At 45.6% G+C, this 69,761-nt stretch overlaps 3 protein-coding genes and 1 pseudogene across 7 annotated transcripts; 1 reads left to right on the plus strand and 3 right to left on the minus strand.

Moving 5' to 3' along the window:
- Window positions 1-2,166: 2,166 nt before the first annotated feature.
- Window positions 2,167-44,482, plus strand: Senp5 (SUMO specific peptidase 5). Of its 2 annotated transcripts, none has more exons than XM_085685429.2 (10): window positions 2,167-2,553; window positions 22,832-24,353; window positions 28,481-28,586; window positions 28,711-28,849; window positions 29,051-29,098; window positions 32,473-32,550; window positions 36,736-36,873; window positions 38,697-38,780; window positions 39,994-40,044; window positions 40,753-44,482. In XM_085685429.2, exons 2-10 carry the CDS (start codon window positions 22,862-22,864, stop codon window positions 40,861-40,863), a joined length of 2,247 nt encoding a protein of 748 aa, XP_085541555.1. In that variant the 5' UTR covers window positions 2,167-2,553; window positions 22,832-22,861; the 3' UTR covers window positions 40,864-44,482. The 2 variants fall into 2 exon arrangements, with proteins under 2 accessions (XP_085541555.1, XP_048309954.1); XM_048453997.3 differs by lacking the exon at window positions 2,167-2,553 and adding an exon at window positions 11,350-11,512.
- Window positions 16,129-16,861, minus strand: LOC125412999 (small ribosomal subunit protein uS5 pseudogene; annotated as a pseudogene).
- On the minus strand, window positions 33,583-53,478 carry Ncbp2 (nuclear cap binding protein subunit 2). 3 transcript variants are annotated; one of them, XM_085685431.2, is made up of 6 exons: window positions 53,321-53,478; window positions 50,119-50,300; window positions 48,457-48,595; window positions 47,969-48,036; window positions 34,064-34,121; window positions 33,583-33,964 (listed from the first exon to the last, which is right to left on the minus strand). In XM_085685431.2, exons 1-5 carry the CDS (start codon window positions 53,396-53,398, stop codon window positions 34,112-34,114), a joined length of 477 nt encoding a protein of 158 aa, XP_085541557.1. In that variant the 5' UTR covers window positions 53,399-53,478; the 3' UTR covers window positions 33,583-33,964; window positions 34,064-34,111. The 3 variants fall into 3 exon arrangements, with proteins under 3 accessions (XP_085541557.1, XP_087757717.1, XP_048309952.1); XM_087901591.1 differs by lacking the exons at window positions 33,583-33,964; window positions 34,064-34,121 and adding an exon at window positions 46,626-46,893; XM_048453995.3 differs by lacking the exons at window positions 33,583-33,964; window positions 34,064-34,121 and having other exon boundaries at window positions 46,626-48,036.
- A 1,934-nt stretch (window positions 53,479-55,412) lies between these two features.
- Pigz (phosphatidylinositol glycan anchor biosynthesis class Z (Gwada blood group)) lies at window positions 55,413-65,910 on the minus strand. 2 transcript variants are annotated; one of them, XM_087901577.1, is made up of 3 exons: window positions 64,886-65,910; window positions 60,070-60,269; window positions 55,413-57,236 (listed from the first exon to the last, which is right to left on the minus strand). In XM_087901577.1, the coding sequence occupies exons 2-3, from the start codon at window positions 60,185-60,187 to the stop codon at window positions 55,672-55,674; spliced, it is 1,683 nt and encodes a 560-aa protein (XP_087757703.1). In that variant the 5' UTR covers window positions 60,188-60,269; window positions 64,886-65,910; the 3' UTR covers window positions 55,413-55,671. The 2 variants fall into 2 exon arrangements, with proteins under 2 accessions (XP_087757703.1, XP_087757710.1); XM_087901584.1 differs by lacking the exon at window positions 64,886-65,910 and adding an exon at window positions 61,129-62,182.
- Between the last annotated feature and the right edge of the window lie 3,851 nt (window positions 65,911-69,761).

Consider the following 69,761-nt stretch of genomic DNA (forward strand, 5'->3'; position numbering starts at 1 on the left):
TGTCATGACAGAATTAATAAAATCCTCAGGCTTTTGCATCGGCTGTGGTATATGAGGTGGTCTCTGGGGGCGACTCCTTCTCGGTTTGGACACTAGAGTCCAACACTGTCTGTGTGTATGCCTGCAGGCCAGAAGAGGACACCAGACCCCATTACAGATGGTTGTGACCCACCATGTGGCTGCTGGGAATTGAACTCAGGACCTTTGGAAGAGCAGGCAATGCTCTTAACCTCTGAGCCATCTCTCCAGCCCTCTGCCTCCTGTCTTGCAGACACCAGCTACAGAAATGTGTGATGGTGAAAAGCAGAGAGGAGATTTACTCACAATGAGAAGAGGAATGAATGGAACCTAATGGCCCGACATCTGTATTGGAGAGTCTAGTGTTCATCTTCCAGGTTCTGATTTGAGGACTAGGTTTAAATACACAGCAAGTGGTATGCATAATTAAACAGTCCTGGTTAAGATGGAGTCCAGGCCATTCCAGAGATATTGTCCGTTCCAGTCCTGCCTTTTATACTTTAAAAAATGCTGGCGGTTCCGGAGGGGCCTGCCCAAGATCTCCCACATCCCGGGAGAGATGGCTGCCTGGGCGGTGCAGATTCCCAGAGGTGAGTGGCAGAGCAGTGGCTCATCCCAGGCAGGCTGGTCCTGCCATGTGGCCGGGAGAGCCACTCAAGCGGGCAGGTGAGCAGGCGGTGGATAAAAGGCTTACAAGACACAGTAAATAGACATAAAGTTGAACATTTATTACTTAGAGAGAGAGAGAACAGAAAGAGATTAAAGATGGCGACGTGAGGTCAGAGGTCACTGGGAGTGGGCGTGGCTTGTCCCTTAAAGGCACCAGAGACCAAAGGAATAACACTGCCTGCAGGGTGCTCTGATATATTGTTAAGTTGCTTGTCAATTTGAGAGGGGGCAGTACTCACCACATAGATCAGTGGTTCTCAACCTGTGGGCCATGACCCCTTTTGGGGGCATGGTCAAACCACCCTTTCACAGGGGTCACCTGTAAAGGGAAGTTTCTGTCCTGCCCGGTCCCGCTGCCATCCCGTCCCAAAGAAATACAGAGGTTTACATTATTATAAACTGTTTGGTCTATTAGCTCAAGCTTACTATTAACTAACTCTTACAGCTTAAATTAACCCATAATTCTCATCTATGTTTAGGCACATGGCTTTGTACCTCTCCTCAGTACAGTATTCTCATCTTGCTTTCTCTGTGTCTGGGTGGCAACTTCAGACTGAGACTTTCCTCCTCCCAGAATTCTCCTAGTCTGGTTGCCCCACCTATACTTCCTGCCTGACTACTGACCAATCAGCATTTTATTAAACCAATACAAGTGACAAATCTTTATAGGGTACAAGACCACTGTCCCATAGCAGTCACCTAAGACCATCAGAAAACACAGATATTTACATCACAATTCATAACAGTAGCAAGATTACAGTTATGACATGGCAATGAAAATTTTATGGCTGTGGGTCCCCACAACATGAGGAATTGTATTAAAGGTGGCAGGCAGCCTTAGGAAGGTTGAGAACTGTCTTCCCCTCAGGGTGGAGGTGGGCCCTGTTCTGTAAGGTTTTGTTCCTCATGGAATTCAAGATTCGAGAAGAAACTTACCACTATGCCTCCCTCCAGAGTACAGGCCAAAATGAAGGCAGAAGACGGCAAATTTTGCTTCAATTTTTAGTTAAGTTTTTGGCACAAGTGAGTAGCCGATGCTGTACTGCAAAAGCTTGTAAATGTCTGTTTCCGGACCCTGCCCTCAGTGACACAATGGCTAAAAAATCATTGACAAAGAAAATTTAAACTCTCTCTTCTCCCCCTCCCCTGTGTGTGTGTGTGTGTGTGTGTGTGTGTGTGTGTATGTAAATGCATGAGTGTTAATCATGACAATACCATTTTGTAAAGTGCCTCCATTTTTGGTTAAACAATGACAGTTCCCAAAACTAAAGTAACTCGTTTGTCTAGATTCTTCCCCGTAACTGCCCAGGGGGGATGTTTGTCTTTTACCTCACATTCTTCAACCCCTGCTAGTCTTGTTTTCCTAGATACTCCTAGCAACGACCAACCATGGGCGAGAGAAAAGAGAGAGAGAGAGAGAGAGAGAGAGAGAGAGAGAGAGAGAAGAGAAGAGAAGAGAAGAGAAGAGAAGAGAAGAGAAGAGAAGAGAAGAGAAGAGAAGAGAAGAGAAGAGAAGAGAAGAGAAAATTATAGTCTTCTTCCCTTCTTCCCACTTCTGTTTCTCTGCCCTGTAACTGGGCCTGGCTCCTTGTGGCTCACTAGCGGCCCAGTGTGCAGGTCTTTCCCGTGCGTGCGTCAAGCCCGTGCCGCCCTTGAGGTGCTGTCGCTAATCTGTCTGGTTTCTGTTGTTGTTGTTGACATTGCATGTGGTGGCTCCCCTGGGGACCCAGGACCTGGTGGCCTCCTGTTCTCCACTCCTCCGCTCCCACCCTTTCCTGGCACCTCACATCCTTCCCCCTGAGGCAGCTCCAATGGCGGCTGTCACCTTTGTAGGCAGGCTTCCACCGCTGGCTGATTCAACACTGGGTGAGTTTGGAGAATTTTCTCTCTGAAAACTTTCATTCCGATCATCCACCAGGTAGACTTCTCAGAATCCTTGTGTAGGGGTCCAAGGAGATGCTGAAGGAAGACACTGACTCAAACAGTATGTAAGAGCAAAGAGCGTTTATTAATATTTCAGCACACATGCGGTGTGCTCATGTGTGCAAGATGGCGGCGACCCTGAGAGGAGTGGTCAGGTCATTTCCAACATAACTGGTGAAGCAAGCAGCAGTTACATTAGTATACTCTTTTTGTTTGGTTGGTTGATTGTTTTTTTGAGCCAGGGTTTCTCTGTAGCTTTGGACCCTATCCTGGAACTCACTCTGTAGACCAGGCTGGCCTCGAACTCACAGAGATCCGCCTGCCTCTGCCTCCCGAGTGCTGGGATTAAAGCCGTGCGCCACCACCGCCCTGGCACATTAGTACACTTTTAATTGGCCGAGGTTTTATCTTTGGACATACTTGGGTAAGTTTTAAGGGGGTTGCAGGAATTGTCCTTGAGACATTGTGGGGCTGACTTGGGCCCTGTTGCTGTTTTCTGCTTTGTCCTTGAATGTAATTTCTTGATAAATGACCCATTGCTGGGAGAAAGACCTGTTGGCCGCTCTCAGAGAACTGAAACCTAAATCCAGCTGTAAAAGTGGGAAAGTTGAAACCTTCACTTGGTGTCAGACTGAGCTTGCCCCTGCCCATGCTGCTCCTCCCATGGAGACCAGTGGACACGGCCCTCTCTTCTCTGTGGGCATCTCACTGAGCAGAGTGTCTAACTTGTGAGATGGCCTTCCTTTTTATCCTACTTCCTGCCGGGAAAAAATTTCTTTCTAACCCCCTCAGCAGACCAAATTCCTGCTAGTATGCTTAGGGACTCTCCTTTGGCGCCTCACAGATTTCTCCACCCTGGGCCTAACAGGCTCTATTGCAACAAAGTATCTCCCTTAACTCTTTTTTTTTTTTGAGACAGTGTTTCTCTGTGTATCCTTGGCTGTCCTGGAACTTGTTCTGTAGACCAGTCTGGCCTTGAACTCACGAAGATCCGCCCACCTCTCCGTGTCCTGGGTGCTGGGATTAAAGGTGTGGGCCACTACCTCCTGGCCAAACTTGTTTTTTAAAACAAGCCAAGTGCACTTGCCCAGGGCTTGGACTTCGCATGAATTACTAAGAATCAAGAAAATGGTCCACAGACTTGTCTACGGACCAATCTGATAGAAGCATTTTCTCAGCTGAGGTTTCCTTGTCCCAGATGAAACAGCATCTGTTTGGGGCATCCCCTTTCTCACTCCTTCCTCATCGTTCCCAGTTGTCTGACCCTCTCCAGGGATGGAACTTTCTGGAAAAGTTCCATACGCATATTATCTTTCAGTGATCAAATTCCCACAGAACAACTTCCTTCTCTCCTCCTCTGCTGTTCAGACCTTCTGCCCTCCTGGACACCTTTACCCTCTTACCCTCCTTTTATCCTTGGGTCTGGAACACCTTCCCTCCCTCCCCTTCTCCACTGTACCTCTATGGTAATCAAACCACAGGATCCCTCCACATTTCTTTGTCAAGTCTCTATCCTCTTACTCTCTATGGACTCAGTGGATTTAACCTGTAATTATCAGACTCCTGAAAGTCCACACGTCATGGCCTGCAGATCCTCCACACAGCTCTCCTGAGCAAGTCAGACAGCTCCCTCCCCTTAGCTGAAGATCTGCTTAACCAAGTAGCAATTCCTATTCACCCAGTAGCCTGCTGATCTTCCTCCTCTCCATCCCTCATTCCTGCTTCCACCTCTCACTTCTCAGTTCCGGGTCAAGACCTTTTCAGGCCAGACCCTGATATCCAAATGTCCTGGACAGTCCTTCTTGAAGGTTTCCCTGTAGCTCACTTCTCTTCGACCAGGCTCTTGCTGGTGACCTGCCAAACCTCAACCCTGTTCCCAGAACTCTCCTCCAACATGTAGAGAACCTCTTCTTTGAACTGTCTCGACAACACACCCCTACTGTCCTGAATTTTCTGGCCGATCTGGGATACTTGGTCTTCCCTCCTAAGGTCTGGATAGCATCCCCTACATAAACTAACCTTGGCCTCCCCCTGACTTCCTCTTCCCCTGGCATATCTGAACGCTGCATAGTTGTAATCCAGGATATACCCTTCCCAAACACACCAGCCAACCTAAACAGTACCTACTCTCCTTCCCCAGCTTAGCAAACGATCTTCTATCTGGATTCCTAACTTTGATGTCTTAGCCAAACTTCGTTCCCAAGCTACTTATGGACCTCACAGAACCTCTCTACCCTCCTAACCTAATCCTCCTCATTCCCCAAGGTCAAAGGGGCCCTTCCAACTACTACAGCATGAAAGATTCTAGACCTCTCTAAACCTTTCACCCTGTTTTTAGAATCCTCTCATAACCTGGCCTTAGTCTTCTCTTAGTTCTACTGAGAGACACAAAGTAATTGTTATTCTTATGTCATGAGCCCCCCCCCCAGATGTTGGGGACTGCAGACCCTCAGACCCTGAATTTTCTATGACCCCTTACCTGCCAGAATAAACAACTTGTTTTCCTGGGCTTGCAGCTGCTCTGGGCTTGAGACCCTCATGAGTTCCTGATGGCAGGGGAGTGGTTTCTGGTGGGCTTGCTAATGAAAAATCTTGGGAGCTAGGGCTTGCCCATTAGTCAAGGATAGCCCTATATAAGCTGCCCTGGAACACAATAAAATGGGCATTCTTGTTTCAAGAATGACCCATGTGACATTCTCTCTCTCTCTCTCTCTCTCTCTCTCTCTCTCTCTCTTCCTCTCTCTCTCTTCCCCCCACCGTGTGTGTGTGTGTGTTTCAATCTCCAGCCTCTTGCCCAACTCACAACCCGTCCGTGGTGCAGACGCCACACCCAGAGTCCCCCAGCAGTCTGAGTTTGTACACCAAAGCAGGGAGCCTTTATTGCAAGCGTGAGCGTGGGTTCTCCATCCACTCCAACACAGCGATCAGACAGCATGGGCTCAGCTATGGCAGGGTTTCTAAGGAGTAAAGGATGGGGCGGGGAGGGGAATTCTGGATTTAGATAGGGGCTGAGCTTCTGATTGGGCAGGAGTGGGGCAGCAGGAGTCTTGTCAAACAGGGATTGGTACTGGCTTTGCTGAAAGGAAATTGACAACCTATATACAAGTTAGGTAAACTATTCTTAATGTTCTGGAGCATGTAATACTTGTTTGTCTCAATTCTGATTGGTCCCCCACAGGTACAGTCTGTGGTTTTTCCTGGTTATTGTAAGGGTGAGGCCTAGTCCCAGTATTGTTAGTCTGCAGCCTGTTATGGCTGCACAATGTTGTTAGGCCTCTTCATTAATATCTATATATCCAAACAATAGCCTGCATGTCCAAACACACTCAGGATCACAGGGCTGGTCTAGTCTTAGCGTGTAAAGACTCTTGGAGCTGCCTGCCTCTTAACCTTCTTTTTAAAGATTGTTTTTGAGCTGGGTGGTGGTGGCAGACACTTTTGAGGGAGGCAGATCTCTGTGAGTGAGATCAAGCCCAAGCTGGTCTACAGAATGAGTTCCAGATCATCCAGGATATAGAGGATTATAGAGAAACCTGTCTCAAAAAACCAAGGGGGAAGCCAGGCAGTGGTGGTGCATGTCTTTACTCTCAACACTCAAGAGGCAGAAGCAGGTGGATCTCTGTGAGTGAGATCAAGCCCAGCCCGGTCTACAAAGTGAGTTCCAGGATGGCTAGAGCTATCTCTAAAAACAAAAAACCAAAGGGGGAAAATATTTTTTTGAGATTTATTTTTACTTTTTAAAATGTGTGTGTGTGTGTATCTTACGTATGTGAGTGTCCTGGGAGGGCAGAAGAGGGCATCGGATCCCTTCGCACTTGGGTTGCAGGTGGTTGTGAGCTGCCTGGTGTGGGTACTGGGAATCAAACTCGGAGGTCTGATGAAAAGGCAGGAAGCACTCCTTGCTGCAGAGTTAGATCTTTCCAGTGTTGCCCTGATTCTTCTCTCTCTCTCTCTCTCTCTCTCTCTCTCTCTCTCTCTCTTTTCTTTTTTTCCTTTTTTGAGACAGGGTCTCTGTGTAGTCCTAGCTGTCCTGGTGTCCTGGGACTCGCTCTGTAGACCAGGCTGGCCTCAGACTGACAGAGATTCGCCTGCCTCTGCCTCCTGGAGTGTTGGGATTAAGGGGGTATGCCTGCCACATCTGCTGTTCTGCCCTGATCTTAGTGTTTTCATCTATTGTTTCAGGGGGGTTTGTTTCTTCTCCTTTTTCCAGGGCTTTAGGTATATCATTAAGTTATTGGAGATTTCAGGTTGGAGAGATGGCTCAGAGGTTAAGCACTGGCTGTTCTTCTAGAGGTCCTGAGTTTAATTCCCAGCAACCACATGGTGGCTCACAACCATCTCTAGTGGGGTCTGATTCCCTCTTCTGGTGTGCAGGTGTACATGCAGAGAGAGCACTCATATAAAGTAGATAAATAAATAAATATCAAAAGAAATGTGTCTGATTACCTAGTGTAGTCCATTAGCACTCTCCTCTCTGAACTGCTTTCATTGCACTCCTTGGTTCTGGTATCTTTCCATTTCTGTTGGATTCTGGGATTTAAGTCTCCATCATTTCATCAAGGACACGTTTGTTGTTCAATTGTGCTTGTCTATTCTGTGGGAGTTTTTCTGTGCACTAGTGTTTCTCTCCTGGTTGATATGTAGTTTTATTCCATTTTGATCATTTCAACTTTTCTAGATTCGTTAAGATTCACCAAGTCAGCAAGGCCATGGTGGCGCACACTTTAATCCTAGCATTTAGGAGGGCAGAGGCAGGAAGATCTCTGTGAGTTTGAGGCCAGCCTGGTCTACAGAGTGAGTTTCAGGCCAGGCTCTAAAGCTATACAAAGAAATCCTGTCTCAAAAAACAAGCGATGTAGGAGGGTCTTCTGTTTTGTGTTGATTTCATTGGTTAAATAAAGAAACTGCCTTGGCTTTTTGATAGGACAGCAGCTTAGATAGGTGGAGTAGACTGAACAGAAGGCTGGGAAAAAGAAAGCAGAGTCAGGCAGACACCATGAAGCTCCAGCCCGAGATGGATGTAGGTTAGAATCCTCCCAGTAAGCCACAACCCTGCAGTGAAACACAGATTACTAGATATGGGTTAAAGCAAGATGTAAGAGTTAGCCAAGAAGAGGCTAGATATAATGGGCCAGGCAGTGTTTAAATAAATACAGTTTCCATGTAATTATTTCGGGTAAAGCTAGCCGGGTGGTGGGACACAGCCCGCTGCTCCTTTTACAAACAAGAACAAAGCAAAGCAAAAAAAGTCCACTATGTCCTAATAATGAACTATTTTAACAGAAATTCCTTGGGCTGCTGAGAAAATATATAGCGTTTAGATAGGATGTTCTGTAGATGTCTGATACCATTTGATCTATGGTGCCATTTAATCCAGATATTTCTCTCTTTTTTCTGTCATTTGGTGACAGTAGCATATTGAAGTAACCCCCTACTCTTTTTTACCTGTGACTTTAGATATAGTAATACTTGTTTTCTAAAATTGGGTACAGGTATTCTTTGGATATTAATGTTAGGGCAGTTCCTGCAGAATGCTGCAGCTGGTTGTACTCAGGAGTGTTCGCACCTGACTTTGATCTGCCTTCTGTGACTGCTCCCTTTTGTGTCTGGTACCTTCTGTTTGAAGTATGTAAACCTTATCTAAGAGTTTCCTAAAGGTTCAAAGCCTATGCAAAACTTGGTTACAGAAGGACTAGGCAAACTGAGACGTTCTGTGGTTTTGGAATTTGCATTGGTATTGCATTGTCTCTTTGGAAGGAGACTTGGTTACTGGAGGACTCAGCAAACAAAGATGTGCTGGTTTTGATGTACTGGAACTTGACTTGCTAAAGGCATAAATTATATAACAATAAAAAAGACCTTTGCGCCTGGCTGTGGCGGCACACCCCTTTAATCCCAACACTCGGCAAGGCAGAGGCAGGTGGATTTCTGTCAGTTCAAATCCAGCCTGGTCTAAAGAATGAGTTCCAGGACAGCCAGAGATACACTAAGAAAAACAAAACAAAACAAAACAAAACAAAACAAACAAAAAAAAAGCCAAAACCTCTGTCTCCAGCCACCCCACTCCAAAGGCCCTTTGCAAAGCTACAGTCAGTCAGTTTACAAAGCATCCTAGAGGACCTCGGTTTCTTCTTTCCTCGAACCCACAAGAGCCCAATGAAAGACCCCTGGAATGGGGAGACTCTCACTCAAGTCTTGGGATAACACAACCCCCCCAGGAACTCACGAGAGACCATCCTTGCTGCAATCACACGAGGTTTATTGACAGGACAGGAACCAGTGCACTGGGGCCAAAACTCATTTCCCACGCAGGGGTAGAGAGTTCGACCCCTAGTAGCTGGGAGAAGGGGTATTTAAGGGAAGAAACCACAACCCAGTAATCCAGAGAGGGTAGGGAGGGCGTCATTGGAAAATTCCGAAAATACCAGTGATCATTGGAAAATTCTGAAAATACCAGTGATAATCACAAGTGGGTAATTCCCTGTATCTCCAGATTATTCTCAAGATTATAATCTAACTTTATGGTCAGCTAGTTCCTGAAACAGAGTCACTGAACCAGCTAACCTAGATTTTTGGTTCTTCTCTCACTGCTAGATTTTGGGGGGGGGGGCTCTACTCCTTCTGCTAGAGGGGTCTGAATTTATCCGGGTCTTTCACCAACATAAGAAACAACAGTCTTCATAATCAGTATAAAATGACCTTCTTTCCCTGGCTCACTACTTTTTGCTTTGAACTCTGTATTTCCATTTCCAGGTATTAGGACAGTGACATCTGCTTGTCTTATCGATCCAGTTTACTGGGAACATCTTTTTCCATTCTTCTGCCCTAAGAGTGTCTGGTTTTGGGTTTTTTTTTTTTTTTTGTGGTGTTTTGAGCTTCTTGGAGGAAACCAATAGATGGTTTCTACTTTATGATCCAGTGTACTAGTCAGGGTCTTTTGATTGGGCATGTCCACAGCTAGAATTGAAAGCTACCTTTGCAACAGAAACAAGTGGTATTAACTACTGAGCCGACTCTCCAGCCCCAGTGTCAGAACTTGAAATACGTCATTCCAAGTTCTTCTGGCTTTTCAGTTACAGGTAAATAATCTTGGGATACTCTGATGGACGAGGCTTGGTTTGTGAATTGGTGTTTTTCTCTTGCCACTTCCGTATGCTTTCGTTGTTCTGTATATGTAATGTTTTAACTGTAATATGACGAAGGGAAGTTCTATTCTGATCTTGTCTGTTTGATATACTAAATGCCTCCTGTTAAACCTCGATTGGCATCTTGCTTCTTAACTCTGGGAACTTTCCTGTGATTCTTTTGGAAGTGTTTTCCAGGCTGTCCTGGAACTCACTGTGTGGACTAGACTGGCCCGGAACTCAGAGATCCATCTGTCTCCTCCTCCTGAGTGCTGGGGATAAAAGCACCACCCCTGCCTACGTGGTTATACTCCCATCAGGTTCACAACTGAAATTAATCATCAGTCTCACTGGGTAGACCCGGCTGGCCTTCAACTTCACGACCATCCTTCTACCTCAGCCCTCTGATTACAGTTATGTGCTACCCGACTCGACTTCAAAATGAAAAGTTTTGATGTAGAATAAGGTAAAAAGACCAATTATTAGATACTGATTTGGTGATTTATTTGGTGATTTACTGTTTGTACTGCTTATTCGCCTAGCACGGCTGTTACCCGAAACAGAATGACCTGCTGAAACAATGGGTGGTTGCTCTTAGCAACCTGCTGACTGCCATGCACTCTTCTTATGTAACATCTGGCTTGCTTGCCTGCTCCACCTGGTTTTAGATATAAAGTGAATATACAGTCTAGCCCTGGGATGGAAACCTTTCCGAAGCAGTCCCGGCTTAGGTTTACCGGGACACCTCCCTCTCTTCCTTTCTCATCAATGTTGGAGTGCTTATTCTAGAAAGATTTCCGCGACCATTTTTATTGAGTTGCTTAGGGTGGTGCACACCGGTAATCAATCAGTCATAGCGCTTACGAGGCTGAGGCCAGAGGATCCGAGTCCGAGGCTAGTCAATGTTGCACATTTGAGACTCTCTTTAAAGAAACAGTACATTGGGTGATTGCTGAAGCACCCACCAGGAAAAGAAATTTTATTGTAAACTTTCTGAGTTCTGGTAGACCAATTACCATCGAACTCGAGGCCCTGCCCTCCTGGGGAGATGTTAAAGAAGTAAGTTACAGTACTAGGGGCTAAAGATCAACAGGGAAAGTAGAGTGGGAAAGCCTATGGCACTCCAGAGTGAGAGTGCGAGGGCTCAGTGGATCGTACATCGGCTGTGGTCTGTTTTAGCCTTTCTTTTTTTCTTTGCTTATTTTGGTTTTCCGAGTTAGGGTTTCTCTTTGTAACAGTCCTGGCTGTCCTGGAATTCACTTTGTAGAGCAGGGTGGCCTTGAACTGAGATCGGCCTGCCTTTGCCTCCCAAGTGCTGAGATTAAAGGCACGCGCCACCACCACCAGGCTTGTTTTAGCCTTTCTGACGACGACGGCAAAAGTTTGAAGGGAGCTGATGGCCGGAAGTCGGAAACCTGCCTTGCGGCGCCTGGGCCAACTCTAGATTGCAGTTCCTCCAGATCCTCCCTTGCCGACCCACGCCTGGAGCAGAAGCACACCAGCGTTTCTAAAAGCAGGCGTCTCTAGCCACGCCCTTCGCACAGGGCGTGGGCGGAGCTCCTGGCGGAAGGGCAAGGGAGGAGGAGGTGACGCGGAAAGCGGGCGCCGCTATCGCGCAGCGGCTGGCAGGAAGCTCGGAAGCTCCGCCGGCCGTGAGCAGGCCGGAGTCCGAGTGGCTGGTCGGGCTTCTCCGGGTGTGGGCGTGGGCGAGGCAGCGGTCCCGGCGGCCGCAGCGTTCGTCCAGGCAGCGGGTTAAGTGCCGGGAGCCAAGCACCTAGGTAAGCGGGAGCGGGGCAGCCCCGGCATCCGCGGCGCTGCTGACCAGCCCTTCCCCACGCCAGCTCAGCGCCGCCCGAGGCCCGCACACTTCCCCACGGCCGCACAGCAGGCCGCCTAGTGGGCGCTGGTCTCCGGGGACCGTGGCCCTTCTTCTTCCTCTGCAGCCCGAGCTTTGAGATAAGACAGCCAGAAAACCCCGGGCCACTCCTTCCGAAGCCAGGGGACGCATTGCCTGTAGATCGCTGTCAGGCTCCCAGCTCCTGCCCTATCGGAAGTCGAGGGGTTTGAGTTTATCCGAAGCTCTGCTTGCTGCTTGCTTTGGTTCCTTCCCACCATGCTTATGCATGGCACTCTTGTGTTTTAGGTTGGTGGGAGGCTACTTTTTTATTCTATCTGGGCTGGGCAGAATTAACCCTGATACCACTGTGAGGCTATTCTGTTGGGGGAAGTGAGATGCTGAAAGGTCATGGGAGTTTGTACTTAAGAGTCCGGAGAAGCTGAATTGAAGCGCTAGTCTGCTATTGGTATTGCTTTTAACTCACCGCCTGATCGTAGGAATGTTCTTATACCTGTACAAATTAGTTGGAGTAATTGAATGAAATTTTTTGAGGCTCTGGTTAAAACGCCATTTAAGAAAGAATATTCAAGACACATGGTACATTCCTAATTATGCTTTTTGCCTTTTGTCCAGAATAAGCTTAGTATCGAGAAGGGTGCCAGGAGAGATACCAGGATCTTGTGTGGTTGGAACTTAACTGCAATCTGTGCTTTGACTGTGCAGCATCCAAGAAAGCTAGTCACTCAGATGCCTTGTGCTTATCGATAGAGCACTGGTATAAGGAGAATAAATCATCAGTTTCTCCCATTATGAGACAGCAGTTGTACACTAGGCTTTTAGAAAAGACCTAGGGGATGCCTGATTTATGTTTCGTCCTATTTAGGAGTCCTTTGCTCCTATTTCTCAGATTCCTGATACTCTGCTCCTAAAACATACCATGTGTATAGCTCAGGCTGGAAGGTGGTTTGCTGTGTAGATTATGCTGGCCTTGAATTTCCAGTTATCCCCATCTCAGCCTCCCAAATGTTGGGATTACAAGCCCAGTTTGTACATCTTTTCTCTTTTGCTCTCTTTTTTTTTAATTAAAAAAAATTTTTTTTTCAAGACAGGGTTTCTCTGTGTTGCTTTGGAGCCTGTCCTGGAACTAGCTCTTGTAGACCAGGCTGGCCTCGAACTCACAGAGATCCGCCTGGCTCTGCCTCCTGAGTGCTGGGATTAAAGGTTTACGCCACCACCACCCAGCTTGCTCTTTCTCTCTTGCCCTCCTCCATCTTTTATATTTAAAAAGTGTACATGCATATTTTGCTTGCATGTCTGTGCACCACATCTTGTTTGGTGCTTATGGGGAGCAGAAGAGGGCGTTGGGTCCCCGGGAACTAGTGATGTGAGTGGTTGTGAGGCACTGTGTGGGTGCTGGGGATAGAACACGTGTTCTTCGTCACCGAGCCATCCGCCCTGCCTTCCCACTTCGGTTTTCATAGTAACCTCTGCCTTTCCTCCCCACCTTTAATTTTACTATTATTGTTGTTATTATTTGAATGAACATGCTAGGCAAGCACTGAGCCTGGTTCCCATGTCTTTTTGATTTACTCCCTGATTTTGTCCTGGTACTTCTTATCTTGTGGGCTCTTTGAGAACGGTATATGGGAGATACATACTTTGATAAATCACCTGTCTGAAAAATCTCTTTTCAGTCATTAGTTCTTAGGTGGGCCTGAAATTCTCTTGTTAAATAATTTTCTGTCAGAACTTTAAAGCCTTGAAGGCATTTCTCCATTGCTTTCTAGTTTCTAGTCAAGTGGGGTGGGGGTGCACTAACCTGTGTGGGGTCTCTTCCTGGATCGTTCTGCACTCTGTACTGAGACAGGACCTCTCATTGAACGTGGAACGGCCCATTTGGCTGGCTGGCTGACCATCAAGCTCTAGGGATCTGCCTTCTGTTACTACCCAGTTCTGGGATTACAGGAATATAATCCTATATCATAGTGTTGTGCTCAGTTTTCATGTGGGTCCTGGGGACCCAAAATCAGGTAGTGTGGTATGGCACCTGCACCATGGGACAGTTTGCAAGTCAGGCAAGGGGCTGGAGATTGAAACACACACAGAGAGAGAGACAGACAGACAGACACATGGGTCATTCTTGAAACAAGAATACCAATTTTATTGTGTTCTTGGGCAGCTTATATAGGGCTGTCCTTGACTAATGGCCACGCCCTAGCTCTCAGAATTTTTCAGCTGCCAGCCCACCAGAAACCACTCCCCTGCCATCAGGAACTCATGAGGGTCTCCTGCCCAGAGCAGCTGCAAGGACAGGAAAACAAGTTGTTTATTCTGGCAGGTAAGGGGTCATAGAAAATTCAGGGTCTGAGGGTCTGCAGTCCCCCACAAGATAGCAAGCATTTTTCCCACTGAGGCATCTCCCAGCCTCCACACCCCCAACCCCCACCCTGCCTTTTTTCCTTTCCTTTTTTTTTTTCTGAGATCTGAGAGTCTGGCTACTTAGCTGACCTTGTGACCTGTCTGCCTCAGCCTTCTGAGTAAGTGGACTGTAGGAGTGTAGCTACACCTGGGGGATTGGGCAGTCAGTTCTTAGATTACAGATCTTACTCCTTTCTATTTTTTCCATTCATCCTGTTTTTGTGTTTGTTTTTTTGAGGCAAGGTTTCTCTGTAATAGTCCTAACTGTCCTGGAACTTACTTTGTAGACCAGGCTGGCCTCAAACTCAGAGATCCACCTGCCTCTGCCCCCCAGTGCTGGGATTAAAGGTGTGCACCACCGCGTTCTGCTCATTCTGTATTTTTTTATTTGAAATTCTGTTTAAAGAAAATGTCTTTCTACCTGTTTTGCTACCCTTTAAAATTATACAGGTCGTAGTGATACACGCCTTTAATCCCAGCACTCCAGAGGCAGAAGCAAGCTCATCTCTAAATTTGAGGTCAGCATGGTCTACATAGCAAGTTTCAGGTCAGCCAAGACTACATAGTGAAACCTCTCTCTCCGCGTCTCTGCGTCTCTCGCTCACAGAGTATTTATGTGTGTGTTCTGGCACCAAGGTGACATTTCAGGTTCATAGGTTCAGGCTGGCCTCCCCCTTTACTGTGTGACCATTGATGGCGTTGACTTCCTTGTGCTCCTGTCTCGGCCTCCAGAGGGCTGGAACTTCAAGTTTGAGTCACCATGTTCCCGTTTCTTTCAGTAGACGAGTATATTTAGAAACCAAGGTCTGGTTCTTAGGGTGCTTACTTCTTAACTGGGATTGTGTTGCTTCATTGACAGTCAAGAAGTATTTATCTGTGTGTGTACATTGCCATATCTGTGTCTGCATTAAACTCTGAGCTCATAGTGGTACCTCCAGTTTTGTCTCATCATTTCATGCTTCATTGTTTCTCTAGTGGTGGAAAGTCTAGCTTTAATTATCCACAGCATATTTTATGTTTTGCTCAACTTCAGGATACCAATAATATCATTATTGACTCCTACTTGTAGGAAAAGGCAGATTTGCTATGCACTGTGCAGTATCTGTATGCATACTTTGTCTTCCTTTAGCTCTCGAGCATGTTGTCCAAATATTGTTTTCTAAAGTTGTCTGTTAATTTTTCCTTTTGTGGTGTGGTTGTACTAATCTTTGGAATACAGGGACTAAGATACAACACAGTGGTGGAGCCGCCTGCTGGGCATTCATGAGGCCCTGATTTAATCTCCAGTATTACAGAGAGGAAAAGCAAGCGCGCCAGGTTCATTTAAGATGTGAAGCATTAAGTTTGTCCTGAAGCCAGACCAGCAGAAAAAGACATACAGAGAAACAGACCTTCCCTCATCATTTCTTGCCCCTCCCCCCTTTGGAACTCATCTGAACTCTGCCTTCTTCATCTAAGGATGGATCTTGCAAATCACTGCATGCTGGTTGCTGAAGGAATCCTTGCCCCACTGAAGCTTCATTCATCCTGTAGATAAACTAGTTTATTCAACCATGCTCTTGCTGTGGGCAGTGGTGGAATATTTGCTGTTATAGACAATGTTGCAACAGATAGCCTTGTCATTGTTCTAGCTGTGTTTTTTGTTCAGGTTGCTTAAAGTGAGGTTGCCAGATCAAAGGATAAATACTTCTTTGGAATTCATGAAATCTTAACCAAATTCTCTTCCAAAATGATTACGTCAGTTTGGAATTCCGTCAGCAAAGTTTGAAAATGCATTTTTCAGTCAGGTGGCAGAAGCAGGAGGATTGCATATTTGAGGTAGGTTTTGGCTACAGAGTAGTACCTTGGAAACAAAGTATCTTTTGGCTAGAGAGATGCCCAGCTGTCAAGAAAGTAACTCATCTCCAGAAGGAGTCTATCTTACTGTTTTTCTATGTTTAAGGACTATTTAGAAATTTTTATTTATGAATTGCTTACTTACATATTTTTTCTCATTAGGTTATTAAGCTTTTTGTCTTTTATTTCTTAATTTAAGAGTTCTTTATGTATTAGCAATATTATTAGCACTTTATAGATCATGACTTTGTTAAGGGTTTTTTTTTGTGTATATATAGTTTTTTTTTCTTTTAACAGACTTAATTCACTTTTATTTTTCTTGTATAAAAACCCTTATGTGGTGGCCACAGCTGGAGCCTGGGTCCTCTGAACAGAGACTCTGGTGTGGGTTTTCAAAAGACGGTCAGTGAATTCCTGATAAAGAGACTTGATGAACACAGTCTTCTTTCCAGAGGTCGGGGGTCAGGTAGCTGTAGGTCTTAGAGATGGCATCAAAGGTGGCCTTGGCAAAGTTGCCCAGGGTGGCAGTGCAGCCCCTGGCTGATGTGTAGCAGTCATCAATGCCAGCCATCATCAGTAGCTTCTTGGGCACAGGAGCGGAGACTATGCCAGTGCCTCTGGGGGCAGGAATGAATGGTTCACCAGCACAGAACCACAGCGACCTGTCACTTTGCAAGGCACAGTGTGGGGCTTGCCAATCTTGTTCCCCCAGTAGCCTCTCCGCACAGGGACAATGGAAAGCTTGGCCAAAATGAGGGCTCCTCGGACGGCAGTGGCTGCCTCCTTGGAGCATTTAACACCGAGACCTGCGTGACCACTGTAGTCCCCAATAGCGTCGAAAGCCTTGAACCTGGTCCGCTGGCCTGCCCTAGTCTGCTTCTGCACTGGCATGATCTTCAGAAACCTCATCCTTTAGGGATGCTCCCAGGAAAAAAGTCAATGATCTCGGACTCCTTAATGGGTAGGGAGAACAGGTAAATCTCCTCTAGGGACTTGATCTTCATGTCCTTAACCAGGCGGCCCAGCTTGGTGACGGGAATCCAACCCTTGTCTTCAGCTTTACCTCTGCGAGCCCTGAGCCCCGCGACCACGTCTGTGGTTGAATCCTCCGGAAACCACCATGGCCTCCTAATCCTGAGCCCCTGGGTCCTCCGAGCCCTCCTGCTGCACTGGCATCATCCGTTAGTTAGTGTTTTCCAGAAGAAGCAGCAGCATATATATAGTTTTTTAGAGACAGGGCTTCTCTGTGTAGTTTTGGCTGTCCTGGAATTCACTCTGTAGACCAGGCTGTCCTTGAACTCAGATTTCTGCCTTCTGCCTCCGGAGTGCTGGGATTAAAGGTACCACCCAGCTTTTTATAGAACTTTTCATTGATTGTATTTTCTAGGCTCTTAATCTTTGTGGTGGTTATCACTTTGTGTCTGTTAGTGTGTCTGTTAGTTGGTGGAAATGCAATGGCTGGTCTTTATTAGAAGAAATTTCACATCACATTCTGAAAAGTCAATGAACTGGGCTAGCTGGGGCTCCGACGTGGAGGAATCTGTATGTGACTTACGGATTTTCTCACAAACTAACCACCTTTTCTGGAGGGTGAACCAGCGATCGCCACAGTCTCAGAGGATGAGTTGAAAAAGAGTGCTTCTTACTGACTGTACCCTTCTCCTTCAAACTATCCTCACAGAATATCTGTTTTACCACTTTTTAAAAAAATTATTTATTTTTATTTTATGTGTATTGGTGTGCATGGCTGTCTGTGTGAGGGTGTCAGATCTTGGTGTTACAGACAGTTGTGGGCTCTCGTGTGGGTGCTGGGAATTATACTTGGGCCCTCTAGGAGGACAGCCAGTTCTCTTAACTGCTAAGCAATCTCTCCAGCCTTATTTTACCCTTTTTGAAGGTTAAATTTATATTCTTAGGGACGAAAGGGACAGTGTAATTAGGACCCAGAGTCTGATACATTTCTTTGATGTCAGAATACACTGGAGAATAATTGTTTGGTCTTGTAGGGGAGCATTAAGTATCTACAATCTTTAAATGACCTTTTCTTGTCCTGATAGGAGTTGTCTGCTCATTGACAATGTATCCTTATAAAGTGTTGATGAGGAGGGCTAGCTCACAGCGTGAACTCATTTATCTCAGCTTGTTCTGCTGTGCTTTCCTGATTTATCTTCGCCAAGAAAGGGAACAGCTTCTCTCTCAGGGTAGGAGGGGGGATCTGGGTTGGAACTTCCTCTTCAGACTTCCTGGGATCTTCCTCTTAGCTCCGTCCATATTCCTAACCTTCATAGGTATTTGCTTCCTCTGATTTGGGGCCTTTCTGAGGTCATGTAGCTTACCTCATGGCATTGCCCTTTTTGACCTGCTCAGTGTGTTACTCATTTATCTGCTTTTTGTTTTTTTGAAACAAGGTTTTGCTGTGTGGCCTTAATTGACCTGGAACTTGCTATGTAGACCAGGCTGGCCATTAAAGATTTGAACTTGGAGATCCTCCAGTCTCTGCTGAGATTAAAAGTGTATACCACCAAGTGTGACTGTTTCTTTTAGAAGTTTTATTGATCTTCTTTCATTATCTTTATCTTTGGGGGCTTTTACTCACTCATTCATGCACATGTTATTTTTGACAGGGTCTCATTATAAATCACCAAAACTGGCTTTTAACTTGTGATCCATGCCTCTGTCCCCTGGCTGCTAGGATTATTGGAATATATGCATACCTAGTGGGGTTTTGCCTTTTTAAAATCTAACTTCCAGCCGGGTGGTGGTAGCGGCACATGCCTTTAATCCCAGCACTTGGGGCGGATGAATCTCTTTGAGTTCCAGGCCAGCCTATTCTATAGGGCGAATTCCAGGCCAGCCAGGGTTGTTACACAGAGGAAAAACCACCCAGACACACATGCACAAAATCTAACATCTAGCTGTGCGTAGTGGCACATATATAATTCCAGCATCTGTGAAGCAGAGGCATTAGGCTTGCTAATTCAAGGCCAGCCTGAGTAATTTAGAAAGATCTTGCCTCTTCCCCAGTCCAAGGTTGAATGTATCATTGGGCTTTGGAGAAGAGACCAAGGTAAACATATATTTAGCCCTCCATGTTTTTCCTCACAGGAAAGGTAATAGAAAGGCATAGAAAGGTAATACTGCGGCTTGGCAGTTGTGGCACACACCTTTAGTCCCAGCACTAGGGCCAGCAGAGGCAGGCAGATCTGAGTTTGAGACCAACCTGTTTATAGAGCTAGTTACAGGACAGCCAGGGCTACAGAGAAACCCTTGTCTCAAAAAATAAACAAACAAGAGGGGGACAGGTAATGTGTGTGTGTGGTGGTATGTGGGGAGTGGAGAAGATGGGAACCTTTTCTTACTACATTGTTAGTAAACTTGTATTCTGTCCCGCGCTACCTTCTCGCCAGCAAGAACGACGCGGGGCACTTAGGATTCTTCTGCAGTAAAGCTTTAATGCCCCTTGGGAGAGCGAGCATCAGCCAGCATGGCGAAGACCCAGAATGAGGGGAACCCAGCCCTTATAAAGGAAACAGTCCTCGCTTCTGACGTGTCACTCTTGGATTGGTCCGCTGCCCATTATCCCAGATGATGCCTCGGGAGTAGGCAGGGACGCAGCGGTAGAGAGTTACCAAGCACATGCGCTGGGATTAAAGGCATGTGCTACATCACCTTGAACTCACAGAGATCTGCCTGTCTCTGCTTCCCAGGCATAGGGACCAAAGGCGTGTACTACCACGCCTTGAGGTCGCAGAGGTCAATCTGCCTCTGCCTCCCATGCATCAGGACTAAAGGCGTGTACCGCCACACCTTGGGGTCACAGAGGTCAATCTCTACCTTTGTTCCTAGAAGCAATGGAGAATGTGGTTATGGCCCTCCACAGTATTCCACATTATCTATTGCTTTCTGGCTCATAGTGTGTCGTTGCTTCCATTCCTCTTATGGTGGCTAGTGTCTACAGAACTTTTAGTAATACAAGATATCATTAACTTCTGAAATCATGTGTTTGGCTTTTCTTTTTCGTTTTTTGAGGCAGGCTATATACCCCAGGCTGACTTAGAACTCGTGTGGCTGAGGATGACCTGGACCCTTCCCTCCTCTTCCTTTATTTACTTGCTCGCAGTTTTATATACATAAACACACACAGTATACTTTGATTGTATTCATCTCTCATTCTATTATCCCCCCTCATAGAACCCTTTCTTGCCTCCAAGCCCACCTCCTACTTCATCTCTCTCTCTCTTTTTCTTTTTGATTTTTGAGAAAGAGTTTCTTGGGCTGGAGAGATGGCTCAGCTGTTAAAGGCTAGGCTCACAACCAAAAATATAAGAGAAAGGGTTTCTCTTTGTAGCCCTGGCTGTCCTGGAACTAGCTCTGCAGAGCAGGCTGGCCTTGAACTCACAGAGATCCATCTGTCTCTGCCTCCCAAGTACTGGGATTAAAGGTGTGTGCCACCACCGCTCAACTCTCTTTCTCTCTCTCTCTCTCTCTTTTTCTTTTTTTTTCCTGGTGTCCCACTACATTTAGTTGTTGCTTGCAGGAGCACAGGTGACTGGTTATTACTTGAGAAAGAATAACTTAGCTAGTGGCTACTCTACTGAAGAATATGATTCCCCCTCCCCCAGTAACCTTTGTTTGTCTAGAGCTCCTCAGGGAAGAGTAGATGAGCCCTCCATCCATGATGGAATGTTGCTGGTCCCAGTCTTGTACAGGTCCTCAGTAGACAGCCATCGCTGCCATGAGGTCATGGGCACAGCACTCAGTAGACAGCCATCGCTGCCGTGAGGTCATGGGCACAGCACTCAGTAGACAGCCATCGCTGCTGTGAGGTCATGGGTACAGTGGTCCACAGCACTTTATCTTGCCCTCTTCATTCTTTTTGTCCTTCTTCCTCTGTTCCCTGAGCCTTGCAGGGTACGCTATGGATGTCCCTTTTAGAGCTGAGCACTCGAGTCACGTATTTATACCACTTTGCTTAGTTATGAGTCTCTGATTAACTGCTGCTGACTTCGTACAGAAGCTTCTCTGGCCCAGGTCAGAGCAGCACCAATCTATGGGTATTGACATAAATACCCAGAAGGCATTGTGATCCCATGTCCTTTAGTCAGAGCTCTACTAGTAGGACTTGTCACCTGCCCAGCCCTGGGGTTTTGACCAGGTTTATAGAGCCAGGCATGAATACCCTTCTGTGGGGGCAAGGCTCAGATCTCACTGGAATTGGTTGGTGTCCTCATAACCTTTGTGCCATTGTTGATCCAGTAGGCACATCTTGCCTGGTAGGTTGTAGCTTTTCAGGGTGCATAGCTGCGTAAGATTGACCCTTCTCCCACAGACCTTGAGCTGATCTTTCTACCTCATTTCCTGAGGGTTAGGGTTGATTATGCGTGTGCATCTTCATGACTAATGGTTTACGTGGTTCTGAGGATGGAATCCAGGGCTTTGTGCAGGCTGGGCAAGTGTTGTCTCCAGCCCCATCGTGTCTTGTTCACTGAACAGAGGCCCTCTGCAAGGTAGACTGGCGCTGACTGTTGTAGCTTTGTGTCTGGTTTTCATCCATTCCTGCTCACCTCTGTCAGCTGTTCCTGGCATTCTGTGTGTGTTTGTGTTTGTCTATGGCCTTTAAAGTCACTTGAGAGCCAGGATAACTGGATGAGAGCAGCTGGCGAGGTGCTGTTCCTTATAGACTCCGACTTGTGGGAGTAGAGCCTGGTCTCCTTGAGGTTGATGGCTATGTAGACCAAGGATAACTTGCCCTTTAAAAAAAATTGCCAGCAAAAGTTGTTTTCCTGTTGGCAAGTTATAAATAAGCAGATATGACATCTGTCTGAAGTGGTATTTATTGCCTCTCCCTTTACTGTCTTTAACTTTGCAATTGAGAACACAGAATCTGAATGACATGCTTCAAGTCACTTAGCTAATGAGAAACAAACTCTGGCTAGCAAGGTGGCTCCAGTACTAAAAACTCAGAAATTCTCTTCTGATTCTTTGTCTTGTATATCCCATTAGAAATGATGCAGCGGGCTGAAGAGACGACTCAGCAGTTAAAAACACCTGTTGTTTTTTTGCAGAGGACCCAGGTTCAATTCCCAACACCCACATGGTAGCTTACAACCATCCATAATTACAGTTTCAGGGGATCCAACATCCTCTTCTGACCTCCTCAGGCAGAAGACATGTAAGTGGTGCACCTACATACATGCAGCCACAGTACTCAAGCACATAAAATAAAAATGAATCACAAAAACAAAAACCGGTATATACTGAGAGGTTTCAGTTTTTGCTTTGTTTTTTGAGACAGGGTTTCTTTGTGTAGTCCTGGCCATCCTGGAACTAGCTCTGTAGACCAGGCTGGCCTCTAACTCAGAGATCTGTCTGCCTTTGCCTTCTGAGTGTTGGAATTAAAGGCATGCATCACTAACCACTGCCTGGTAAGTTTTTTTGGGGTTTTGTTTTTTTGTTTGTTTGTTTTTGTTTTTGTTTTTGAGTCAGAATTTCTGTATGTAGCCCTGGCTGTCCTGGAACTTTTTATGTAGACCAGCTGGTCTCGAACTTGCTGAGATTCGCCTGCTTCTGCTTCCCAAGTGCTAGGATTAAAGGTGTGCACCACCACCGACCAGTAGTTTTTGTTACAAGGTATCACTCATTATACAGCACTGATTGACCTAGAACTCACTATGTAGAAGAGACTGGTCTACAATTCGAGATTGGGGTCCACCTGGCCTCAGCTTCTCCAGTGCTGGTATTAAAGGCATGTGTGACCGTACCCTGACAGCTGTTGAAATATCCCCATCAGAGGCAGGTGTAAAGAAAATAGGCTTGTTAATGTTCATGTCTTCCTTCTTCCCTTTGCTCCTTGCAGTGGGACCTTCCGTCAGGTAGGATTTCTTCATGACTAAAGAATAAATTGGAAAGCATATGTTCTTTTTCATTTTTTTCTGATCTTAACTGCAATATGTCTTTATGGCATATTTACCATGAAATCTAAGTTTACATTTTTTTTTCTGTTTAGGTACATCAGTTCTCATTATGCATCAGAAAAATGAAAAAACAGAAGAAAATTCTATGGAAAAAAGGAATTCATTTAGCCTTTTCTGAGAAATGGAATACTGGGTTTGGAAGCTTTAAGAAGTTCTATTTTCCTCAAAACTTGTGCTTTCTGAAAGCTAAGCTGGGAAGGCCGGTTGTTTGGGGCCAACAGTTGAAGCATTTCCAGTATAGTAAGAAGGGTCCTCACACCCAGAAATCATGGATTCAGGATGTGCCACTTTGTGCAAAGGCCAAGTCTGGAGCGGCTACTCAGAATGGTAGTGCTTTATATGCCGAAGTGAACAGAAAGGACACTAAGCACTTCATTTCTTCAAGAAGCTTCCTGAAACTCCAAGCAGATAGGTTACTGTCGTCAGCAAAGAACTTGGACCATGGATACTGCCGAGAGAAAAGGCTCCTGAAGGCAGTTACTAGCTTATCAACAAATGCTGTTTTAGGTAAGGCCAGTGGTCACAAACCTAGGACAGGCCCACAGGCTTCAGACTTTCCCATGAAGTTCAATGGGGAGAGCCAAAGTCCAGGTGAGAGCGGGAAGATTGTGGTCTTGAACAAACACAGAAAGCGCATTTGTTATGGCTGCTGCCAGGGGCTAGAGCACCACAGGAATGGGAGACCCTTGATTCCGAAAAAGTTCCAACTTAATCAACATCGAAGAGTCAAAGTGTCTCTTATGATGTATGAGAAATTATCCATGATTAGATTTCGGTATAGGATTTTCAGATCCCAGCACTTCAGAACGAAAAACAGAGTTTGCAAGCTAAGAAAAGCCCAGCGGAGCTGGGTGCAGAAGGTTGCTGGGGACCATCAAGAGAACCGTAGGGATAACACTGAGGCTGGCAGTTGTAGCCCAGTCCCTTCCCCAGAACCTGAGGACCCTTGTCGGTGTCAGCCATACCTTGCAGACATGGATGGCAGTGCTGTGGTGAAGGGAAAGAACTCACATGTGCCTGATGGTCACACTAAAGAAAGCCCTTTCTTGGACAAGGAGCGCAATTTAGATGAAGCCTTCCCTGAGCAACAGAATGGCTCTGCCACATACGCCTGGGACCAATCACCCTCTTCTCCTAAGTGGGAGTGTACAGAGCAAATTCACGAAATCCCTTTAACAGAACATCCTCCTAGTAACAAGCTCACCTCGGAAACGGAAAGAGCAATTCTGACTCTGGGTCAGGAGAGCGGGACAGGTGCTGTCAGTGACGACAGAGTAGGACTGTCGGTGTCTGGAACAGATGCATCGGTGGGTGCTGTGGATGGGCCTGTGTCTGAAGAGCCTCCTCAGAACGAGCACTTCCAGATGGAGGAGGATGGGTCTCTCAAGCAGAACATCCTCAGTTCTAAACTGCTGGACCACCCTTACTGTAAAAGTCCACTGGATGCCCCCTTGGTGTGCAGTGAACTCAAAGCAGAAAACCAAATGACGGGTGGCAAGGGCAGTCAGAAAGCTTCTCCCGTGGATGATGAGCAGCTGTCAGCCTGCCTCTCCGGTATGCACTGTTCTTTGTTGTGCTCCATTATCCTTCCCAGAAGTCTTGGTTCTCCCTCCCACACATGGCTTTCCCCGGAAGCCATTGGATGTTCATGGTGCCTTTTATACTGCTCCCTTATGGAGATGTTGCTTAGCTGCCTTTTCGGTTTGCTGATGGACACTTGGATTGATTTTGCTATAAGGGTTCAATGAATTCTTGTACACAATTATTTCTGTAAGTTAAATTGCCAATCAAATTGCTGGTAAAAGAATATTGATATTCAAACAGTTTAAGAGGATGTCCAAATTACCTTTTAAACCTAAGTTTTACCAGTCAGTCATACAGATTACAGATGAGAATTTTATAAGATCAGGTCTTTGTTTTCAGACAGAATCTTAGGTAAGCTCAGTCTGGCCTCAAACTTGCATATAGTTGAGGATGAGTGAATTCGTGATTCTCTCAACTCCTGGAATTACAGGTATGTTATCACCATACATGATTCATATGAGGCTGTGGATTGAAGTTGGCCTCGTGCATGCTAGGCAGATATTCTGTCAGCTGAGCTCTGTCCCAGCCTGATGACTTCTATGTGTTTGGCTGCATTTTATTGGTACATAGTTTTTCTCTACCTTGTTTTCCTTAGGATTGTTTCTCTTTTATTAATATATAAGAAGCTCCTGTATACCAGCCAGAATTCTGGTTTCTATGAACATAGGAGCAAGCAGAATACAATGATACCTGCTTCCATGGACCATCATATCAGTTTAGATATAAAGATGCTGAATTAATTGTAATTGCCAAGGATTGTCACTCCCAGAATATAACATTCTTTAATACCACAACATTGTTTGTTGTTGTTTAGACAAATTTTAAAGTTTTTGTTGTTGTTTCTTTTTTCTTCTTAACAAAGTGTTATTTATTTCTTATAAATATACTTCTTAACAGACTATTATTTATTATTTGACAGTTCCATATCTGTATACAGTGTTACCTTTTTTTTTCTTTTTGTTTTAGTTGTGGTCTCACTGTATCTTTCTGACTGTCCTGGAATTTGCTATGTATACCAGGCTGTCCTTGAACTCACAGAGATCCATCTGCCTTCCCAGTGCTCGCCTCCTCCCTCTTTTTTTTTTGATACATCGTTCACTGTGTATCCCAGATTGACCTGGATCCTCCTGCCTCATCTTCTCTGGTGCTGGTATTAATGGTATTAAAAGACAAGAGCCACCATGACCAGATCACACAGTTCTTAAAAGAATTTGCTCCAGACTCTGCCTCCCAAATGCTGAAATTAAAGATGTGTGCCACCACATCCAGTGTTATACACTGTAACTTGATTATATGCAACCCCAACTTTCTCTCCCTGGTACTCCCAACACATCCCTCTCTTCCCTCCTTGCTCCCTCCATCCATCCCCACTGAGTCCTAACTGGACAGTGCTGTCTGTTGGGATGTTGACTGATTTTGTTGGCTGTCCTTGTGCTGGTGACCATAGCTGTGGTGAGCTCACGGGTGCAATGGTCACGGTGTGTCCAGAAAACAGCATGTCACAGCACTTCCTCCACCCTGTGACCCTTATATTCTCTCCACCCACCTCAGTGTTCCCTGTGAAGGTCAGAGGACAGCTTTGTGAAGTTCGTACTCTTTCTACCTATATAATTTTCCAATTAGATGCAGTCTTTCCTGATTTCTCTATTCTTTCATGTAGACTAAGACCCCTGTGTAGAGACAAGATAGCTATTAAAACACAAAGGCTGGGAATATAGCAGACAGAAATACTCTTGGGGCTGGAGAAACAGCTCTATGATTAACAGACCTGGCTTATGCAGAGACCCAGGTTCTAGAACTAGCACCAAAATGAAGCTCCCAACCATCTGTGATTCCAGTTCCAGGGGATCCGACACCCTGTTCTGGCCTCCTTAGGCATCAGACATACATGTAGTGCACAGACATATAAATAGGAAAAACACCCATATACATAATAAAAATAAAAAATTTAAAAATCTTATGTGCTTTATTCTTAGAACCTCCAATAGACTTGGGTGAAGAATCAGAGGTAATGATTTAAAAAACCTAGGGCTGGGCTGGGAGGATGGCTCAGTGGGTAAAGGGTGAAGGCACTTGCTGCCAGGCCTAATGACCTGAGAACCATCTCCCACATGTTGTCCTTTGACCTCTATTTGTGTGCTTTTGGCAGGTGTGCCTTACTGCACACGCACGCGTGCACGCGCGCACACACACGCACACGCACACATATACAATGAGTGAACGAATGTAATAAAAATAAAGGGCTGTGGGTGCATTCTGTGGTTTGTCTAGCATGTTTGGGGCCCTGAGTTGGGTTCCCAGAAAGTTGGGAGCCACTCTGGTAAGAGCTGAACAGGAGGAAATACAGGGTCTTCATCTTTCTCTGTGCAGCAGAGTCCTTCCCATTTTGAATTGACAGCCTAGCAGAAACCATGGTTTGGAGCCACAGAAGGAGCTGGCTATGGTTTTCCCATCATAGTCCAGATCAGCTGTCAGCCTGGCAGGTCATGGCTCTGCTTATCAGCACGTCCTCAGATCACGTTTCTCCCTTTGGGAGCCCCCAGCCTTCCTCAGCTTTTTTGTTAACCGTTTACAAGAAATTTTTTTTTTTTTTTTTTTTTTTTTTTTTTTTACTGGAGACTTTTGCTCGGTGGCCATGATTAAAACCATTAAATGAATACATACATCAGTTGACGGCAGACAGCTTTATAATCTGGCTGAAATCCCTTTTGAAATTGTTTCCTTGGTTGTAGATGTAGCTCTGTTGGAAAAACTCTTATACCACAGCTAAATAAATAATATATATATATTTTTTAATTCCCTGTTTTAAATCAGGTCTCTCTAGAGCCTGGCCTGGTCTGTAACCCCAGCTGCTGCTGGAGGTTGAGTTGGGAGGAGGTCTTAGGCCAGCCTAGGCGACAGAGGGAAGAGCCTTGCTCAGTTACCCAGTCAAGCTTCCCGCCCCCCACGGGGCTGTTCAGGCCTCATGAGTAGTGGGCTTGCTCTGCGGTGTGGATGTAGCTGCCCTCAGACTTGCCATGGTCCTTCTCCCGTTGCTGTCTCAGTGCTGAGATGCAGGCATGTGCAGGCATGTGCCACCGAGACTGATTCTGTGCCGTGTTAACAACGACCTAATTGAAGTAATACAGGGATGACGGTCTTAACAGGTTTTAAAGGTTTTTTTATTTATTTTTTTTGTTTGTTTTTTTTAAAGAAATTAACTACTGGAGAAAAAGGGCATGTTTAACCAGATGGTTTGTTCTCATCCTCCTCCCTCTGTTCCCCTTCCTGCCTAAGAGATAACATCTTGCTATGCTGCCCTGGTGTCTTCTTAGTCACTGTTCTATTGCTGTGAAGTGAGACCATGGCCAAGGTAACTTATAAAAGAGGGCATTTAATAGGGGCTTACTTACATTTTAGAGGTTTAGTCTGTTATGATGGGGAACTTGGTAGCACACAGGCAGACATGGTCCTGGAGAAGTAGGTGAAAGTTGTACATCTGATCTGCAGCCAGTAAGACACTGCTTGGCATGAGCTTTTGAAACCTCAAAACCCACCCACAGTGACACACTTCCTCCAACAAGACCACACCTCCTGGAGCCTGTCATTCAAGTCGTACCTGGCTATCCCAGAATTCCTCTGTCCCAGTGGTCCGTCATTGGCTCAGCCTTTCCAGTAGCTGAAGCACAGGATTCAAGATCACACTATGGAAATGTCTCTCTTTAGTCTTGACAAGCCCTCTAAGTGTGTTAGGAGTTTAAAAATACAGTATGAGCTGGGCATGGCGCACACACCTGTGACCATAGCATGTAAGGATGCTGATGAGGTTTAGACCCAGCCTCTGTTCTGTATGTATGGACCCTGGCTTCAAAATGAGAACCCCCCCCCCCAACTGTTGACACAGCTTTTGGTTAAGATCAGCTGAAACCATAAAAACCCAGTGTGAAGTGACAGTTTGAGCGTTTCTTTGTGAGTTGCAGTGGCGAAGGGCCTAACTCTAGCTTTTTGTTTTAAATGGCGTAACTGTATTTTTGTTGTGTGCTCTAATAGATGTGTTACATGCTATGAGAACAACTTTGCTGAAAATTTCCCATGTTTTTCTTTTTCCTTTATGTAAGGATTCCTAGATGAGGTTATGAAAAAGTATGGAAGTTTGGTCCCACTCAGTGAAAAAGATGTCCTTGGGAGATTAAAAGATGTCTTTAATGAAGACTTTTCTAATAGGTATGTCAGTGATGTAAAAGTTAAGCCCATAGTTACTGCCAAAAATGACTTTTCCCTTAAGAGAAAAGAAATAATTATACGTTGAAAAAAATGCATTTAATTTTTCTTTCAAAATCTGTTTTAGAAAACCATTTATCAATAGAGAAATAACAAACTACCGGGCCAGACATCAAAAGTGCAACTTCCGCATCTTCTACAATAAGCACATGCTAGACATGGATGATCTGGCAACCCTGGATGGTCAGAATTGGTTGAATGACCAGGTTAGTGCATCGTAGTTTTCGGGGTAGAAATTTGCACAGGATGTTGGCCAGTAAAACATACCTTTTGGGTTGGCTTTCCATTTTTCTTTAAAAACAGGGTCTGACTCGGGTTTTACTACCTTCACTACTATCAACGCGTTACTCATACTTCTGGGGATGGTCAGAATTTACAGGACTAATCAGTGGGTTTCAATTTTACAGGTCATTAATATGTACGGTGAGCTGATAATGGATGCAGTCCCAGACAAAGTAAGTTCCTTTTTTTTTTTTTTTTTTTTTGCTTTTAAACAGTATGTAATTATCTGTATTCTTTAGATTAAATGGGTTGGATTATATCTTGACTCTGCATTAGATTTTGCCATATTTTCTGCCATCATTTTTGCTTAAGCTGGGTGCAGTTATATACCACCTTTTATCCCAGCACTTTGTGGGGTAGAGGCAGGAGGGTCAGAAGTTCAAAATCATTCTTGGGTTCATAGCAAACTTGAGGCCACTGTGGACTACATAAGACCTTGTTTCAGGTGAGGGAGGGAGGGAAGGAGGGAGGAAGGAGGAGAGAGAGAGAGAGAGAGAGAGAGAAGAGAGAATTTTTTTGCCTAAGAAAATCAGTGTCCTTTCAGGTGGTAGTGGCTCAGTACTCGGGAGGCAGAGACAGGTGATCTCTGTGAGTTCGAGGCTAGCCTGGTCTACAGAGTAAGTTCCAGGACAGTCAGAGTCATTGCGTTATTGCACAGAGAAACCCTGTTTCAAAAAAACAAATAAACAACAAAAAAAATCAGTGTTCATATTTTCTTTCTTATTTGGTTGTGTGTGTTTATTTGCACCCAAATGGAACTTTCTTCTCCTTCTCCTTCTTCTTCTTCTTCTTTTTAAGATATCTTCAACAGGAGTTATAGATTTTAAATAAAACTTGGTCTTGGGGCTAGAGAGATGGTTAAGTGCACTTTTCTTTTCCAAGGAACTTGGGTTTAATTCCTAGCACCCACATAGTGGCTTACAACTGTCTACAGTTCCAGGTTCAGGAGATCTGGTGCCCTCTTCTGACTTCTGGGTACCAGAGGCAGAGGGGTCTTGTCTGAGTCCCAGCATAGCCAGAGATATACAGACAAATACTGCCTCCAAAATTAAATAAATAAAATAATTCTTAATAAATTAATCTATTAAAAATAAATTAGAATCTAACAACAGCAGAATGGTTCTTTGTTTTGGATTTTTTTTCTCTTAAAGCTCATGATTTTATCATCTTCATAACAAGATCAGCTTAGAGCTGGACCGCTTGGCCCTTCCTGTTCTTATTGCCCCCCAGTTAAAAATGTTTGCACCTCTTAATAACCAGCATCCTCTTGGGTCTGAGTCGGGCTAGCACATTCCAGTCTCAGCATAGTCTTCTTTGTAGTTTTAGCCTTTTTGTGGAGAATAAGCTTATTCTGCCCACTATAGCCACTCTGTTTCCTGTCTTAACGCTGCTTTCCCTGGGTATACAAAGTATCCTTGCCCTTGTACTGTGTGTCACTTTGTGAGGTTGGTGCTTGCCACATTTCTTGCAGAATATCTGGTGGTTCTTAGGAACGTTCACCATGTTGGCAGGAATGATATTGACACTTGTTTTGGATTTTTGTGATAAGGTCTTGCTATTAAAGCTTTGACTGGCCTAGAACTCACTATTGTAGGTCAGTTGACTTTGAACCTAAGGCCATTTTTTCTGCCCCTGCTGAAATGCTGGGGTTATAGATGTATCCTGATGCACCCAATTCTTTTTTATTTGGAGATCCACTTGCTTCTGCCTCCTATGCCTCCTAGCTTTTTTTTTTTTTGATACAGTGTTCACTGTGTGCCCCAGATTAGTGTTGGACTTGGGATCTTCCTGCTTCATCTTCTCCAGTGCTAGGAGTAAAGAGAAGAGCTACTATGCCCAGGTTGCATTAAAAGAATTTGCTTTAGACTTAACCTGAAGGCATCTGAAAGCAGGCTGCTGTGACCTACCCTGAAGTTCCAGCTTTACTAGGTCTTACGTGGGCCTAAGATTTTGATTTTCACATTCCCAGGTGATCTGATTATTCTGGTCTGGTGACCACACCCTGAGATTCACAAGCACCCAGGGGGTGGACAGTTGTATCCTAGAAAGAGAGTTAAAGTTAGCGGGAGCTAGAGCTCCGGCTCAGTGATTGGGCTCTTGTGTGCTAGACACAGAGCCTGTGTTCAGTCTCTAGCACTGAGTGAATGGCAACAGCTGTAATAAGTATGAGTTGTCCCCAGATGAGCAGATACCACTGTAAAACAAGAGAGCTAAGCTTAGCACATAAGACCTGCTGTTTGGCCAAGGTAATCCTTGTAGATAGAAATGATTGTGCACGCCTTTAATTCCAGCCCTTGGATGCAGAAGCAGGTGGATCTCTGTGAGTAAGTTTGAGGCCAGCCTGGTCTACAGATCGAGTTCCAGGCTGTTACACAGAGAACCCTGTCTTGAAAAACCAAAAAGAAGAAAGAAAGAAAAGAAAGATAGAAAACCCTAAAAGAAAAAAAAAAAGGAAAGTGTTCATAGTTACTGGAAGGAATCTCCAAATCTTCACACTTCAGATTGGGTAATTTCACAATTCCCGTGCTGGAGTTTAAAGTAATAATTACTTCCTTCTGCTTGTTTATTTATTTTTTGAACAAGGTCTCTCTGTGTAGCCCTGGCTATCCTGGAACTTGCTCTGTAGACCAGGCTGGCCTTGAACTCATTGAGATCTTTCTGCCTCTGCCTCCCGAATGCTGGGATTTAACGGGATGCTAATAATAATGTTAATGAAAATTAGGAATAGGCTCTTCTGCTAGCTGTGTAATATATTTTCTTCCTCTTGACCTACCTTTCTCCTTCCTTCCTTCCTCCTTCCTGCCTCCCTCCCTCCTTTCCTTCCTAATTTCTGTACTTTTGAGAGAGGATCTCATGTAACTTGGACTGACCTCAAACTCTGCTATAGCTAAGGATGGTTTTGAATTTCTGATCGTCCTGTCTCTACCTTCTAAATGTTAAGATTGCAGGTGTGTGTTGCCATACCCAGTTTTTGTGGTCCTAAAGATCCTAGGGTTGTGTGCCTCTGAAGCAAAGACTTTTCCAATTAAGCTGGGGCCTTCATTTTTCTTCTCTTTTGTTTTTGAGACAGGGTATCTATGTAGCCTTGTGTGGCCTGTATGTCACTATGAAGATCAGGTTGGACTCCAACTCACAGAGATCCTCCTTCTGTACCTCCTGAGTGTAGGATTAAAGGCATTCATTCATACCTGACCAGGCCTAGATTTTTAATAAAAACATTAGTCATAAAAAAAAAAGAAAAGAAAAGAGAAAGTAAAGGCTGGGCATGGTGGCCCACACCTTTAATCCCAGCATTGGGGGAGAAGAGAAAGGACAATGATGGGGCAGAGGCAGGCAGATCTCTGAGTTCCAGGCCAGCCTGCTCTACGGAATGAGTTCCAAGAGAGCCAGAGCTACACAGAAATCCTATGTTCAAATTAAAAAAGAAAAAACTTCCATTTATCTTTTCTTTATTTTATGTTTTCAAATTCTTAAATTTCTATTTTCTCGTGAAGTTGAGTATGGGCGTGGCATAATGTAACCTGGTTGATTGTGTTTGCTGTCCTAGGTCCATTTCTTCAACAGCTTTTTCCACAGACAGCTGGTAACCAAAGGCTATAATGGAGTTAAGAGATGGACTAAAAAGGTATTCTGTTTCCTTTATACTGAATTTGAAGTTGATGAGCGGCTCTTGGGGGAGGATCAGAACTGGAATGACACTGTGGTGTCAGTAGAACCCCATGTGACTGTTTAATGTGCTTCATCCTAATGTTTGACGGATGAGACTCTTGAGTGTGTGGATCTGAATGTGCTGTAAGGAAGGAGCTGCAGTCTGGGTGTCCATGACTGCAGCATTACTGTTAGCCTGCTGGGCAGCGTGGAGAAGACATTGCTGAGTGTGAGAATAAAAGGCTAAAATAGCTGTCAGAACGTTTTTATTGGCGGTGGCACGAGGGTTGGAAGCCAGGGCCTCTCATATGCCAGGGAAATACTATTGTCACTGAGCTACAACCCTAGCCATGGTTTATGTAGTTCAGCTGGTCTTCAACTCGTGATCTTCCTGGTTCAGCCGCCCAGTGTTGGTTACAGGTTTTCTACATGATGCCTGAGTGGAAACACTTTTGAAACCTCTTCAGTCGATTTTTGATATTTTGACATTTACCAGTAAATTCAAACTCAAATAATAAATATGGAAATAATTTTGTTTTTCATTTGTCTTTTCAAAAGACCTCAGACTCATGTATCTCAGGCTATTCTGACACTCAGTCTGTAGCCAAAGCTGACCTCAAACTCCTGATGATTTTGCCTGGACCTCCTGAGAACTAGGCAGACATGTGCCGCCATTCCTTGCATACTTCTGACATTTTAAGCTGACTGGGAGGGTTGGAGTAATGAATGTGAGTCCTAGCTGAACTTGTAAGCCCATGCGGAGGTAGAAAGACCAGAAGTTTGAGGCTAGTCTGAGCTATGGGAAACTTTTTTTCTTGTTGCTATTTTAAAAAGAAGCCAGACAAGGTGACACGTGTCTTTAATTCTAGCACTTAGGAAGTAGAGGCAGGTGGATTTCTGTGAGTTCAGGGCCAAGTCTAGTTTAATAGCAAGTTCCACACCACAGAGGATATTCAATGAGATTGTGTCTCAAACCAACCAACAAACAAAACCAGGAATAACTCTTAAGTCGATGGAAATAAAATTTATTACTTTATTTAGACATTCCAAGCTGGCCTGGAATTCCTGCATAGCTGAGGTTGGACTGAATGCCCGATTCTCTGCCTCTGCCTCAGACTGCTGCAATTCCCAGTGTGAGCACAGCATCTCCTTTATGTATGCTGGGGATCGAATCCAGGGCTTTGCGGATGTGTCAGCAAATACTTTACCAAGTGAACCATATCCCCAGACCTGGAAATAATTTTTATAACAAGTACAGTGTCTGAAGTGTACAAATCTAAGAGAGCTATAATTCATATTCCAGTTTGGTGACCTAACTGGCTGTGACGTGAGCGCGCTTGCTCAACTATCCTGAAAGTCAGGCCCTCTGTAGAGGAGTTCACAGGTTCACTCTGTTGGGAGAATAAAGGAGATTATATTTCGCAAACCACTAAAAATATTGTAAAATACACAGTAAAATGCTAATTGTCATGATATATATTGAAACTTACCAAATGTTCATTTCAATTTTTTGATGATCCAATCACTAGGTCTTTATTTTAAAGAAATCTGGAAAAAGAAAGATTTGTAAAAAGATGCTTATGAGATTGCTAATTTTAGTAAAATTAAATTCTCAAATAAATTGATACCTCAGCTTCATGGAATTTCAAGTCATTGGTAAACTTTATGGATTTGTGTCACTATTTCTTATACATATGTATATACGCATATGTTTTCGAGCTGGAGTTTCTTTGTGTATCCCTAACTGTCCTGGCGTCAAACTCATAGATCTGCCTGTCTCTGTCTCCCAAGTGCTGGGATTAAAGGCGTTCGCCACTGCCGCCACTGGGCAGTAAATATATTTTAAACTGACAAAATTCTAACAAGGCCAGAAATTAAAGACATGCCATTAATTCTTAAAGGTTTTCTTTTTATTTTACTATTATTATTTTTAGTGGAGCTAGAGAGATGGCGGAGTGGCCCAGAGCCCTGGCTGCTCTTGCAGAGGACCTAGGTTTGGTTCCTATGTCTGGCCCTTCTCCTGCCTCTGGGCACCGGGCGTAGATGTAGCACACTTACATTATGCAGGCAAAACACTCAACACATAGTTTTTTGTGTGTGTGTGTGGATAATTCATGCCATAGGACATGTTTTTTTGTGAGACATAAAATGCTTGACTCCTAAACACTACCATCTTTAGGGTCATTATATAGTCACGATTGCTTAGAGACCATTGGCCATGGTCATAGGAAATAGTTGCAAAATAATCATTACTTTGTTAAGTGAAAATAAATTATTCTGTTCTCGGAATTCTCAAACTAGGATAGCTAAAAAAGTATTTCAGTCATATGCTAAATGCTAAGAAATTAATAAAACAGTATGAAAATGAATGTTTGAAAATAAATTGCCTTTAATCCCCAAACTCCCAGCCCTCAGAATAAGAGGCATGTGGATCGCTGAGAACTGGAGGACAGCCTTGTCTACACCGCACCTCTGGCCCTCAGACACTTACACTCTCATGCATATGCTTGTGGACACACACTCAGTCTCTAAAAAGTACATTGCTAGTGGCAGATGTCTTTCATTTAGTAAACTTCATAGACAATAAGTAAGCTCTCAAAACGATACATTTTGTAGAACTGCATAGGTATATAATTAATAGATCATTATACCCCTTCAAAAGAGAATATGTGGGCCAGTGGGATGGCTCCTGACAACCTGAGGTCAGTCCCTGGAACCCACGTTGTGGAAGGAGAGAACTCACTCTTGGGATGGTTCTCTGATTACACGTGAACTGTGACATGCCTTGTCCACACACACAATATATAAATATTAAGATGGGGGACAGGCATGGTAGAGCACATCTTAAATCCAGCATTGGGAAGGAAGAAGCAAGCAGAGTTTGAGGCCAGTCTGGTCTGTGTAGTGAGTTCCAGGACAGAGCTACACAGAGAGACCCTGTCTCAAAAATCAAAACAAAACAAAAAATAAAATGTGTGTGTGTGTGTGTGTGTGTGTGTGTGTGTGTGTGTGTAGGGGAGGAGGTAATTTTTAAAGACCAGACCTAGATTTGGTGTTTCTGGTTGCCCTTTATTTCCCATGTAGATATACAGTATGTATGTACCCAAGCTGGCCACAAACTTGCCATCCAAACCAGCTTCATTTATTTATTTTTCTACCCAAGGGATATTTGTAAGCACTGATCATATACTTGGCCACTAGAAAGTTGTAGAGACAGTCTTCTCTTATTATGAATCAAATTGAAAATAAGGGTCAGGAAGATGGCCCAGCAAGCAAAGGTCCCTGCCACCAACCCTATCTGAATTTGGTCCCTAGGACCCATGTGATAGAAGGTTCTCTGACCTCCACATGGCACTCCAGAATAAAATATCATGCAAAAACTTTTTCCCTGGAACTAGCTTTGTAGACCAGGCTGGCCTTGAACTCAGAGATTCACCTGCCTCTGCCTCCTGAGTGCTGGGATTAAAGGTGTGCGCCACCACTGCTCTGGTGCAAAAACACTTTTAAAAGAAAAATTTTAAAAATTTATATTAAAGGGGCTGGAGAGATGGCTCAGAGGTTAAGAGCTTTGCCTGCTCTTCAAAAGGTCCTGAGTTCAATTCCCAGCAACCACATGGTGGCTCACAACCATCTGTAATGGGGTCTCGTGCCCTCTTCTGGCCTGCAGGCATATACACAGACAGAATATTGTATACATAATAAATAAATAAATAAATATTTTTTTAAAAAATATATTAAAAAAATAAAGGAAAATAAAAATAAAAGGTGGCAGCAGGGAGGTAGCATAGTGATAAGGTGCTCACAGTCCATGCACGAGGACCACGCATGGCTTCAGACTCAGTAAGAGACTCTCAAACAGTAATAAGATAGAAAAACAATCGAGGAAAGGAATGATGTTGACCCTCCTCTGCTCTCATGGTTGAGTCCTTCCTAAATGTAGACAGACATATTTGCTGACAATCCTGAGCAGGTGGAAGCAGGAGGGTCACAAAGGAGTTCATGGTCACCGTCATTTTAATTTAGTAATTACAAACATGGCCTTTAAGATGAGACACTGTTCACATTCTGCTTTACCACGTCCCCATTTTATCGTTAGCAGGTCAAAGGTCAGTAGATGAATGATGACGTTGGCGTTGTGGTGATAGCTCTTTCTCTTCACCAGGTGGATCTGTTTAAAAAGAGCCTTCTGCTGATTCCTATCCACCTGGAAGTCCACTGGTCTCTCATTACTGTGACACTCTCCAATCGAATTATTTCATTTTATGATTCCCAAGGCATTCATTTTAAATTTTGTGTAGAGGTAAGTTACTATTCTACGTATCTTAATTTTTAATCTGTGCTTGACCATGACAGATCATAGCTCTAGACAGAACAGCTGACATCAGCCGCTGCTTTGCAGTGTGAGAGGACAGCTGTCAGGGCAGGTGGCTGAGCTGTCAGATTTGAGGCCCCCTCTGGAGAGGCGTGCTCTAGTTAGATTCAGCATTTTATTTATTATTATTTTGTTTTTCCAGACATGGTTTCTCTATCTAGCCTTGGCTTTCCTGGAACTCATTCTGTAGACTAAATTGCCTGTGAACTCGGAGATCTGCCTGCCTCTGTCTCCTGAGTGCTGGGATTAAAGGTGTGAGCCACCACCACCTGGCTGGATTCAGCATTTTTTAAAATATTTATGTGCATTGGTGTTTTGCTTGCATGAGGTTGCCGGGTACCCTGGAACTGGAGTTACAGACAGCCCAGCTATCAGCCTCCTAAGTCCTGAGATTATAAATATACAGTACCATGCTTGGTGTTGAGATGAGGTCTAATATAGCTGAGGTTGGCCTTCAACTTGCTATGTAGCCAAGGATATCTTTGAACTCCTGGTTCTGCTCTTAGCACTCAAGTTCCAAGATGTTAGGTGTGTGTTACCACATCTGGTTCATATGGTGCTGGGAATGGAGTCCAGACCGCTGTCCATGCTGAACAAGCTCTTCACTGAACTACAGATCCAGCCCACTATCAGATCTTTGAAAGGCGTGATGGTCTTCTAAGAATTCATGTGCATGAGCTTGAACTGGAACAGTGAAGGCAGACTCCTCGGGCAGATGTCAAAGCATGTTATCAAAGTTTTAAAATTAAAATGTTACTTATATCAGCTGAGGAATATAGATTGATTGGAACATCCACTCTAAAGTATCCACAAATAATCGTGTGTCTCTGTGTGTGTGTGTGTGTGTGTGTGTGTGTGTGTAGAATTTAGTATATGGTAAAATTGAGAAAAGACAAATTGTTGAGCTGGCAAAATTAGCTGCTATTTGGAAAAATATAGAGGCTTGCATTAATACTATAGATAGAAAACATGAACATGCTGGGCATGGTGGTCCATGTCTTTAATTCTTGGATTTGGGAGGCAGATAAGTGGATTTGTTAAGTTCCAGCTTAGTTAGGGCCACATAGTGAGACCCTATCTCAAAAGCAAAAAAAGCATGAAATCTTGGATAAAATATAGAAAATGTTTTATTCGTTCATGGAGTAGGGAAGGCCTTCTTACACAAAAGAAGAAGAAAACACCAAGGAACCGCTTGATAAATTTAATTGTATTACAAAATCTGTGTCTGTCAGATTTGGAGTTATAGCTCAGTGATAGACTCCGGGCTCACCATACACATGGTCATGGTTCAGTCCTCAGAACCACGAAGTGAGTAAGTAAAACTTACTTACATCTAGAAGATAGCAGACATGGGGTAGACCTGGAGAAAATGGCGGAGATATTAGTTAACTGCATCTCTACAAGTGAGTTAAGGGTTGGGAAAGGACCTGAGAAACAGACAGGAGAGCCGGAATGTTCTTTGTTTAACTTTAGTTATTAATGTTTTTTGCCATGTTTTTCTTCTGTCTTTAGATATAAGACAAGGTTTCAAATGTAGCAAGTTGACCTCATAAAGTGAGGGTCAAGTCTTGAGTGTTTACTTCAGTCCAGATCCGAGTGGGAGTCTGAGAGACAGTTCAGCTGGGAACTAACCCAAGTCCATGCGGTTGTACAGACTGCAGCTGCTCGTCCTTCATGTCTATCTGATTGGTCAGCTTCCATATTTTCACCAACTAATGGAACGACATGTGTTGTGCTTTCTTTTTAACCAGAATATAAGAAAGTATTTGCTGACTGAAGCCAGAGAAAAAAACAGACCTGAATTTCTTCAGGGCTGGCAGACTGCTGTTACAAAGGTAAGTTTGACACAGCTGGGGCTCTAGCGTGTGTGAGGGGACAGGGACCCAAGGGCGGTGCCTGCTGGGAGATCTTAGTACTTAATCATTGTGAGGGCAGGTAGCATAAATCATGTCATCCTTGATGTAGTTAGTAATCGTGTGGTGTTCAAATTGGTGCCGAGGCAGACACAGCCCTCCAACTGTTTCCTTATCATGATCTCATCTGATCCTTACAACCTGTGTGGCAGGCAGTTCTTTAGGGATAAGAGGCGTCTTTATTATATACACAAGAAAACTGAATATTGGAACTATTGTTAGAGGCAGGTCCTTGAACTCGGGTCTGTCTAGGTTATTGGCCCAGTTTTATAGGCAGAGTTTTGACAAATGTTGAACACAAGCCCAAAAGATCAAGATTAGTTCATCTTTTAACTGAACCAAATACTAATGTTTAAATTTTTTTTTTGTTCCTAATAACCTACATATTAGTTCACATCAGAAATGAACTTGTAGAATTTTAGTTTTTAAAAATTGTCTGATTTACTGATTTATCCATCTAGCTCGTCCAGGTATGCTACATCCTTCCAGAGTCTTCCATATTCCTGTCTTAGACGCAGTAACCAGTTTTTTGGAAGCATATTCTTTGCCTTTATGATTTACTTCAAAGAGTACAGCAGAATTATATAATCTGAGGTAAAAAGTTAAGGCTATAAAGAGGAACTTTATTAGGTAATTTTTTTTTCATTGTTGTGATGAAATCTTTGACAAAGGGGGGGTCTAATTGTGGCTCAGTCAGAGAGTATAGTCTATCACGGCAGGGTATGCGTGGCAGCAGAGGCATGAGACATCTGGTTGCATTGCATCACAGCCAGGAAGCACAGAGGACGAGTGCTGGGTACCAGCGAACGCTCTGATCCTCAGGGCCACTTGTATTCATTGTCATTGAATTGATAGCACAACTAATAGCTAGGTCTTTAAAGTGGTTTTTAAATTTGGTTTTCTCATTTCCCACATTTAAATTTGAAAATTTAATTTAAATTGAAATTCAATTTCAATTTAAAATTGAAAGATCTTTTCATGTGGCCTCTCTTATTAAGGTATTTGAATAGTAGAGGTATAGATTAGTTATCTGGGAGTAGTATTCCCATCTCTTGTTCATTTACCCATGGGAGCAGTTTCCTTATGTGGAGAGACACCTGGTCTATTTTAATGATCATCTTCTTTTTCTCTTCAGTGTATTCCACAACAGAAAAATGACAGTGACTGTGGAGTCTTTGTGCTCCAGGTAAATACTATTTTACAGTATGTAAACTGCTTGTTTTGTCTTGAGAGAAGAAATGGCAGTCCTGTTGTTTACAGAGTTAGGAAAGACAACACTCTCCCTTTGTTGCTGTATTGCGGATGTGACCATTAGGAGGAACTGACTCATGAGCAGGGGATCTTAGGAAGCTGTGTCAGAGGGGGACATGTATGTATTAAGGACATGTATCTATGACACGTGAACTCCGAGATGATTTACAAAGACTTTGGAGGCAGCCCTACTGTACCCCTCACACCTCATGAATTTGGGGGGTTATAAGGAAACTCAAGTTACTTTCCCTGTGAGGTCCAAGTGCATACAGGCTCAGCAGACTGTACTTGGGCAGAGTGGAAGGATGCCCAGCTGTCCACTTTCTTAGAAAGCTGACTCTCACTGGAAGTCAGTGTTCTAAAATATCATGGTTCTCAAGCTGGACTTAGTGGCATAAACCTTTAATTCCAGCACTTGGCAGCAGATCTCTGTGAGTTCAAGACCATTACACAGAAAAACCCTGTCATTGGAAACAACAAACAAACAAAAACAGTATAATTTTACAAGACCCACACCGTTACTCTGCAGCTTCAGTCTAACTTTAGTTAGGTGTGTGTGTGTGTACAAGGCAGTGGGTGGGAGCTCTGCACACATGCCATCCAGGTGTCTCTGGGACAGAGCACATTCTTTTTTCTTTTGCAGTACTGCAAGTGCCTCGCCCTAGAGCAGCCTTTCCAGTTTTCTCAAGAAGACATGCCTCGAGTACGGAAGAGGATCTACAAGGAGCTGTGTGAGTGCCGGCTCCTGGACTGAGACTCAGCAGGGACTCTGAAAGGCTGGCCATGTTGGAGCAAATGGTTTGTTACTTGAATCTCCAAACACTTACTGAATTTTTACAGATATTTCAGATTGGTGGTATTGGGCCACTATTGTTACCTCAAATTTATTTTTGCCCTTCTTCATTTCTCCTGCTATCATATAATTTTTTAAATGTTCGGTTTAGTTTCATTTTAACTTTATGGATTCCATACATCCCTCCCATATTTAATATTTATTATCCAAACGCATGCATATAGACAGAGCATGCAGTAAAGAGTATTAAAAAAAAGCCTAGTAGATTTGGTGCAGCTTTTGAAACATAGTTAGATGTGAACTGAATACAGGTTTAAAATTTAACCCCAGAACCTAAAAATGCAAGATGTTTTGATACAGTGTAGCTCAGAATAGATGTTTCCTATGGCATAAAGGGGTAGATAGGAGTGGTTGTGAAAAAGCCAGTCATGTTTTACTTAAATGAGCGGCACCTTTTGCTGATGTCCCTCAGATGAGTCTCTGAGCATGAGATGCCTTCCTTCTGAGGGGAGATGGGACTGTTCTGCTGAGGGACACAGTGCTTGCAAGCACAGTGCTGATTTGAGAAGAGTTAAGGTATGAGAGAAAAGAAAAAAAAAAGCAGCATCCTTGGGGCCAGTTACCTTAAAGAAAGGTTTCTTTTGTTTTGTTTTGTTATTTTGAGACAAGGTCTCACTATGTAGCCCAAGCTGTACTAGAACTCACAGTAGTTAGGCTGGTCTGGAACTCAGGCCAATCATGTCTCTGTCTTCCCAGGGCTGGTAATATAGGTGCATACTAATATACCCTACAGTAAGATTTCCATTTTGGTCTTAAGAATTATAATAATGGATTAAATCTCATAAAGGTTTCTTGGGATGCTAAACTTTTTTCTGGGTTTGACTTATGAAAAAAAATAAAAAACTTAGCATCCACCAAACCAATGGTTAAATGAAAATTAGGCTTTTCATAAACGTAATTTGCTAGTTATCACCTCTCTTTGTTGCCTCCCATGTTCTCCAAAGTATTTCAGATTTACCACAAATGTTTCTGCTCTAAGGTGTCTGAGATGCAAACATTCAAAGTAGAAGACTGGCATGGTTTTGCACATAGTGGGAGAAGAAGGGAGGCAACACTGAGTTCTCTAGGAGAGCACACGAGGAATATTTTTTCCAATCTTCTCTGGTGGATCAGCATCTTGAAAGGCTCTTTTGGCTTCTGTAAGAATAATCTGAATCCCATACTTAAAAACTGCCTGTTTAACTCTCTCCTCTGGGGACAGGCTGTTCTGTGTTAGGAGGAAAGTGGTGATCTTGCATCTTTAGGCTGGCCTGTTGTGACATTTTTAAAGGAAAATAAGTAAGATGCATAGTAAGCCTAACCAGTTATTTTTTTCTGAATTGAAGGAGGCAAGAGTAATGAACTTGTGCAGAAAAATACCAAGTAAATGACAGAAGAAAACTGACTAGTTAGGCATAAGCTGTTTGAAAAACAACAAAGGTAAAATGTCTGAGCAGGGCTCACTGCTGCAGTGAGGGGTGATCCTCTACAGCAGTATGGACACTGGACAGTGGTCTTAGCTCACTCCTCTCCTTAATCACCCAGCCTCAAAAGGCCTACGCAGAAAACCAGGTCTGCATTTCTTGTGCTTCAGGTCATTAAAAGAGTAGAGGCACTTTATGTTGTCACAGGTAAAGGCTGTGTCACCACTGGGGATGGTGAAGTTTGAGGAAGATATGCCTCTTCTGTTGTTGTGGTTCTGGGGATTGTGTGGGAGGCAAGTGCTCTACCACTGAGCCTCCTTTGTGCTTTTTGAATTTCGAGACAGGGCGTCATGAAGTTGTCTATGTTGGTCTTGAATTTATTCGGTGACTAAGCCTGATTTTGTTTATACTCCTGACACCTGAGGAGCTAGAATTACAGTCAGCCATGTCAGGCCAGACTGCCTAAAGATCTCTTAGGGAAGGGTTTGGGGAGCAGGGTCTCAAATGTCAGGCTAGCCTCAAACTCATTATGTAGCTGAAGATGACCTTGAATTCCCAGTCCTCTCCCAGATGCTAGGATTCTAGGTCTGTGTCACCAAGCTAAAGATATGGTCTTAAGATTTTCAGACGTAATTACACCAGCATGAACTTCTTTAAAATTTATAGCATGTCTTTTGTTGCTGTGCCTATACTGTTTCAGCAGCAATGAGATAATTGACTCAAAATGTCTTCAACTTTTAAAAAGTCTTGTGAGGAATTATCTGACTCACTTCCCTAATAACAGACCTTTCATGGAGAAGTTACAGTTGTGTTTGTTCCTTTGAGAAGCTTGTTGAAACAGGGTCTTTGTTTAGCCCAGGCTGGCCTCAATCTTGCAGTCCTTCTCCTCAGCCTCCCTGATGTTTGGGTTACATAGGTGCATTAGTATTTTCAATGCCTGGGAGAATCTTAATGTCCAGAGCCTGAGTTGCCACTTCTTCAGTCTGAGAAATGGTCACGTCAGCACTGAAGCATGCAGGAATGAACAGAGACTCAGTTGTCCAGATCCAAGTAGCTACTCTTTCCCTTCTACCAAGATCAGCATCTTCAGATGGACTGTTGAGTTTGCTTTAGCCTCAATGCTGGATGTTCTGAATATGTTCTAAGTCTGTTTCTGTCATTAGTGAGCCTTGGTTTTAGAATACATAGTTGTTCTTTCTCCTCTTGTGTAAACTACATGTAAACTTCCGTTTAGCTTTCAAGTCCTAGATTGCAGAATTTTTTGTCTTGATGTTTGCAGCAATGCTTTGCTGTCACTGGCTTGGTGCTGAACTGTTGATGCCCATAAAGTAGGCAGACTTTATGTCACTGGGATGAATGTAAACCCTGCACAAACTTAAAGCTGTTCATATATGACGAGCCTTCAATAAGCTGCCCAGTCCTCTTGGCAAACTTATCTGGCTGTAGTGGCTTCTTTCCAGTGGTCTTTCCTTTTGTTACATTTCTAGTAATGAATATAGATTTAATGCATCTTTTAGTTTTCTTAGGCAATCATGAGAATTAACTTTCAGTTGGCTGCTCAAGGAAGAGAAAAGCAGTTGCTGCCAATAATTTCACAGTGCATTTTTGGCTTTGCACTGTATTCTGTGTTTACTATTGACTATAAATATCATGGTCATCTTGAATTTACGGTTGGAGTACAACAGTAACAGACTAGCTGGGGACACAGCCAGTACTCGCCTAATGTAAGCTGTCCCTTTTCTCTGCTGTTGTAGTTCACTGTTTCCGTCCCTGCATTAGAAGCAATCGGGGGTCTGAGTGGTCACGGTCAGAAACAGTGAGTTAATACTGTACATTAAATACACTGATTATCTGCTCTGCTTCATATGTTAAGAGACCAGGTTAATCAACAGTTATACAGCACAACTTCTGCTGTGTGCTAGGCTCTGCCTCCTGGCTGGTAGATACCTAAGGTCTGGGGAATAGCACCCATGAAATGCTATTATATTTGGGGTTACAAAAGCAGACCTAGACAAGTTGTTCGCTTGAAAGATTATGATCATGTAAAATTACAGTCAGTACTCAACCCTTCTAGCAAAATATTTTTTTGAAAAATAAACTAAATGCCTTTATAAACATGTGTTCTCGTGTTGAGTAACATGTATGGTTAGGTGGCTAGTATCTCGTAGTGTCATTCCAGTGGAAAGGCTCTCTGAAGAACAGTGGCGCTGGAAGCCTCCCTAGCTCTGCTGAGCTGTACAGTGCAGGAGCTCCTTCCTGGATGAGCATGAGCTTATCTCGTACTGAGCATAGTGTGCTTGGTGTGACTGAAAACTCAGGGTTCAAATCTCTTTTTTTTTTCTTTTTTTGAGATAAAGTTTTCTCTGTTTAACAGTCTTGGCTGTCCTAGAACCTGCTTTGTAGACCAGGCTAGCCTTGAAGTCACAGAGCTATGCCCGCCTCTAGCATATGCTACCACTACCCAGCTAATTTTATTCTTTTTATTGTGATTTGTGGTAGCACACACCTTTAATCCCAGCACTCAGGAGGATCTCTTGAGTTCAAGGCCGACCGTGTCTACAGGGCAGGGCGAGTTCTAGGACAGCCAGGGGTACCTAGAGCGACACTGTCTCAAAACAGCAAAGAATTACAACATTCATTTATTTTGGTTTCTTGATACAAGGTTTCTCTGTATAGTTGTGGCTGTCCTGGAACTCAATTTCTAGACCCATCTACCTCTGCCTCCCACTAATCCCTAGAATAAAAGAAAAAAGAAAAAGAAATGTATGCCCTGGCAATGCTGATGCATGAATGGGCAGCCTGTATATGGTGGTTCTGTTGAACTTGTCCATATTGGGTTTCATGGTCTAAGTTGATGAGGACGACTGACCAGGTCTCTTCCTCAAGAGGGCACCGTATTTCGTTACAGATGGTTGTGAGCCATCATGTGGAATTGAACTCAGGACCTTTGGAAAAGCAGGCAGTGTTCTTAACCACTGAGCCATCTCTAATCCCTAGAGCTGGGACTAAAGATGTGCACAGCCCCATCTGGTTAACAGTCATTACTGTTAACTTAGGAGTGTTCTGGCTGCACGTAAGTGTACCATGATGCATGCAGTCATACTCATGGAAGGCATTGGAGCCTATGGAACTAGGGTTGCAGTTAGTTGTGAGTCACATGAGTGCTGGGAAGTGAACCCAGATCCTCTGGCAGACAGCAAGTGCTCCCGAGCCATTGCTCCAGCCCCAATTTTATTATTTTTAAGTAGCCACATGTGGTGTCTAACCACCATATTGGGTAGCAGAACTCTAAACCAAGTCTCAAGTTTTATATCTCAGCTTACAATACATAAGAATGGCTGTTCTTCATTCACACATCTCGGCCTACCTGTCTCTGTGGGCTTTGTAGTTTTTTTTGTTGTCTGGGATAGAGATGGGCTGTGCCTTTTGAGTTCCATCCTTAGCTCGTCTTTTCCCCTCAGTTTCCCAAGTGTTAGGATTATAGGCATGTGTCACTACACCAAGCTTAGCATACATCTCTGAGAGCTAGCTCACTTTCTTTGATTAAAATGGGGTATAGTTCAGATATTATGCCTGAAATTAGAAAGAAAGTAGAGTGTGGTGTTTGGAAGAAAGTAGCCCCCTCCACCCCGAAGGGAGCAGCACTGTTAGGAGGTATAACCTCTTTGAAGGAAATGTGTCACTGTGGGGGCAGGCTTTGAGGTCTCTTGTGTTCAAGCTATGCCCATTGCGGAACAGTCTCCTGCTGCCTATGGATCAAGATACAGAACTAACTCTCAGTTCCTTCTCCAGCCCCATGTCTGCCTGGACACCACCATGTCCCGCCATAATGAAAACGGACTAAACCCCTGAAACTGTAAACTAGACCCAATTAAATGTTTTTTTTTTTTAATAAGAGTTGCTGTGGTCATGGTGTCTCTTCACAGCAATAGAAACCCTAAGACAAAGGAGAATATGAAAAGAGACTGTCAAAATTAGCATCCTCAAGCCCAAGAACTATCCTAATTCTAATTCTGCCTCATTTCTTTCCTGTCCATCACCTGGAGAACTAGCCACTCTGCACTGCTCCTGCAGTAGCAGTTGGTTGGTGCATCCTGTGTTTCACAGGGTGCCCACCTTTCCCCTTCATGCACTGCCATGGCACTTACAAGTATCACTCTGAAGTGGACATACCAATTCTGTGCATTATTCAGACTCTGTCCCAGGATACAGGGGTCCCAAAACATGTCCTTCTTTATAGGCAAGGAAGTATACACAGAATTGAGTTGGTCTAAATTTATTGAAACTTGTTACAGAAGATAAAATTCCCACGGTTTTGGGTCATAAGATTGTAGAAATCTAAGTTATATTTTACTACAAAAGAATATAAGATAAACAGTTCAAACTACAATATAAAAGCTTTATTTTAAACCTCAAGTGTCTCCTCATTAAGTGTTTGCTTCCTAAGTTGTTCCATTATAGTTGTTACAGCTCCAAGAAAACCATTTTTAATGCAGCCTCAAAGGTGTTCTGCACAAACCTTGAAAAACTAGTAAGAAAAAAATAACAGATGAAAGATTTTCCTTTTTTTAATCATGAAAAATTATTCATATGCAATATTAGAAAGAAAAGGCAAAATTCTCTAGACTCCCTTTCTAGAGACCTCCAGCTTACTATGACTGCACGAACCACGGCAGGTACGATTTGAGGGAAAAAGGACAACAGACAGTTTTGGCTGGGCGGTGGTGGCGCACGCCTTTAATCCCAGCACTTGGGAGGCAGAGGCAGGTGAATCCCTGTGTGTTCGAGGCCAACCTGGTCTACAAGAGCCAGTTCCAGGAAAGCTAGGACTGTTACACAGGGAAACCCTGTCTCGAAAAACAAAAAACCAAGAACCAAAGCCAAACAAACAAAAAACCAGACAGTTCCTGGAAGAGGCTTTCTATTCTTAAACACTTGTAGTTCGCAAACTCTTTGTGAGGATTAAACCTTAGGACTCACGAGTACCTAACCACCGTGTGATAACAGTGTCCTTGGGGTTTGGGGTTTTTGTTTTGGGGGGTTTCTTGTTTTAAACTGTCAGTGAAACCTTTGTATCTTTTGCGGAATGTGCTTAGTGAACCTTCAAATCTGACATATAAAGCACGGAAGCAAACAAGACAACTTAAGGCTGACTTTTGTGCCAACTATATATTTTCAATATAAAAAGCAAATCCAGTTGACAGACACCTGTTCCTAATTTAGAGCAAAGCTACAGACGATAACAAAACCTCAGCAATACTCATGCAAACTTAAAAATGTAAAAAATCATTTCACTTTCCATGAAGATTACCAACCTACTCGTAAAGTCAATTCTGACATTTTCCAGTCTCCCTAAAGGATGTGTGGTATCCGGCTGACAGTTTTATTGGCACAGATTGAGTCTGTTGCCCAGGATTACGGGTTTGACCTAGTAACAGAAAAATCAACCTAATAAGACTAAAATTAAAGGCATTCTTTTGGATTCTGTCTTTAATGTTCAGAGGAAAACCAGAAGTGGCTTCCAGTGCAACAGAGATACTGATCAGACCTTGGGTAATGTTCATCAACAGAGTGAGCTGTGTACTGGGGCTCTCACCACTCACTGTTTTTGTACCAGCTTGCCATAGCCGCCTCTCCCAGCATCGTAGTCCTCCCGATACTCATCTCGAACCTTAATTGGAAAAAAAAAAAAAAGTACCGTGGGATGTTGATCCTACAGTCATGCCAGGCATAGCTAAACCTTTCCAGGTGTCCATGGACAAACAAGGCATAAACATTAATACTCATTTGAGTGTATTTTGCTTTTGTTCTAGGCACTGTGGCAGAGGGAGGCCCCTAGCAAAGTTGAGTTCAGTAACACTTAAATGTACAGAATATTTCAAAGTCTAAAATTTCCTTATCATTGTCCTGGTGTGCACTATCTGTGATTTCAACATTCAGGAAGCAGAGGCAAGAGGATCTCAAGTTTGATGCCAGATATCTTAGGAAAACCCCCAAATCCCATCAAAACTCACAAGCAAAAGCTCATACAAAGAATAACCAAACTGATAACTGGAATCCCAGGCAGATTAGCTATGCCCTTGTAGCGTACCTGACCCCCAGACCGTCCACGTCCATACTGCCTGCCCTCCTTAAAGCCTGCATCCCAGTCTGTGCGTATGATCCGGTCATCCAGACGGGTTCCGTTTATGTACCGCATAGCGTTCTCCGCGTCTGCTCTTGAATAGTATCTTACGTAAGTGTTAAGGGATACCAACAGCACTTAGGAGCACAGAAAGGATAGGTAAACGACATTTTGTCCAGACTATGTCAGGCATGATTTCCTACATATCTGCTAATAATTATTTGGTTCATGTTTTGATTTGCAAATAGAAAAATACAGTCAATGAATATTGGACCATAAACTTCTTATGCAAGAACAATGATAAAGTTGAATATAGTGGTTCATGTTCATAATCCTAGCACTCAGGAGACCGAAGCAGGGGGATTGCTGTGAATTTGAGGCCAGCCTGACTTCATGCCAAGATTCTGTCTCAAAACAAAAACAATGGCATGGGGGAGTGGGGAGGGCTGGAGAGATGGCTCAATGGTTAAGAGCACATGCTCTTTCTGAGACCTGGGCTTAAGTCCCAGACCCTATCTATATGGTGGTTCCCAGATCTGACACTGCCTTATGACCTCTGAGGGTATCAAATATGCATGTTGTGCTGACATACATGCAGGCAAAGCACTCCCATATAAAAATATAAAACGAATAAATATAATAAAAAATTTAAGAATCACTACTACCAAAAAGGAAAATCATGCATAGACACAGACATGCTTATATATAAATAAAAAATCCCAATTATTGACTTAAGCAATTATAATTGACACTGGACTTGCTGGTCTAGATTAGTCTTTCCTTGTCTTTAGGAAGGATTTGACATGTGGTCAAATCCCAGCACCTGATGCCCAGACAATGCCTAGCAAACAGCAGGCATTTAATGACTTTTGTTCCATGAATGCTTGATGGAGCAACAGTAGGCTTGCTTTTGTATGCTTAGCATGAATGCTGATCACATGTTTGCCAGGCAAATGTAACCACTCTGGGTCCCATGGGCCTTTTTTATCTTTCCCCTGTTGTCCCTGTGAATCCTTTTATGTTACTGCCGCTAGGGTACAAAACTTTGGTCCTTTATGTCTAGGGAAAGAAAGAAAGAAGTGTGTTGGGCTCCAAAATCAGACACCAAACATTGTGGTGGAATGGGCCTTTATGCTCAGCTGCCTGGGGACTTTAGCCCAGGGGTGGAGAGCTAGTCTGAATACCATCACAAGATTCTTTTTGGCGGGGAGGGGCGTGCAAGACAGGGTCCATGTAGCTCAGGTTGTCCTGGAACTCATTATATAGACAAAACTGGGCTTTAACTCACAGAGATTCCCCCTGACTCTGCCTTGAGTGCTGAGATTAAAGGTGTGTGTCACCACACCCAACTAGAACTCTTTCTTTTTGATTTTTTTTCAAGACAGGGTTTCTCTGTATACCCTGCCTCTGCCTTCCGAGTGCTGGGATTAGACACTTTTTTTTAAAGACTCATATGTGAACAGTTTCTGAACAGAACACCTATCAGTTTCCCAGTTTACAGAGTATGACTCAGGAAGAACTAAGAGAAAAGTACAGGGATTATAGTAAATTAGTGCCTTTAAAAAAAGCGACAGCCTGGAGGCACAGGCTCCAGATTAGCCAGGGCCATACGGTGAGCCCCAAGGATACTCCACAAAACAGAAGCCACAGGCCGTTTTCTTCATCTTGTCCAGACCCATGATGATCTTCTTTATATCTCCACTCTTGCTGAAGAGCTCATAAATCTGCTCTTCAGTTGTATAAAAGGAAAGATTTCCAACATATAATGTACAGCTTTTCTTCAGTAATTTTTCTTGTTCTTCATTATCACCCTAGAATTTCAAATAGAGACCAAGTTAAACATTACAACCTCAAAAGAGATGTGCGTAGGGCTATAGAATACCCAGCCAGTAAAGCACTAGCTGTGCAAGCCTGACAACTGAGTTTGACCCCGGAACCCTTCCTAGTGAAAAGCTGGATGTGGTGTCGTGCATGGCAATCCCAGCACTCCTACAGGAGACAGGGCCGCCGGATGGGACAGTCTCCTTGAAGCTTGAGGCCAGCCTCGCCTGGAGTCCACAGTGCAGAGCAGAAACAAGAGTGAGTCCTCAGAGAGGTGAAAGTGAGAGACACTTCCTGACCTTTCCTGTGCCCACAAGCATAACACACACACACAAAATGAACAGACTGGAAAACTAAATTATAGAGCCTGCTTAAAGTTATAATCTGAAGTGTAACACAGATGCCCCTTCTGATCTGGAAATTAAAGCTTTGCCTCATCCTGACCCCTGACATACTTGTCCTTGCTGTAAGAGGTGGTTCTGAAGCTAGGCTATTGTGTAGCGCGCCTTTAATCCCAGCACTCAGGAGGCAGAGGCAGAGGCAGGTGGGTATCAGTGAGTTCTATGCCAGCCTGGTCTACAGAGCGAGTTCCTTCCAGGACAGGCTCCAAAGCTACACAGAAAACCCTGTCTAGAACCATACCTCCCCCACAAAAAGAAAAAAAAATTGTGTTTTTTTTTTTTGTTGTTGTTGTTTTTGAGACAGGGTTTCATGTAGTAAAGGCTTTTGTGAACCTACTATGTAACCAGAGATGACACCGAATTTCTGATCCTCCTGCCTCAACCTTCCAAGTATTGGGTTTACAGGCATTCACCACTGAGTTTATGTACAGCTCAGGATCTACCGAGGGCTTCCTGCCTGCATGCTAGGCAAGCATTCCACATATTGAGCTATGTCTACTTAGCCCATTACTTTGTTTTACTTTTTGAAATAGGACCACCATAGCCCAATCTGGCCTCAAACTCCTGACATTCATGCTACCACCTCCCCAATGGCTTCAGTAACAGGAATGGATCATCACACCCATCTCCCAAGTTATAGGTTTTTTTCTTGGTTTGGGTATATTAGTTTATTCATATTGGTGTCTTGCCTGCCTGTATGTCTGTGTACCATGTGCATGGCTGGTGTCTTCAGAGACCAGAAGAGGGCAGCAGATCAGCTGGAATCAGTTACAGATGGTTGTGAGCCATCATGTGGGTGCTGGGAACTGAATCCAGGTCCTCCAGAAGAACAGTTTAGGCTAACATCCAAGCCATCTGTCTAGCCCTCCTAGCTACAGTGTTAAAAAGTAAGAACATGGAGCTATACACAAGAAAGTAGTGATTCTGCGGAATCACTAAAGGCCTGCAGGTGAGAAAGCTACATTTAGGTTGTTTTCTTTAATTCTCAGAACTATGATGTGGTAGGTCCTAATGTATCATCCCCACTGTACATGTGAGGGAAAACAGTTGAGTCACCGACGGGAAAAACACAGGAGTTATATCCAGAATTCACACTTAGTTTTGGGCTGAGCATGGTGGTATACTCTTTTAATCCTCTGGTGAGTTCAAAGCCAGCCTGGTTTACACAATGAGTTCCAGGTCAGCCAGGCTTTAAGTGAGACTTTGCAAAATAAAGTAAATTCTGGTCTTATATCCCCACTGTAGTCACTGTGTGCTCAAACTAATAAACGGGGGGTGGGGGGGGAGACACACACGACAGACACGGGTGGCAGAAGCTTTCATCCCAGCGTTCCTGAGTCTGCCACAGGCGAATCTGCAGCGGGACAGGACAGCCAGGGTGGTTACACAGAGAAAGCCTGTCTCAAAAAACAAACCCAAAACAAACCAAAAACCCAAATGAGTGTCAGGTTTTAGAACTTTAGATGAGCCATTAGAGAAAACAATCACTTCGACATTCGACATTCGCTTTGTCCAGGGGCAGGCTGATCTCAAACTTGTGATCCTTCTGCCCCAGTCTCCAGAACAGCGAGGACTTCAATGTCCCCACCACACCCGGCTAGCAGATTCACTGTGTACTGCTGCCCTTTTCCCACAAGTAAAATCCAGTCTACTGCTTCAACATAATGCAATTTCCCACTCAATGCAGCCCTGACACATTGCATTTAGAAGACACTTGAAAATGCACACGACAGAAATTATTACTGTTTGAAAGGAGCTATAGGCTTTTGATAAAAGATTCCTTTCCTGGTTTTACCCAGGAAACTTTAGATGGAAAACGGTTAGGTATTAATGTGGAACTATTCAAGGTAGTGAGACCTGTAAAAAGCGGCAGAAGCGAAACTCATACCAGACACACAGGAGACGTTTTCAAATTAGGCTAATTTCCTTTTCGTTTTGCGAGACAGGGTTTCTCTGTGTAGTCAATGGCTGTACTGAATTTTGTCACCCAGACCTTGATGTGACTCGTGTGGCTTTCTATTTTCGATGCCCGTCAGACAGCAAAAAACAGGATTCAACTTTGAGTCTCCTACTTACTGCCCACTTTGTAGGATTGTCTTACAAAACAAAGGGCTGTAGTGCCAAATGGCAGTGTTTGGCTGATTATTAAAACCAAAAACGGAGCCGGGCGGTGATGGCACACGCCTTTAATCCCAGCACTCGGGAGACTGAGGCAGGCGGATCTGTGAGTTCGAGGCCAGCCTGGTCACACAAGAGATAGTTCCAGGACAGGTTCCAAAGCTACAGAGAAACCCTGTTTCGAAAACAAACAAACAACGGCAATAATGTACGAAGCCATCGTAGGGATACCTCCTTCTTCTTTAAAGTCACTTTCCCAATCAGGACAAGCCCATCAAACAGCCACCACACCCGAACCTCCCTGCATCGGTGCTGGTAACCGCAGCGGCAGTAAGAGAATGGTAAAACAAGTTTCAGGTTCCCTAGGAGCTAAAGGGCTTCGCATTTTAGGACCCCCAACCAAACAGGCAGGAAGACACAATAAGACAGGTGCAAACGTTTCTCAGCATTCGAGCCCAAGGCCTGCCCCTCTCGTGGCCCGGCCGCCTCACCCGGAAGTGCTGGTCCCGGTACTCGCTGAGCTCCACGTAGGAGTCGCTGCGCAGCGCCTTCAGGAGGCCACCGGACATGGTGCGGAGACACAAACCACGACGCGGCCACGGCTGGAAGAACCTGGCAGCGGCGGAAACGGAAATGTGTGCGGCGTGCTGCAGTGGGCGGACGTGGCCGGGCCCAATCATGCCGCGGCTGTGTCGTCATCAGAAGGCGCCGGCTTGTCCGTCGTCAGGCGTGGCCTGTAGGAAGACGAGCGCGGCGGGCTACGGGTTCCCGGGCGCTCGGAGGACGATGATTTTCCGGCGGCTGCTGGCTGCCCTGCTGCACAACCCGCAGCTGGTGGAGCGGCTGTCCGAGTCGCGGCCCATCCGGCGGGCGGCGCAACTCACGGCTTTCGCCCTGCTGCAGCTGCAACTGCGCGGCCGCGATGCAGCCGGCCGCCTGCGAGCCCTCGCGGGTCAGTCTCCGGGCTCCTTGGGGCGCCGCGTCGCGCGGTTCAAGGACACCTTCACTCAGGAACTCCGCCGCGGCCTCCGAGAGCGTCCAGGACCACCCCCAGGTCATCAGAAGGGCCCGGGCGCCAAGGCGTAAGCACAGACTGGACTCTGCCAGGCCGAAGTCACGTCCCCTCCTCCCTTCAGTGATCTACACCAACCTTAGGGTTCAGGAGTCATCTCGGGCACGATGCACGGCTTCGAATCTGACTCGGATTGTCAACATGCAGATGCCTACGTTCAAATGGACATGTGCTAGTCCTGTGGCTGGCAGGACATAAAGACCCCGAAGGCACCAGAGATAAAAGAGTCTTCTAGACCAGAACATTACACTACTGAGAGCCATGGCCAACCATGGCCTGCTTTCTACAAGCGGGACTGAAGCTGAATAAATGCTGCTGCATCTACGCCTGGAGCAGAATACCAGGGAAGATGGTGGATGGAATGATAACCCTGAGGTTGCCACAATCTTTGATTAAATGTATAAGCTGATGGATAAGTCTGAAGGATCTTGCTAACTTCATAGTTAACACGTTAAGTGTCTGTTGATATTTGTTCTTGCATCCTGTGTGGTTTTTGATTTAAAGCTCCGTTCGTGTGAGGATGGAGGCTATTTTTCGCGCAACTCAGAAGCCATGCAGAGTGAGGTGAGCCCGGGCATGTAACTCCAGGGTCTGTAGTCTTGATCACCCCCGCCTACTCTTCCCAGCATCTGTGCTACTCAGAGGCTGCCTGCTCTGTCACCTCTGAGCACTAAGGCCTCGGATACCGTGGCACACGATGTTTGATTTCCTCTTCCTCGTTTCGAGGGGCCAGCTAACTGAAGACCCAAGCATGTAACCTCCCTTTTTATTCTGAGACTCCCTAACTCAATTTCTAGACTTCTGTTTAAGCCACTCAGTTAATGTTAGCGTCTAGAAGGCTTGAAGCTGTTGGAAAAGCTTTTAGACTGGGTACCAGATTCTGAGCAGTCTGTGTTCCCACTGGGGCAGGCTAAGAGGGCCTCACAGCAGCGCTGAGGAGGGAGAGCACCTGGGTTCTTCCTTCTGGGAGAGTGATTCTTTTTCTTGTTGGGGAGGGTGCGGGGGGGGGGGGGTAGTTCCTACAGCTTTGAGCATGCTAAATAGGCACTCGACTCCTGAGCTACATTACCCAATCTTTGAGAAAATGACTGGGAAAATTCCACCACTGCTCAAGGAAAGGAGTAGGAGAGGATAGGGAGGTATTTTCTAGAATGGCTTGTTCTGGTTATACCTAAATACTGCGTATGCAGGCACCAAAGTGTTATGAAATATAATACAACGACGGCTTCCTGGTGAAAGAGCCTTGTAGAGACGTGTATCAAGCTATGGGACATGAGCTACGGGCTCCAGGGCTGACACTGACCTCAGGACCCTCCGATCCATCAGGGTGGTAGGTTGGCTGAGTGGAAGGGACTTCATTATGGTCAGTTTATGAGTCACAGACTAGGGACTAGAGCTGACTATGAGCCACCTCTGTCCCTACTTCACACTGTCAGATTGGAAATGATGGTAGGAAGAAGTCAGGCATTGTAAGTTGGGCAAGGCCACTCAGGGATACCATCAGCAGTTCATTGTCTTTGATCACCAGGTGCGACTATGTATTTTAGACATTACAGCAATCGGAAGTAATGGCGTAGAAACAGACACGTGCCAGTGGGTATGCTAGGTTTCTTTGGGGATCTTGGCTTTGGGACCATGACTGGTCAGATCTTTGGTGTCTCACCTAGAGGAACAACCTGTCACTGTTGTGACAACCTGTCACTGTGCCCAGAAGACACAGCAGTGTCCCAACTCAGCAGCCTGTGTAAAAGGTGGGGTGGCACCTTCCTCCTATGGCTGAATCTTGGGCCATGGCTGCTTTGTCATGACAGGCTCACCCTCCAGCTCTATGATGTGAAGACTAAGGTGGGTCCTCCAAGCCTGGCTGAGTAGGGAGGACAGGGCTGGAGGGTCCTCCAGGGTCAAGTGGGGAAACAAGAGGGTCTCATTCTTGAGAGGAAGTCCGCACTTCTCCAGAGCATGCCTGTTGGTCCCTGGAGTTACTACAAAGAGCCGGCAGAGCTGTGGCCCACCAGCCAGTCGGCAGGCTGCTTGTCCGCTGAAGTTGTTCAGAGCTTGGCACAGGAGCCAGTCCTCAGCCCCGCCCATGTCCACCACCTCCACAGGCGATGCCAGGCCTGAGAGGTGGAGGAGGTGCTGAGGAGGCATGTAGGTGTGAGTGAAGAGAAGCATGTAGTGTGTGGTCGTGCCCGGGAGGACGGGTGCGTGGACTACATGCTCCAGATACTTCAGGCCGGGTACCAAGCCTCCCTGATGCAGGCAGCCAAAGATGAGAGCACCTAGGGCATTGAAGAAGACCAGGGCGCCCTTCCAGGGTATGGGCTGGGTCTGTGGGCTGCAAAGCAGGACTAGAGGGACTATGAGGGGAATCAGGAATCTAGGCTCTTGGTGGCTAAAGGCAGAGAGCAGGACCAGGGGGGTGAAGTAGAGGAGAAGGAGATGAGACTTGGAGCTAGACAGTAGGCCATGAGCACCCAGCATCCCCAAGAAGCCCGTTTGCGCAAACACACGGAAGCAGCTGTGGAGCTGTTGCCATGCAGCCTGCAGGGCTTGAGCATGCAAAACCCCAAAGAGCAGGAAGCCATTGACTGCCAAGTGAGTAAGCCGTGCATGTGTGCCATGCCTTGCTAGGTTTTGGGGGTCCAGGTTGTAGTACAAGAAGTTGAGAGGTGTAAGAACAAGGCTACTGGATCTGGAGAGGCTGGAGAAGTACCAGCTGTCCATGGTTATAAACAACATTGCAGCAAGAGCAGCCCCTGGTAACAGCACCAGGGCCTCCTGGATCAAGGCGGTGATGCTAGGTTTCAAGGTTCTGTGGATGCCCCAGAGAGAAAGGGGGACCAGAGCAAAGGCTAGAAAGGTTGGCCGGTTGAAGAAGCCAGCAGCCATGACAGCACCAAGAAGGCAGCTCTGCCACCATGGGCCTGGAGTAGGCTTCTCTGATGTGGGATTCCATGCCACATAAGGGGACACCAGCACCAGCAGCCATGTGAAGAGCAGTCCCTCGATGGTGTTGGAGAAGGTCCTTGTGTAGAAAACCAGAGTGACATAGGACCCAGACAGCAGGCACATGGCATTCCAGCGATCTGCCCCCCACAGCGGGGCCAGGTAGTACACAGCCCAGTCCAGGGCAAAGGAGAGGGTAGTGAGGAGGAGTCGGGGCCCCACCAGCAGCACGTAGCCACTCACCAGACCGGGCCAGAGCCCCAGCTCTTCCCAGAACCTGAGCAACCAGAAGGTAGAGCCAGAGGTCAGCAGTGGGAAGACCACAGTACGGCAGGAGCTGCTGGGGTAAAATTCCCAGGGCCGTGAAGCCTGCACACCCAGGATGTCCTCTGCAGAGAAAGAGGCAGGGGTGAGCCAGTTCCAAGCTTAGGCTTGTGCCGGGAAGAGTCAGGGGTCGGCACCAGGATTGCAAGGCCTCCTGGTGGACACTTCCAGCACAACCCCCCCACCGGCTTGCACCAGGTGGTTTCCTGCTTTGGTAAAGCTGCTTTGTGGGAGAGTCTCTCAGGTGGCCTGCCTTCTCTCCCCAGCTCTTGAACAGCAGAGACCATCCTGGATGCAGAGGAGACAGGCAAAGAAACAAAGCAAGAAGAGGATCGTATGTGTCCCGGCTGGTTTAAGGATGAAAGGGCTTCAAACAACAATGTAGGTGATTTCCAGAAACAGAAAGGAAAGAGCAAACATGGTTCCATAAGTGAGGAGAATAAAATTCTGCCATCAAGAATGAGCTTGGAAGCCACACATGGTGGCACCTGCCCAGAACTCCAGGACGTGAGAGACAGAGGCAGGAGGATCAAGAGTTTAAGGTCGGGGGTTTGTGCCTATGCCCATGAGAGAGACATCTCAGAAATACAGGAGGAGACTGGGATTTCCAGCTAACAGTTCAAATCTACCTCTTGAGCTGGGTGGCAGAGTTAGGTTTCCCATGCCATGATCCTTATCCTCGAGCTGAGTGTGCTAATGCACATTTGTCTTTTGTTTTTGGTTTTTTGGTTTTTCGAGACAGGGTTTCTCTGTAGCTTTGGAGCTATCCTGGAACTAGCTCTTGTAGACCAGGCTGACCCTGAACTCACAGAGATCCACCTGCCTCTGCCTCCTTCAGAAAGTCCTGCTGGTGTGCACCACCACAACTGACTGCTGGTGCACACTTGTAACATTTAGAGACTGAGTGAGAATGCTACAAATTTGAGGCCTTGTGGACTACACGGTGAGGTTGAGGCCAGCCTTAACTGTATAGAGAGATGCTATCTTAAGAGGGCAAGAAAATCAAACCGCCAGGGGTGGTGGTGCGTGCTTTTAATCCTAGCACTTGGTAGGCAGAGGCAGGTGGATCTCTGTGAGTTCAAGGGCAGCCTGGTCTACAGAGCGAGTTCCAGGAGAGGCTCCAAAGCTAGAGAAAAACCCTGTCTTGAAAAACCAAAAACCAGGGGCTGGAGAGATGACTCAGTGGTTAAAAGCATTGCCTGCTCTTCCAAAGGTCCTGAGTTCAATTCCCGGCAACCACATGGTGGCTCACAACCATCTGTAATGAGGTCTGGTGCCCTCTTCTGGCCTGCAGCACATACACACAGACAGAATATTGTATACATAATAAATAAATAAATAAAAGAAAAACAAAAGAAAAAGAAAGAAAAAGAAGAAAATCAAACCAAGTGTCTTTGAATCTTTCTCCTTCTCTCCTTCAGTCATTTAGCTGGGCACATGCCCAGATATAAGGGCTTTATTCCCCAGCTGTTTTCATGACTAATGTGGTCATGTGATACAGTCTGACCAGTGGGCTAGAAGTGTATAACAGTCAGGTGTGTGTGGTGACTCTCACACTCAGAAGCCTTGCTAGGAGCATTGCTATGAGTTTAAGGGCAAGCCTGGGCTGCAGTGTGAGACCCTGTCTCAAAAAACAAAATAATTGCCTGCCCATTGTGCACAAAATCCTGGGTTCAATCCCAAGCACAGCGTAAACCAGGCATAGAAGCACCTGCCAGTGATCACAGCACTCTAGGAGTGGGAGCCAAAGAATCAGGGGTTTGTGGACATAGGCAGTTCAAAGCCAGCCTGGGCTGCATGAGACCTTGTCTCAGAAAGGAAAAGGTGAGTCTGGAGTAGTGGTAAACTCCTTTCCTCTAATCCCAGGACTCAGGAGACAGAAGTAGGAAGGAGGACCTTGCTGAGTTTGAGGCCAGAGTGAGCTCCAGGACAGCCAGAATGTCATAGAGAGACCATGTCTAAAAAAGAAAAGGTCTGGAGAGATGGCTCAGCAGTTAAGAGCACTGGCTGCCCTTCCAGAGGTCCTGAGTTCAATTCCCAGCAACCACCTGCTGGCTCACAGCCATCTGTGATGGATGCCCTCTTCTGACATGCAGGCATACATGCAGATAGAATATTCATACCTAAAAAATTACATAAAGAAAAAAAAGGGTTTGTGTGTGACTACTAATCTTGGTCTGAATGGAGAAGACTCTCCTTGAGCCTGCACGAGACAACTTCACAACTTTTCTTATGTCAGGCAAGCTTCCCTAGCCACCATGAAAGCCCAGCTATGAAGTCATTCTGCTGACACATCCAGAATCACATGCTGAATGATCTGTTGGCCCAAGGAGGAAAACACGGAAGAGGCAGGTGTAACATGAGGGGGCTGCTCGTTGGGGTTTATGTCCTGCCCAGTTCCCCACAGCTGGAAGTAGAGGCGGGGGTGATGAGAACAGGAGGATTCTGGGAAGGAAGAAGCCCATTCCTACCAGTCCAGCCCAGACCACCAAAGAAGCAACATGTGACCTGCCCTGCTGTGAAAGGTACCGAGCCATGTGGCTAACATAGATAAGAACAATGGGTTAATATAGGCTACAAGAGCTAATAAGAAGCCTGAGCTAATGGGCCAATCAGTTTATAATTTTATGGAGATGTCTGTGTGATTTTCTTTGGGGCTTGCCAGCTGTGGGGAACTGGGCAGGACATAAACCCCAACAAGCAGCCCGGCCCTCATGTTACAGGCAGGTTTTTCATTAACATCCTCCAGAAGGTGAAGAAAATGTCCATTCCCCACCTCAAGTTCTAATCCCAGAGAGGCTGCAACTTGGCCCACTCATTCACCCCCACATGTGTTGTCTTCCCCCACCAAATATCGACTGCTGCCCCAATCTTATTAAAAGTTCATGGGGGTTTTACCTGCCATGACCTCAGGTGACTGGAAGAACTCATCTGGGTGTATGTAGCCAGTCTGGGGAAGGAGACACCACAAGACTCGAAGCAGGCCGAGGCTCCCCCAGATCACCCTGGCGGCCATCTTCACATCAGATTACCAACACAGGGTTGGAAGCCTGGGATGATGTCACAGCTGTCACGGGTGCCACTCTGGAGATCAACATCTGGGAGGGTGACATTTGGTTACTGTAACGTGGACTATGCCGTAATCTGAAGACAGCAACATAAAATGATAATGCTAAGGCATGATTGGTACACGTCTGTAGCCCCAGCATAAGATAGGTGGACAGGTTGACAGAGAGGATTTCAAGTTCCAGGCCTGCCTGGGACACAGGAGAAATACCATCTCAAAACAAAAAAACAAAAACAAGGCTGGGTGGTGGTGGCCCACGCCTTTAATCCTAACACTTGGGAAGCAGAGGCAGGTGAATCCCTGTGAGTTCAAGGCCAGCCTGGTCTACAAGAGCTAGTTCCAGGACAGCTAGGACTATTACACCTGGAAACCTCTTCTCGGAAAAATCAAAGCAATAACAAACAAACAAAGCAAAAAGTTACACGTGGTAGTGTATCCACTAATCCCAGTACTTGATAGAAAGATCAGGTGAATAACCAAACTAAACAAACAAAAAACAACCATGTCACAGTGAAGGTGAATGTTGGGTTAGGACATATGTAGCTCTTGCAGAGCACCCAGATTGGATTCCCAGCACCCACAGGGTGTCTTACAAGCACCTGTATCCCCAGTCTCAGAGGGTCCAAACCCCTCTTTTTTATTCGTTTGTTTTTTGGTTTTTCAAGACAAATTTCTCTGTGTAGCCCTGACTATCCTTGAACTCACTCTATAGACCAGGCTGGTCTTGAACTCTCAAAGATCCACCTGCCTCAGCCTCCCGAGGGCTGGGACTACACCTGTACGCCACCACCCAGGTTCAACAATTTCTGACCAACCGTAGGTATGCACGTGCAGGTAAGACATTCACACACATAAAATAATAAATATTTAAGGAAATGAAAGTTAGGAACCTGAAGAGATGGCTCAGAGATTAAGTACACTGGCTGCTCTTCCAGAGGTCCTGAATTCAATTTACACAACCATCTACAATGAGATCTGGTGCCTTCTTCTGACCTGCAGGCATACATGCAAGCAGAATATTGTATACATAATAAATAAATTTTAGGGGAAAAAATAAAAGCTAGGGTTAAAATGGCAAGATTGGTAAACTGAGGAAGATAAATAAGAGGGCTTGTATAAGACAGGCCAGGTAGGAAGGACGAGGCTCTACCCAGCAGGCCCTGGAGGGATCCCAGAAAGTGCCAACCCCAGGAAGAACCCCGCCTCCAGGAGCAGGTACAAAACATCATTGTCCTTTCCCTAGGAAACTCTAAGCTTTTGAGATAGTTTTGTTCGTTTGTTTTGTTTTGTTTTTCAAGACAGGGTCTTTCTGTGTTGCTTAGGAGCTTGTCCCGGAACTCGCTCTGTAGACCAGACTGGCCCTAAACTCACCGAGATCCACCTGCCTCTGCCTCCTGAGTATTGGGATTAAAGGGGTGCGCCACCGTTGCCTGACTGCGTTTGGGATAGTTAAGCCTTACATATGTTCTTCAAGAACCTTTGTTCTTTCCATAGTCAGTCTCTCCACTTTATGGCTGGTTGCTCTTTTGCACATATTCCTGTAACTGTGTCTGACTGAATTATGGGGAAGCATGGTTTCTAAGAAAACCTCCACCTCTTTCAGGAAGCCATCCCCCAAGACAGTCCCAGAGATGGGCAGTGGGAGGAGCTACTGTCCATCATGATTCACAAGCCCCACAGGAGAGGCAGCCCTTCGCTGTGGACTCTGGGCTGGGTCCACCTTCCACCTGCTGAAGTAAACCCTGAACCTCATGAAACTGAATCCCCAGTCTTGAGGGGCAACTGCTGAAGGGGGGGGGTCTACTGTGAATGTGATGAACATCGACTGTAAAGGAATGGTACCCCAAACATCGGAACATAGCTGGTTGTGAGTCGCCTTTGCTGGAACTTCCCTTTGATTACACCAGCTTCTGGCTTTCCTGGAAAGCCCTTTTAGATGCTATTTGGCACTCCAACCATACCATTTATTTTGTTTTTGTTTTTTAATATTTCTTTACTATGGATACAGTGTTCCACTTGCTTGGGGCACCAGAACTCATTACAGATGGTTGTGAGCCACCATGTGGTTGCTGGGAATTGAACTCAGGACCTCTGGAAGAGCGGCCAGTACTCTTAACCACTGAGCCATCTCTCTAGCCCCCTCACCATTTATCATTTATTTATACAGCTCCTCTATTCTGAGACATTTCTCAGAGCTTTTTTGCGTACTACTGCTGCCGTTGGTTGTTATACTGATTGCATAGAGCTTAAAAACAGCTGTGGCATCAAGCAGCGGGGGTTCAAGTTCCTACCACTTGCTGGTAGTAAAACCAGTCTCAAAACCAATTTATTTCTCGGCTGTAAATGAGTGCCTACCTTAGCATTGTGGGGAAAAGAAAAAAAATAAAATAAGGCAGATGTAACAAATAGTTGATTTCAGTATCCATTTTGCTTCAACTCTGTAAGCCGCCTTGCCAAGATCCCTGTGCGGCACCCTGCACCCCTGCATTCTGCCAGTTGCCTGATCATTTCTTACCCTGTTGGGCTGAGATTCCCCTGGGGCTAAGATCCACTGGGTTCCAATTTAGGCTTAGTCCAGAGTCCAGTTGAAGTGGACCCACTGAAGACATCCGTCAAGAATAACAGAAGGTTCCCCAAGAGGAGGTGGCACCCAAGAGGGGTGCACTGACCACAAATGCCAGAAACTTGAGACCCGCAACACACCCTAGCGGCTCCCCAGGTTGATACCAGATTACAGAAAACCTCTCAGTGGTCTCCTCCCACAGACAACCTAGGGGGCGGAGCCAGCACTTGGGTGTGGGGGGGTAGGGATGACAAGTCTCACTCAACCCGGATTAGTTTGCCGGTTCAGGGAACTGAACACACACACCTGCCCGAGCTCTGGTCCAAATCCTGCGTCTCCCACAGCCCCCTGGCTGTGAGTCTCCCAGAGCAAGGGGACATATTGGGTTAAAGTGACCGCTCCCAGGAGGTGGTGATGAGACTAGGGCGAGAAAGTGGGTGTGAAGACCAAGAAGATGGGGACAACGGTGCGCCAAGGTGGGGTGGAGTGGGGAGGAGGCTGGGGGACCCGACATCTGTGGGACCAGAGAAGGGATGATGGGAAAGGTTGCCCGCTGAGTCAGAGGCCTGGGTCCGCTTCCCCGTGTCTGGTGTTTCTCTGATGCCCAATGTATGCTCAGCCCCCGGCTCTGGGGGCTACAATTATGTGTGGCTCAGGGTAGTAAGGAAAGTCCCTACCTTCAAACTGAATCTTCCAGTCATAGCTGCTGGGTCCTTGCTAATGGGAAGGATGGAGGTCCTTGGGATGGATCTTCTTGGATCTAGCTTTTGGCAGTTGGAGGAATTTTAAACAACACGGGAGAAGGGCCCCAGCACTACCACCCAATGTTCCTACTCCTTCAAGGCCAAGAACTCGCTTAGTCTCCAGGATCCTTGTTGGATTGCTGGACTTTGCAGAAGAGTGACTCCTAACCCTATTTTCCTGTTGGCTGGCATTTCATTCACCTCGCCTTGACCCTGAGGCTGCACTGAACTCTGCAGGGGACTCTACCTTCCAAGCCTCCTTTTTTGGTTTGTTTGTTTGGAACTGTTTGTTCTTTAATTGACGTAGAATATAACAGCCCACCTTAAATGCATCAGGAGAGTGGAAGGGAGCCGCCGGGCGACCGCGACTGAGGCATACCATTAAGTTTACCACACCCTTGCAGTTCCAGGCCAACAAATGGGAACTTTGCTTCCTATCAGGAAAAGCCAAGGCCCTGACCATCATTCCCCCCCATCCCACCCCTCCGCCATCCCCCCCCCCCACCGGGCTTCTTTGTGGCTTTGGAGCCTGTCCCGGAACTCACTCTGTAGACCAGGTTGGCCTCGAACTCACAGAGATCCACCTGCCTCTACCTCCCAAGTGCTAGGATTAAAGGCGTGCCACTACACCCCGGCGGTCCCTGACCATCTTGACAGTGCCTTTCCATGGTTTGAGGCAAAGGTGTCTGGAGGAGATGCGCGACATTTGAGGACAGGGGAAGGATGTCCTCTTGACTGAAAGCACCAACTGTCCCTGCCGCCCACAAGAAAGCTTTGTGCTGGTGCACAGGGTCCCCTTTTCTCTTTCCCTTGCTCCCATGGGACTCCTGGGTCCCGTTCTCTCAGGGGGAAAGGCAGGCTAGTTTCCTAGCTAAAATTAGGGGATCTCTTGGTGCACACAGACATCTTTCTCCACACTTTGAAGCGTTTTTAAGTTTCATTTCCACTGGGACCTTGCTGCTGTGTTATGGATGGGGATATGGAAACTCAGTATGGCTGTGGAACTGCCTAGGAACCCCGGCTCCTCAGGCAAGTCTGGTAACAGGAGAGGATGCTAGCCTAGGCCTTCTGGGCCCTAAGCCAGTGCTCTAAAATGGAAAGTACCCTGAGCCTCCCTTCCCAGCAAAATGTCATCATGAGTTCCCTGTTGTCCCCTAGGCTCCCTGCCGGTCAGCGCTCTCACATCCTGCAGAGCAGTTTGGAGGAAAGCTGCGGGTGAGAGCTACCATTCCCCTGCTGGTCTGTGGGCCCGGGGCAAAACTAAAGGTGGACCCCGTTGCCTGCCCGCATTGCGACCTCATCCCGTCCCCAGCCACTCTTCCCAGACTGGGACTGACTCACCTACGCGCTGCCTCTGGGCTGCACCTGCCGCGCTGGCTACCAGGGTCATCGGGAGTGAGGGCTCTAACGCCCTGCGCCTGCGGGACAGAGGATTGCAGGGCTGGGTGGGGCGATGGTTTTCCATCTCCACAGCCGGCTCTGGACTTCCACCAGGGAATTAGGCCAGAGAGCAGGCAGAACTCGCTAGGCGGGGCGGAGAAGAATGGGGACAATTGTGTGCGCCCCCGCCCCCAGTCCCGCAGTCTGCAGTGGTCGCGGTGGGGACTCCCGAGGAACTGATCCTACTTTGCGTGTGCCGTGAGCGCATTCTGTCAGCAGCGCCTCCTTGTAAACCCGTGCCCGATTAGCTTCCTTTTTTAGTACTAGCATAGTCACGCCAGAGGGTTTCTCACTGGACATTTTGCTTGCTTGTTTTGAGACAGAGTCTCGGTGGCCTCGAACTTGCCATCCACCTGCTCTCCCTCCCTAGAGCTGGATTACAGGTGTGCGCCACCACACACTAGCTTTCAGTCACACACTTTTATCGTTCGAAACAAGCACCCTGTGCTGGTGTGTGTGTGTGTGTGTGTGTGTGTGTGTGTGTGTGTGTGTGTGATGTGATTATTTCTCCGTGATAAGGAGCTAGTCTAGCATGAGTGAGATCCTGTGCTCGTCCTTAGCCCCTAACAAAAGCAAATCCCACTAAAACCAAACCAAACCAAGATGAATGCAGAGGAGATTCCTGTGCCAGGGGCGGAGATCGACTAAGGGAGTGGGACGGGAAAGTGGTCCTTCTGCAGCTGGTTCCGTTCTCCCGTGATGCTGAGCTCTCCAGGCATTTGCCGGGAGCAGCGCCTTCCAGGATGACGTAGGCTGTCCCTCTGTGCGTGGTGCAGGTGGGGACCGGCTACTTGCTGGAGAGCAAAGGGTCGCAGAAGTCTTGGCCCCGCCCCAAGAGTTGTGGGGTGGTGGGGGGCCTTCCGGGCGGCTAGCACCAATGATGCCTATGCGAGAAGGGCCGTGTGCAGAGCGGAGCCACGCGATGCGGTGCCCACCACGCAGGGACACGTCACAGGCCCGTCACAGCCCACCTCTGCAGATCTATGCACCACTCGGGAGCCTGCAGTTTCCACGGGTCCTCGTATCCCCGCCTACAGCTGGAGGGGCTTGTGGCTCGCAGGCTGTGAAGCTGCCCCCTGGTGGCACGATGTTTCCCTAAAGCTTCTCGGGTTACTAAATTGGCAGGGAGGAGGAAGGCTTGACTCTTCCAAATCCTGATTTTGTAAGATCTGGACAGAGTCACTTGCCCGTGCTCCCTCAGGCTCCACAATAGTGTTCACGTTAAAAAAAACAAAAAGCAAAGAAAACCAAAGAACTACTATATGGAGATATTATTTATATACAATAAATGCCAGAAAATGTTCATATTGGCTGAAACCTGAGGCTTTTGGCAAGTGGAAGGTCAGACAAACTACTGCCCCAGTTCAAGAAACATAGTTTCATTTCCCCCCAAAGCTTCCTTCTATCCTCTTTCCGGCCTTTCGACCTCTTCCACAATTGCAGACATGCGCCGCTCTGATTTCTAATAGTGTCCCCTGTTGTTCCCAGAATGTCCTCCAAACAGAAGCAGTCAGCTACTGCTCTCGTGTGCCTGGCTCTTTTCACGGAGCACAATGCCTCTGAAGCCCCCCCCCCCCCCCCCCCAGTGGTCGAATACAGCAGACGATTGTATTCTCCTCTGACTCAGCACTGAGGTCTGTCACTCGACAGAGGTTACATACCCGACCTTGGCTGGCCAGAGCTTCTGATTTCGACTTCATGTTTACAATGTCCTCCTGCTGCTACAGAAGAGTGGAGGGTGTCAGCTGCCTAGGTGTGTGACCTATGACCACACATCCCCTGCACATGCAATTTGTTCCCAATGGTAAGTCCACAATGTGTGACTCTTATCTTGTTGGTGTCTGAATTATTCCTAGAAAGACAGTCTCCCTAGAAGAAACCTGGCCCCCTTTCCCTCAAAATAACAACAAATCGGCCTGGGATGTTAGGCATGTGGGCTGAAGAGCAGATGACCCAAGAAAACACACTGAATACGGCTGGTATATTATAGACCCTGAGGAAGGCAGGGATGGCTGGGACGTTTCCCCTCACTGTCCTCCACCAGCTGCTGGGGATCCAGAAGGAGATGGGCAAATAGGCCAGGGACTTCACCAGAGCCCCAAGACACACCAAGGCAGCTTCTAATTGGTTTGTTTAGATAAGCAAGCAGGCTTGAGTGGGGTTCCTCAAGCAGGTACAGTGTAGACTTACATGTCTGGACCACATTAAGAAGCTGGGAGGGGGTGGAGAGATGGCTCAGAGATTAAGAGCACTGGCTGCTCTTCCAGAGGTCCCTAGTTCAATTCCCAGCAACCACATGATGGCTCACAACCATCTATAATGAGATCTGGTGCCCTCTTCTGGTGTGTAGACACACACCCAGGCAGAACCTTGTATACAAAATAAATAAATAGTCTTTTAAAAATAAAACAAACAAAAAAACCCAGTGTGCATAAAATAAAAATAAAATTTAAAATGTATATTAAATTTAACATTAGGGAACTGGAGAGATGGCTCAGAGGTTAAGAGCATTGCTTGCTCTTCCAAAGATCCTGAGTTCAATTCCCAGCAACCACATGGTGGCTCACAACCATCTATAATGAGGTCTGGTGCCCTCTTCTGGCCTTCAGGCATACACACAGAAAGAATATTGTATACATAATAAATAAATAAATATTTAAAAAAAATAAATTTAACATTAAAAAATAAGAATCTGGGAGGGGCAGAGTTGGAAGCTGTAAAGATGATTAATCTTTGCTCTGGAAGGAGTCAATGCCGAACTCAAAATGGCCTCGAGGGCAACATACAATCTCTAGTCCTTGAGAGAGTGTGTCTCTGTAGTGTTCTCCTTGTCACCGGGGTTTTCCTCTGTATGGAGATACCGTACAGTCTTACCCATTAAACAGTCGGGGCTGGTGTTGAGGCACCCTTTCGGAGTCCCAAAGTTGTTTCCAGCTGTGAATAAAAATGACTTTCATATGTCTATAAAACTCGTGTGCATATCTGTTTTCATTTCTCTTGGAAAAGTTCCTAGAAGTGGGTGGGCTGGTTCGCGGGAGGGTGGAGTATGTCTTCTGCTGTGGCGCTGCCCGCGGAAGAAGGGCACTGCACATGCTCCATAGGCACTCTGTCACCGAGCTATCAGCCACCTCCCTCCCTTTAACTTTGTATTTTGACACAGGGCATCACTGAGTTGTCCAGGCTGAACTTGAACTCACTCTGTAGCTCAGACTGGCCTTAAATTTGTAAGTACTCCCTTAAGTCTAAATACGGGCTTGAACCCGCAGACCTGACCAGGCTAGCCCTTCTTTGCCTTTACAGGAAGCTGTGAACTTGTTTTGCAAAGTAGTTACACTATTTCTTTTAAAGTCATGGCAACCTATGGCTTGGCTTTGAGTCTCTGTTCATTCACATTCTCTGCCTATCCATCCATCTATCCATCCATCCATCTATCTATCTATCATCTATCTCTCCAGGATCTCACCTTGCCCAGGGTGGTCTTGAACTCATGACCATCCTACCTCCATCTGAGTATGGGGTTACTGGCCCTCAACACCATGCTCTGCTCACTTCTCGCATCTCTCTCTGTAAGCATTCTCACTGCTAGGGATGGAACCTAGGAACTCATGCATGCTAGACAAACACCCACCACTGAGATACACTCATGAACCCCCATTTTGTGTCTTCTCAAAAGCGACCCTCAGAAAGCCAGATTCCAACTGTGACAGCATCTAATGTGTTAAAACTTCCCAAGCTGGGTATGGTGGTACACGCCTGTAACTTCAGTATTTAGGGAGGCGGAGACAGGAAGGGTGGCTAAGCCACATTTGAGACTAGTTTGGGCTATACCCCAGATAATTTATTTTCCCTTTTTGACTCATGTTGGATCTGGTGTTGGGGTTGAATACAGGGCTCTGCGTCAGCTAGGCCAGTACTCTACTACTTAGCCATACCCCTGTCCCTTAAAGCGGGTATGTACATATGTGGGGGTATGTACATATGTGGGGGTATGTACATATGTGGGTGTTTGCACTTACATGTTCAAATACATGTGTGTGCCAGAGGTCAACCTCTGGTATTGTTGATTCGGAGCGGTGGTAGCACATCATATTGGAGGCACAGAGGTTCTTGTACTCACAGAAAAAGACAAAGAGAACCAGGAATGAAACTAGTCATGAAGGGTGTCTCCTCAAATACCCAATTCCATCCAGAAAGTGAGTGGATTTTGTTAATGACCTTTTGCCATCTGCGGAGGCAGACCTCACCCACCTTGTACTACAGAGGCAGACCTGAAATCCCCCAGAATGATGACCCCAGACTCTTCCCTCCCTAGACTGTCACCCATCCTTAGGGGAGGTGTCACGAGTACTTTATGGCCTGCTGACCTCTATGTTATGGTCAGAGACCACACCAGATTCTAGGCCTTTTAGCCCAGAACCCACCCTTATGGTCACATGTACTTGTAAAGGAGTTTCTGTGTAGTCACGTCTTAAGCTTCATTGTGCACCTGGAATTGGGCTGACTGTAGCCTGGAAACTTTTTTCCAGATTGTACTGTGTTTAAATATGCTGACAGTGAACCGCCCAACATTAGACTCCCGAAATCTGATCCAGGTTGATGAAGTCAGTCTGCACCGGGTTTCATTCTCATTTCTTTGCACAGTTCTCTTCCCTGAATGGCATCTGCAGGACCCCCCTCAACACACCTTTAATACTAGTGCTAGGGAGGAGAGGCAGGCAGATCTCTGAGTTACAGGCCAGCCTGGGCTACAGAGCAAGTTCCAGGACAGCCAAGGCTA

Source organism: Myodes glareolus, chromosome 2, assembly GCF_982192425.1.
Source record: "Myodes glareolus chromosome 2, mMyoGla1.1, whole genome shotgun sequence".
NCBI lineage: Eukaryota > Metazoa > Chordata > Mammalia > Rodentia > Cricetidae > Myodes > Myodes glareolus.

Excerpts from the sequence above, each read along its gene's own strand:
- Senp5 (XM_085685429.2), top strand. The coding sequence starts at position 22,862 with ATGAAAAAACAGAAGAAAATTCTATGGAAAAAAGGAATTCATTTAGCC. Across the intron at positions 29,099-32,472 it reads TGGATGCAGTCCCAGACAAA|GTCCATTTCTTCAACAGCTT; the intron begins GTAAGTTCCTTT and ends TTGCTGTCCTAG. Across the intron at positions 40,045-40,752 it reads GTGGAGTCTTTGTGCTCCAG|TACTGCAAGTGCCTCGCCCT; the intron begins GTAAATACTATT and ends TTTCTTTTGCAG.
- Ncbp2 (XM_087901591.1), bottom strand. The coding sequence starts at position 53,398 with ATGTCCGGTGGCCTCCTGAAGGCGCTGCGCAGCGACTCCTACGTGGAG. Across the intron at positions 48,596-50,118 it reads TGTGGCTTCTGTTTTGTGGA|ATACTATTCAAGAGCAGACG; the intron begins GTATCCTTGGGG and ends CACTTACGTAAG. Across the intron at positions 46,894-47,968 it reads GGCAAGCTGGTACAAAAACA|TTTTTCAAGGTTTGTGCAGA; the intron begins GTGAGTGGTGAG and ends TTTTCTTACTAG.
- Pigz (XM_087901577.1), bottom strand. The coding sequence starts at position 60,187 with ATGGCCGCCAGGGTGATCTGGGGGAGCCTCGGCCTGCTTCGAGTCTTG. Across the intron at positions 57,237-60,069 it reads GTCACCTGAGGTCATGGCAG|AGGACATCCTGGGTGTGCAG; the intron begins GTAAAACCCCCA and ends CTTTCTCTGCAG.